We start from the raw sequence: 72,089 nt of genomic DNA on the forward strand, positions 1-72,089 counted from the left end.
AGAAGGGTTTTTGTGACAGTACAAGTTCACACAATCCACACTTGCCTTAAGCCCCATTGTCTTTCTTAACACTGCCATGTTGCCTTTGGTTTTAAATTTGGACCTACACCCCCTCTCCTCCTTTGTAAGCTATTGAAGACAGGGATTGTAAAAAATCTGATCCTGGGGCTGGGGAGCTGGCCTAGAAGGAAAGGTGCCTGCAACTGATGACGTAAACTGTGCACTCGCATACATATCATATGTACATACAATAACACTTGAAAAAGAATCGCTATTGTTTAGGCGAATCTCAGCATTGCTTGTGTTGTATAGCAGATTCCCCTCATGTCAAAACCTTACTCCTTGGAGGGAAGCTCTTCAAGATGCAAGATGTTAAAATGGCCGAAAAATAACAGGAAGCTCTAGGGGGAGGTGAAATACCTGATCCTGTAGCTCAGGGAGTAAGCAACACAAGAGGTTCAGGAAGTCCCTACAACTGACCAGATTCACTGGGCTCCTCCTTCCACAAGCATATACAATAATCATAAGGGCTGCTAAGAGACTATCAGATGGGTTGAGTCACTTGAAAGAGCCTCACAGACCAACAAAATTACCTAGAACACTCCAACCCACAGAGCTGCCCCCAGGCTGGGCAGTGTGCTCCAGGTTTCCAGCTTCCGTGACCTGTGACCCATGCTGGGGTGGGCTTTTGTTGATGCTTCTGTCTTTGAGTCATTTCTGCTTCCAAAAATTAACCCATTGCTCATGTTTTTGTAAGTAACCCCCACCCCCAAGCCCATTGGTTCACCAAATTGGACTTTGATAATATCCTTACAGCCTGTCATCAGTTCTGTATCTGAGGTGAGTGGATGTCTCCTTAGGAATAGTGTCATACAATAGCCAGTAAATACGTTTGTCTTTCCTATGCCCCCCTTGCTCCAGTGTTCTCCATACATTCTCAGTACTTCAATCACTTAAAGAATGAAGACGCGCAGAGTAATTTCATTTCAGAATTTTAGGCACAGACTCTTGTGTAACACTTTCATCCCTCAGACTCCACTTGGCATGTTTTATGTTGCAAAATAAATAAATAAGTAGAGATAAATAAATAATGGCAGGAAGGCTCATTATGGAACTGTCAGATGAATTATGGAAGCTTAACAGCAATGCTGCCCCAACCTAATTACTGACTTAATGCATTAGTATAACATCCCCAGTCCATGAGGGAATTAAGTCCACCCCCCTCCTTTTTTAAGTAAGAGCAATGATTAAGCTGCCCATTAAGAAATGCAACGGGAAAAAGAAAACTCAGCAGCCACGAATTGTGACAAACAGTCAGACAGAGACTGAGTGGCCCTATAAGCTTCCTCTACACTGACAGCCCTTCCGTGGACTGGGCTCTGTTGCACCAGGCAGGGCCTGCTGGCTCTACTGTTCAGGCTGCTGCTGCAGATCCTTGCCTCTCCAGGCTGACTGTTTGATGTGTCAAGATGGGCAGTACCAGGATCCAGAAGCCTGCAGACAGAGTTGGCGTCTCGGTATGAGAAAGGCACCTTCTGTCCCCGGAGTCCCAGGCTTGAGCCGGTGAACCTGGAGTGGAGCTGCTAAGTCAGGAAGGCTGAGGCCAGTGATTATAAGCTTTACACTAGGCAGTCGGTGTGGAGTTTGGGCTCTCTGGAAGTAGAGGAACAATCCAAGGCTAAAAAGCAGTTACACATCTTCCCCTAGAACATTCCTCCTGTGGTGGGTCAAGTCTAGGTGTCTTAGAGGGGACTCCTTGTGTACCATCTCCTGACGGCCCCACTTTGGAGTATAAATCCTGGACATCACCTGACTCCTTTGTGTTGTACACCAACTAAGAACTTGACTCACCAAACGCAATAGATGATATTCACGAAGCACTTAACCCAAGCTTGTCCTTGTTCCAGGACTTTTCGCTAGCCCATTTAACTCTCAAATCCTTCAGTTGCCAAATAGGGTAGTTAACATGTTCAAGCTTCCAGGGTGTGTCAGTGGTAGACCTGAGAGTCAGACTTAGGTGAACATCCAGGGGAGGAGAAAGTAGAATGCAGAATTGACTGAGGGAGGAAAGCCACCTCTAGTATGAGATTTAAAAAAAGGGGTGTCAGGGAGAGCAGTGATGGAGAGAACACACACACACACACACACACACACACACACACACACACACACACACACACGCCAGGATGAAACCTCTTACTTTCAAACAATAATAAAAGAAAACCCCAGAAGTCTAGCCTTGCAACCTTCTCCTCAAACGCTATTAACGCTCTTGTACTGAAAGAAGAACTGTGGGGAGGGCTGGGAAGAGTAAGGAGAGAGGATGCATGCTGAAGAAATGAGATAGTTCCAGCTTCTCTGATGTGACTCCCTTAAAAAGACTGAGTGTCTGTGACTTGCTTTGGCCAACAGAACCCGGCACAGGTTCACTGTGTATGCTATGGGCTTCTATCTACTTCAGCTTTGACCATTTTTGATGCCAGTATTTGTAGGGAAGTCCACACTGTTCTGAAGGAGATAGAGGTCACATGGAAGCTTCTAGATGATAGAACAAAGACCCTGGGAGGTTAGAGAGGCCTTGATGGACTCTGAGTCCAGCTATAGCCAAAGGGAGCCAAGTAGGTAACATCAACCGAGAACAGAGAAACCACCCAGCCATGCGGAGAACTCTGGGAAATAGGAAATCATTCTCTTAAGGCTGTAAGTTTGGAAATGGTTTGCTACACCACGGTTGATAACTGACACAGGTGACTGTTGAATTCCTCGGAGGAGCAGCAGAGAGCCTTTGTAAGGAAAGACCAGAAGAGGAGGCTGGGACTACCTGGGGAAGAGCTTCATTAGCACACCAATACATTAGGATTTGACCTGGTGAGTTCTGAAGAAGTGTAAGGAGGAAGTGGTTGAAATGATGGGTTTTTAGGGATGCTGCCATAATGGCAGCGGAGAGCAGAAACGTGAGCACACAGCTCTGAGGGAGAAAGGCTTGGGGGAGGCTGACTGCTGGGCTCAGCAGACACTGCTGGAAACTGCTGAGCAATGAGCCAGTGAATGCAGAACCGGGCATTCAGTCTTGGAGGCACAGATGTTTTCTGCCAACCCATTGCCTTTATCATTTCTTTGCCTCGTTTCTCCAGCGATGAATGCTCTTCCTTCAAAGATCCATAGAAGGAAACACAAGTCCAGTTATGAGCCTGAGGTTCAAAATGAGGAACTAGCATTTCAGTCTATTCTCTTTTACCTTCTAGTTGTGTACCTCTGGACCCTGAAACCAGCTGTGTCTTCAGTTTATCTACACACACACACACACACACACACACACACACACACACACAGAACACACACACAGACACACAGACATACACACACACAGACATACAGACATACACACAGACACACACTCACACACATACCCCCAGAACACGCACACACACACACACAGACACACACACAGAACACACACACAGACATACAGACATACACACACAGAGACACACACTCACACACACACACAGAACACACACATACACACACACACAGAGCATACACACAGACACAAAGACATACACACACACACACTCACACGCACACACACATACACCACACAGGCATACACACACACACAGAGAACACACACACAGACACACATACACACACAGAGAACACACACAGACATACACACAAACAGACACACACTCATGCACATACACACACATACACACACACACACAGTATCTGGTGAATAATGTGTGTAAATGACTACACACCCAAATGTAAGTCCTCAGATGATTGCTTCTCTTTGTGTGATGGAGCTCAGGCCGGTGGGCGTAGTTCTTCACCTCTCCATGCAAGCACTCGAGAGAGGCGTCTTCAGTGTGTGCCTTCCAGGCATAAATAGGTCATCACCATTCTAAAACTGGGAGGAAAGGACACGAAGGACTATGTCTAGAAATGCTAAAACGTCCACCCGGGCTACATCCCAGAGGACTTGGGCACTGGAGCACAGGCTGCCAAAAGGGCTGGGAAGCCCTACAGGTCTACTCAATGAAGATAGAGGGAAGGGAAGAACTGGCCGTGTCTAGTTTTAGTAAGCTGCTAAACCAACCTAAAAGCTGCTAAAAGGATGCACCATCAAATCGCATCTCATGCCAGCTGAGTCAGCCCCCCGGGATGCAGCCTGGACACCGTGAGTTCATAAATCTCTCCCAGTGACTAACACTGATCAGTTAGAGAAACAATAGTGCGAGACGCTGTAACTTGGGCTTTTCATCCCTGGAAGCTGAAACCATTTCTAATGTATAAGTTCTAATGTATAGGTTTGGGATCCTGCACCCCAACTTTCTGTGAACAAGAGACTTTCCTGGAAGATTTATTTATTTGTTTGTTTGTTTACATCCCACTCACTGCACCCCTCCCAGTCACCCCCTCACAATCCTTCCCTTCTATCCTCTATTCCCCTTCTCCTCTGAGCCAATGGGAGGGCCCCTTGGATATCCCCCCACTCTGGCACATCAAGTCTCTGCAGGGTTAGGCACATCCTCTTCCACTGAGACCAGATAAGGTGTCCCACAGACAGGTGACACCTTTTGAGATAGCCCCACTCCAGTTGTTTGGGATCCACATGAAGACCAAGCTGCACATCTGCTACATATGTGCTGGGAGACCTAGGTCTGGCCCTCTTTGGTTGGTGGTTCGCTCTCTGAGAGCCCTAAGGGTCCAGGGTAGTTGACTTTATTGGTCTTCCTGTGGAGTTCCTACCCTATCTTTGTGGCCCTCAATGCTCAACCCCTTATTCTTCTATAAGAGTCGCCAAGCTCCATCCACTGTTTGGCTGTGGGTGTCTGCATCTGTTTGAGTCAGCTGCTGGGTGCAGCCTCTTAGAGGACAGCCATGCTAGACTCTTGTCTGTAAGAACGACAGAGTGTTGTTAGTAGTGTCAGGGGGTGGTGCTTGCTCATGGGATGGGTCTCAGGTTGGGCTGGCTATTGGTTGGCCATTCCCTCAGTCTCTGCTCCATCCCCTGATCCTTCATTTCTTGTAGACAGGATAAATTTTGGGTCAAAAGTTTTGTGAATGGGTTGGTGTCCCTTTCTCTCCTGGAGGAAGTCAAATTCCAAGGCTGTGGGGTGGATCAATCATATCAGGTTTTCTTGGAATGAGACTCAGGCATCCATGCTTTGGGAAACGAGAGACGATGCACTTGGAGAAAGAGACAATGTTTGGATTTATCTCTTGCCTGCCTCTCTGCCTTGTGAGTTAAGGCTACACTTCTCATGCTTTGACGAGGATAGGAATCACCAGGGATTCTTAATATAGATGCTTAATATAGATTCTCATCTAGTAGGACCCAGGTCAGCATCTCCAAGTTATATGCCCATACCCACATAAGTCATATACCTAATTCAGGTCTATTTCTGTAAGTTACACACCTGTATAAGTATACATCCACTCAGGTGTATATCTGTAAGTTACACACCTATACAAGTATACACACACTCAGGTCTGTATCTGAAAGTTACACACCTGTATAAGTATACACTCATTCAAATCTGTATCTGTAAGTTACACACCTATACAAGTATACACACACTCAGGTCTGTATCTGTAAGTTACACATCCATAACCACACACACACACACACACACACACACACACACACACGGTCAAATATCACTTAAAAGGCAGATGATAAACAGCCCTCATGGCTGAATTATGCTGCTCCTAGAATCCACGTGTCACTGTCTGTCTCTGTGAGTTACCATTGCGCTTAGCATCTATTGACAATCACTGCTTTAATCAAAGAACACCTTGTGCACAGATGGCTAATTTTTTCTTTTAAAATTCTCTTTAGCCAGGTTCTCCTATATATACTCTGTCCTCGAACTTGTTCTATAGCCAGCAGAAAATGACGAGGAACTTAGGATCTTTCTACCTCCAGCTACGGAAGACTGTGGTACTATGTGTGCACCACAATCTTGGCTTCATGTTGTGCTAGGATCAAACCCAGAGGGTGTCTTGGGTGCTAGGTAAGCACTCTACCGATTGTTACAGCCCCAGCCCACAGATGGCTACCTTTCTAAGCTCATGTCTACACTTCTTATCCATGTGTCTTCTTTGCTTTCTCATCAGTGTTATTTGACATATCACCCTTAGTTATACTCATTAGTTTAAATGCTCCAATTGTTTGGCCAGCAAGAGCTCTTGGAGCTGGCGCCTGTAACCTTCTGACACAGTCCCATTACTGTCTGAGCATTTCCTCGATCTGGAACAACAAGTCAAGGCTCACCTTGAACTCTTCCTGCCCCAGACAAGCACACTGCCGTTTTCTAGAAAAAAAAAACTTAGTTCCTTTATACTGTGGTATGCTGTGGTTTTCTGATTATGAAACCAATACCAATTTACTGTAGAAAAAAATAGAAATATGGAGGAACACGTGAAGAGGAAAATGGAAACCACATCATTACTCTGCCATCGATATCTAACTATTCTAAGATTCAGTGTCCTTCCTCCTAGGCTTTTAAGTATGAAATCCATCGGCAAAGTTTTTTTAAAATTTAAATTATGGGTTGATATGGCATCCTGCTTTTATCAACTACATTATGAGCTTAGCTTATAACACATGTCGGCAAGTACTCTTTAAAAATCATGCCTTTATGGGTTTTACTATAGAAATTTTGTCTTAAATTGCTTACATCTTCCCCAGAGCATCACCCCCTCCTGTTGGCTCAAACCAAAGTCAGTTCTCTTTGGTTCTAGTTCCTTCTTCTACAGAGGAAGGATTATAACATTATTGTCTTTGTATATGATCATCATAAGAACAAAGTGCAGTGACCTATAGGTTACATGTCAGCCAGTCATGTATGAAGAATAAACAAAAACAATACTGTTCATGTATGATGACATATGTCTGCAACTGAAAGCCCTTGAGAAAGTTCCGACATTTATATCTTTACCACACCACTGTATCAGTTTTGAACCTACTCTGTGGGTCTCTGTCAGACACATTGCCTTAGGTGTGGACAGCGTCGATGCTGGGAAGGAATCGCCCATGTCCTTTCCAGTTATAGGCGTCTGTGCAACGCAACCATGCACTCCATAAACATGTACTGAGCAGTAAGTATGGTTCCTCAGAAAAGGTAAAAATGGGGGACTGGAAGGAGGGCTCAGCAGTTAGGAGTGCTTGCTACTCTCGTAGAGAATCTGGGATCTCGAATGTTGGGTGGCTTACAACCACCTGTAATTTCAGTTCCATGGGATCAGACTCCTGGCTTCCTTGGGAAATCTCTCTGTCTCTCTGTCTCTCTCTCTCTCTCTCTCTCTCTGTCTCTCTCTGTCTCTCTCTGTCTCTGTCTCTCTCTGTCTCTCTCTGTCTCTGTCTCTCTCTGTCTCTCTCTGTCTCTTTCTCTCTCTCTCCCTCTCTCCACACACACACACATACATACACACACACACACACACACACACACACACACACAGGAAAAGAAAAGGTGAAGACATTCCGCTTGGGTGTGATAACGTTCAGACCCGACAGCGTGCACATTGGGTTATAATGCTACTTATTAAGCAAGTGGAAAATCAGAGCAAAACCCTTAAAAACCACACATTTCCAGACAGCCTCAAAGGGAAACTGGGTGTTTGTTGGCTTTCTTTACGAACATATTCTCCAGCTCCTTCGCCATGCATAGGTGACACACACAGCTGTGTCTCATGCTTGAAGGACTTGACATCCTATAGGATGTATAAGGAGAGTATGGAAAACTCAGTCACTGGAGCCAGCAGAGAGTTTGAATTCAGACACCCTCTTGCACACTGAGCATCGTTTCAGAAGGGCTCCTCTCTACTTAGAGTTCCTAAAAATGTCCTGGACCAAAAGTTGAGACCGTGGGTGGGTGTGTATATATTATGAGTCAGGAGTTAAGAGAATCCCCTACAGAAAGTTTCTGGAGTAATGATTGACCTCGGATGGTAGACCAGCTACACAACATGTTCATGGGCATCATTGCATTGCTAAGGGAGAAAAATAGAACTATGCATGGAAGCAATAGGGCTGAACATAGGAACAGTGACAACTCTCCGTCCTCCTTCATCCATCCATTAGACACACAGCTTCATCCATCCATTAGACACACAGCTTGCTGTGCCCTTCTGTGCTGGGCTCAACCTCAGTGAACCTGTCTTGTGTGAAGGTGCTCCTCTTCTTGAGACAAAAATGACTCAGGGACACAATACTGATGGCTCCAAGAGTCACAGATCATTCACAGGTGTCCTCAATGTTCATGGTCCCAGAGGGACTGGGGAGAGATTTAAGGGTCCTCTGATAAAATACCATGGGCATGAGCGACAGTTCTGATCACAGAAGAACCCTGAGACTTGTTCTCCTCAGGCTCTATTGGCACCAATGAGTATCTCACCTGCTCTGACATCTAACCAGAGGTGAGGTAACAATTATGACTTGGCTCAGATTCTATACCCCACGTAGGAACACAAGTTCAATGAGCGAGAGCATTCTTCTGGCTGGGTCAGGTTGACCAGGATAAAATTAGCAATTGGTTTCTTCACATTTTGTACTGGACTCTTTTTTTCTTGATCTGAAGCTTCTGCTTTTAAGGCAAAGAAAAGGAAATAAAGTAATTATCGGGATTTAAAAATGTAAAAAATGTAATAGCTCTTAATCTCTCTCTCCTCTGCACATGAATACATGAATACACACACACTCACACACAGACACACACACACACACACACAGAGAGAGAGAGAGAGAGAGAGAGAGAGAGAGAGAGAGAGAGAGAGAGCTAGTATAAAGTATTAGATTATGACAGACCAACGTTTGAAGTCCCCTTGTATTTGTTAAAGATGCATTTGGAGCAAAGTCAGAAAAATTCCAACTCGATCTCCGTGAAAGAAGAAGGAAATGGGTGGACAGCAAAGATCCTGCTGAGACTGCTCTCTTTACTCCAGCTTTTGTGGTGGCTCCACTAAGAGTGGTGACTTGGCTGCAGGCATCAAGGTGGATCCAGGGTGCACAAAGCAGGACAGACCCATTCCTCTGGCAGCTGTGTACTTTTCAGTGCCCCAGACTTAACACTGGCAAGGAAGATGGGCTGGCATCTGGCACATCGGGGTCATTCCTATAACCAGAGGGAGGCCCAGAGCTGAGTAGGACAGGGATGGAAGACGGACAGAGCAGTGTTCTTCTGAGGAGCCCTGAGGAAATACTTGGGGAGTTACATTTAGTAACTTGACATAAATAGCCTAAGTGACAAGTAGCTTCACCCAGAGCTATTTTCCCCATAACATAAGTCATTGTTTTAGCTGGCTGTTGGCACTGGTGCAGCATCTTGATGATGTCATGGCTACGAAGATGATGACACATCATCTTCCCTTATGATCCCAGACAGCTTCAGTTCCAAATATGTCACGAGGGCTCAAAAGTAGGAAGATAGCTAGAGTGGGGGGTGTGTGGTACAGACCATAAAATCCAACACAAAGCACGCTGGGATCTCTGGGGCTTGTGAAAAGGTAGATTTGGTCTCTTTACCTTACAAGCTTGCAAACTTCTTATGGGGAGGTAACAAACCGAACCAAACAAAACCCACCACCACAGCAGGAACCCCCATACATGGTCACATCATACTGGTACCAACAACCAAGAGAAGTGTGAAATAGCTCATACAGGAGCTGGGAGGCGTCACCACAGGCCAACTTTGCAGCTGTGTCTCCACCCCCATATCTGGCTTACTTTGGCAACCTTGTTGCAGTCATAACCGCTTACTGGGCTCACTTCAGCTCCAGGCAAGCTTCCAGCTTCTGGCACACACACCTGAAGGGGACAGGTCTGTGTGTGCTGTCCTTTAAGCAGACACCATTCTTTCTTGGGGAGACAGATGAGGGTAGCCGACAGAGGCCGTTGGATGTGATATTGTTCTGGCAGCGCTCCAGGGTGGCTGAGAATAGACAGCATTTAATGGGTCTGGTGGCGGTCTGCTGGGGTGTGACTGGACGGGAAAGGACAAGGACTTCTTTGGCGATGACATTCTCAGAGCTCGGGTGGCCTCTCAACTCCAGAATGCTAGGCGTCTGTTGCTGACAGCCATCCGTTGGTCATGTGACATTTCGTGACCATGAGTTAAGTTTAGAAGAAGTTTCTAGAAAGGCAAGTTGCCATTTGGATGCTGCTGTGTCTCACGACATTTTAAATCTTGTAAGGGCAGGGATTAGCTAGATAGAGTCAGTGGTGGTGTGGGCACATCTTACCCCTTTAGCACTGTCCTAACCTAGGCACACAGTGGCTAACACGTGCCCACATCTGACCAATGTCTCCATCACTCCTACCATCTCCCTTAACCTCACTTCTCTTTATCTCCAGCTAACCTTCTACCCTGAAATTTTAATACACGGTTGACCCAGAAGTAGCCCTTCAGGTTGCATGCTCTGCCCTGTCTGTAACACTCCACACCATTAACCACAGATACCTCTCTTCCCTCCTTTTTTCTCTGCTCTCCTCCTGTCCTCTCTCCCACATCTGGCCTCTCCCACCCACCTTGCTGCAACTCTGCTCTCTACAGGGCTCGATTCAGCTCTGCCAAGCCTCCTGCTTGTGTCATGTATACCTAGTCCTCCCCACCTCCCAGCCCTCTCCTGGTTCCTGAGTGGTTTCTGAGGCTCCTTTTCATTATGTGCCTGTTGTCCTCTGATCCCCATCCCAGGCTCAGGGTTCCACCTTCCATTTCTTACTTTCTCCTTGGGGCCCTCATCCAAATTCATGGCTTAAACTTTCCAGGAATTCCGCCCCAGCTTTCCCCCAAAGTCCTCTCCACCAACATTTCCCACAGAAACCCTGAACTCAACACAGCCGATTTTGATAACGCCCTCTCATCTCAGAACAGAATTACCCTTTTTAAAGGACACCAGTCTCCCTGAGCAAGAAGCTGCAGTGTCACCCTGGAGCCTTCTTACATTGGAATTCTGTGCCAGCCACTCTTGCTGACATGGAGATAAAGAAACTGTAAACTACCATCTTGTATAACACACACACAGACACAGACACACACAGACACACACAGACACACACACAGACACACACACAGACACACACAGACACACACAGACACACACACAGACACACACACAGACATACACACAGATACACACAGAGACACACACACAGATACACACAAACACACACAGACACACACAGATACACACACAGACACACACACAAACACACACACAGACACACAGACACACACAGACACACACACAGACACATACACACACAGACACACACACAGACACACACACAGACACATACACATACACAGACACATACACAGACACACACAGACACACACAGATACACACACACAGACACACACAGACACACACACAAACAGACACACACAGACACACACACACAGACACACCGACACCCACTGACACACACAAACACACACAGACACAGACACACAGACACCCACTGACACACAGACACCCACTGACACACACACACAGACACCCACTGACACACACACACAGATACACACACACACACAGACACACACACAGACATACACACAGACACATACACAGTCACACACAGACACACATGCACAGACACAGACACACATGCACAGACACAGACACACACACAGATACACACACACAGACACACACAGACACACACACAGACACATACACAGTCACACACAGACACACATGCACAGACACACACACAGATACACACACACAGACACACACACACACAGACACATATACAGACACACACAGACACACAGACACCCACTGACACACAGACACAACACAGACACATACACACACAGACACATACACAGACACACACAGACACACAGACACAGACACACACAGATACACACACACAGACACACTCACATACACAAATACACACACAGAGACACACACACAGACACACACACAGACACATACACACAGACACACACACAGACACACACAGACACACACGCAGAGACACAGACACACACAGATACACACACACAGACACACTCACATACACAAATACACACACAGAGACACACACACTCTCACAGACACACACACTCTCACAGACAGACACACACACACTCTCACAGACACACACACACACACACACACACACTCACACACACACACACACCAGGCTATTAGATCCTCGCACTGTGAAACTGGGCAAACCTAGAGAGCATTATGCCGTGCTGGACAGCAGAGACAAGCAGGGCGGGGCTGTGGCCGTCTGTCGCATTACACACTGGCAATTCACTAAGGGAATAGTAAAGGTGGAACTTTCTCTACACACAGAAGAGTGTAAATGTGTGAAATTAGAGGAACGTGTATGTATCCATGCAGTAAAATAGCACATTATATACCTTAGATATAAACAATTATTTATACATATCGAATGCCGCTTTAGGTCTTTCAGACATTCTAAGACCAGAAATACTTTCTGCATAATTTGAATTTTTTCCCAAATACTCACCATGACTTCTGAATCCTGTTATGTGATTGTCCTGTTCCCTATCCCATCCTCCCCCGCCCCACCCCCACTCCTTCTCATTACGTATTCCAGGCCGGCTTCTGACTCATGGATACCTTGCCTGCCTGTCAAGTGCTGAGATGAAAGGCCTGTGGCCCCACACCCTGCCTTCACTCTGCTCTCCTAATGTTTGACTTCCGGTTGTTTCCAACTTGTTATTAAGTGTTACAAATAGCTTATAAGTACCATTGTGTGTGTGTCTCATAAATCTGGCTACTAAAATTAATCTGTCAAAGCGTGATTATTTTAACACGCTCAATACGCTTTGTCAAAATGCCTTCCTTCCAGGAAGCTTTTGCCAGTTGAGACAGAGAAGGCATCCTCATTGGCCTCAGAAGTTACTGTCTGTCAGACTGACATTTAAAATTATAGATTCATAATAGTTCTTTTTTTTTTCTTTTTTTTTTTTCAGAGCTGGGGACCAAACCCAGGGCCTTGTGCTTGCTAGGCAAGCGCTCTACCACTGAGCTAAATCTCCAGCCCCAAAGGGGATCGGATTCCATTACTGATGGTTGTGAGCCACCATGTGGTTGCTGGGAATTGAACTCAGGACCTCTGGAAGAGCAGTCAGTGCTCTTAACCTCTGAGCCATTTCTCCAGCCCCTCATAATAGTTCTTACTGCTGTTTTTATTGTCTTTCTGTGCGTGCGTGCGTGCGTGCGTGTGTGATGGTATATGCGTGTGTGAGTGTGCTTCCACACTCCACACAAGTGCCTGTGGAACCATGGCCTCGACATTAGGAGGTCAGTTGCTTCTATGACCTTATTTAGACAGGGTCTTTCAGTGAACTTGGGGCTTGTCATTTCAGCGAGGTTGGCTAGTCACTTGTCTCTGAGGCCCCTCCAGTGCAGGGTTACAGGCACACCACCATGCCCAGCTCTAACGTGAACGCTAGGGATCCGAACTCAGGCCCTAGCGCTTGCATAGGAAGCACCTTACCAACTGAGCTATCTCCCCAGCCCCCGTCACCTTCATTTTTACTTCTTGCACTGAAAACAAGGCTGAAGCCTTCAATATTTTGAAATGGCCGTTTATAAACTGGCTTCTTTTCTAACAAGTTGCTTGTCTATGTATTTTGAGATCTTACTTTGTAGTAGATGTAGTCTTCATTTTTCAGTGATTTGCATAAGTTATTGGGTGTCACTACTTTTATTTATATTTTATATTTTCTTGACTTCTCTATGTGTATGTATTCTTGTATTCTCTATGTGTATTTTCCTTATAAATATATGGATTTTACTTTTTATGTAATAGTCCAATATTTTTCCTATTGATTTTTAACCTTAGAAGGGCTTCTTTCTCCATAAAACAAGTACTAGCCATCTTCTGCATTCTCATGCTTTGACATTCTTTTATTTAATGCTTTAATCTTCTTGAATTTATTTTGGCATATCGTATGAAGAAAAGTTCTGAATATTTTTCTCTTAGGATTTAAGCAGTTATGTAAACATGACTCTTACTAACGTTATAGTGTTTTACACTTAATTGCATTTCAAGACAGGATTTCTAATAGGAAGTCAGGATACTGCTTAATGATTAAATTAAACCTCTTCCTAATGTAATTTGAAATGCAAAGGAAGGATCTGATATCCCAACGTAGGGGCAGAGTGCGGTCAAATGTGACCAAGACCCTGGAGCCAGGCTGAATTGGGGAGAGTATCTTCAGTTTATGAAAATAAAATGCAGAAGTCTTATGGGTGATCTTGGGCCCAGAAGCAAGGATTGATTAGTAATGCCTGGATAGGACATCACCACTCCCATTTCTGTGGGGGTCTATAATACAGAAAGACGGGAGTAATAAAGAATAAAGAACAGGTTGGTGAGATATGAATGAGGTAGCATTTTATGTCACTGATTCACACCAAAACAAACCTTAATCCTGACCCCATATTAAGCAATGACTTCCATCTCCACACAATGTTAAAGACTGTAGGGTGCCCCCCACCTTCTTTCTTTTTTTCAGTTTTTTTATTAAATGATTTTATTTATTTACATTCCAAATGTGGCTCCCCTCCCAGAGGTCTTCACCCCCTCTCCTTTGTCTCTGAGAGGGTGCTCCCCCCTCACCTAGCCACTTCCCTCTCCCACCCTCCTCACCTCACTCTCCCCAGCATCCTGATTCCCCAAGGTATCAATTCTCTCTAGGAGTAGAAGCATCCTCTCCCACTGAGGCCAGACAAGGCAGTCCTCTGCTCCGTATGTGCAGGGGCCATGTACACTCTTTGGTTAGTGGCTTAGTCTATGGGAGCAACAGGAGCTCCAGGTTAGTTGACACCTTTGGTCTTCCTATGTGGTTGCCATCCCCTTCAGCTCCTTCAACCCTTCCCCTAACTCTTCCATAGTCCAATGCTTGGCTGTGAGTATCTGCATCTGTCTCTGTCAGCTGCTGGTAGAGCCTCTCAGAGGACAGCTATGCTAGGCCCCTGTCTGCAAGCACAACATAGCAACAGTAATAGTGTCGGAGTTTGGTGCCTGCCCATGGGATGGATCCCAAGTTGGTCTGGTCACTGGATAGCCTTTCCTTCAGTCTCTTCTCCAATTTTGTCCCTGCATTTCTTATAGACAGGAACAAGTCTGGGTCAAAAATTTTAAAGGTGGGTGGGTGGCACCATCTCTCCACTGGGGGCCCTGCTTATCTCCTGGAGGTGATCTCTTTCAGCTTCTATCTCCCCCGCTGTTGAGCATTTCTGCTAAACACCCAGATGTCCCTCAACTAAAGAATAGATACAAAAAGATGTTCATTTACACGATGGAATATTATTCATGTATTAAAAGGGAGGACATCATGAATTTTGCAGGCAAATACATGTAACTAGACAATACCATCCTGAGCAAGATAGCCCATATCCAAAAGGACATGCATGGTGTGTACTCACTGATAAGTGGATATTAGCCGTAAAGTACAGAATGCCCAGGATACAACTCACAGACCACATGAAGTTTACAAGAAGGAATGACCAAGCGAAGATGCTTCAGTCCCGCTTAGAAGGGGGAAGAAAGTCATCATGGGAAGCAGAAGGAGGGAGGGAGGGACATGGATGAGAGAGGGGTGGGGGAGGGGAATCAGATATGAGAGGAGAGAGAAGAGAAACCCAGGGGGCCAGGGGGATGAGTGGGAATGTGCAGCTGTGGGGGGTGGGGGGAGCTCTAGAAAGGCCCAGAGGCCTGTGTTGTTAAAGGCTCCAAGGGATGACCGTTTTTTGGTTTGTTTTTTTTTTTGTTTGTTTGTTTTTTGAGACAGGATTTTTCTGTGTTAACAACCCTGGCTGTCCTGGAACTCCCTTTGTAGAGCAGGCTGGCCTCTAAATTACAGAGATCCTCCTGCCTCTGCCTCCTGCTTGCACCAACATGTCTGGCAACTGTAGGATCTCTTTATGAAAAATCAGCACACAGTCCTGTGCAAAACAAGCAAACAAACAAACAACAACAAACCAATTAGGCTGCCTCAATTAACACATTCATTCACACCTTACCAAGGCTCCCCAAGAGGATAGAAGTCACTGTTGAGGTTGTTCTCTCTGTTATGAGTGTGGACCAAGAGTGGCGGGCATGAAATAAGTTGTTTGCGTTGGCTCGACAGATCTGGGGCTGGGAAGTCAAGTCTAGGACCCTGCACCACTGGGCAAGGACCTTTGGCTTGGCTTAGACCAATGCAAGTATGTGGTTTGAATATGCCCGGCCTAGGGAGTGACACTATTAGGTGGTGTGGCCTTGTGGAGAAGAGTGTCACTGTCAGGGTAGACTTTGGGACCCTCCTCCTAGCTGCCTGAGGACAGTCTGCTCCAGGCTTCCTTCAGATGAAGATGTGGAACTCACAGTTCCTCCAGCTTCACGCCTGCCTGGATCCTGCCATGCTCCCGCCTTGATGATAACGGACTGAACCTCTGAACCAGTTAGCCAGCCCCAACTAAATGTTGTCCTTTAGAAGAGTTGTTTGGTCACGGTGTCTGTTCACAGAGATGAAAACCCTAAGACAGCAGATTACCATGGTTGTACAGAGTTCTGTAAAATCTTCCATGTGCCCTTTTTTAGGTGCCATAACAGAAAGACTTCCTCTTTTCTCTTTTTTAATGTTCTGTGTGTGTATGTGAGAGAGAGAGAGAGAGAGAGAGTAGAAAACCAAACATTTATGCAGGACACTGTAACACTCAATGTTTCATTTAAACCAAGGCCACTTTGTTCATCCCCAGTGCAAACTCAGTAATACGGACACTCTATTCCACCCAGGCAGAGTTGAGAACACAGGGTTCCCTCTCTAATGGCTAATTTCCTTGGAAAGTATTGACTTTTTGGGAACAGAAAGGCCGTGACAATCCCCATCTTATAGGAGTGTCTTGTTTGCCTTCCTCGCAAAGGCCACTCTCAGAACTAATTGCTAAGGTTGGGTTCACTCCTAACTAAGGCTGAAGGAGGTGGGCCAGTGGCTGAAGCTGTTCCCTACTGTCGTGCCCACCTCGTCCGGCAAGGAAGACGCAACACCATCGGATCCTTGTCAACAGCCTTTATTGCAGGACACCTTCATTGCTGATATGGGGACCTCGAGCGGCAAAAGCGCTCGCCTTATATACACAACAGTATGCTAATAATCCTTCAGGGATTGGCGGGGCATGGGTCATCCCACTATCACCCCACTACTTGTCCTCCAGGGATTGGCGGAGAATGAATCACCTCACTAGCATGGTACCGCCCCTCATTAGCATATTACTGGCCAACTGACACCGGGTGCAAAACCTGCGCATGTGCAGTACCGTTGTTCACCACTGGAGGGCGCCCTACACCCTACAACCTCTTTTTTTTTTTTTTTCCCCCCCCGGAGCTGGGGACTGAACCCAGGGCCTTGCGCTTGCTAGGCAAGCGCTCTACCGCTGAGCGAAATCCCCAACCCCTACAACCTCTTTATTTATAAATCCATGGGGGTTGTACACCCTGCTTTTCGAGCACAGCTTTGCTCAGAGGGTCTCCCAGAGTCTGTGGCTTCATGGTGCATGTCAGCCCTTTGACCTTACACTTGAGTGGTTAAAGGTGTGGGTGAGTGCTTTCCAGATTGGAAGCTGTTGGATTATTAAACGGCAGCTGTGTAGATAATAAAAGGAGAAAAGAGGCTTGGTCTGACCTTCGATGGGGCCATTTTTATTCATGAGGAGGGGCATCTTTGTCACATATGTGTGCAAATGGCCGAAAGTCTACAGAAGCTGGGGAGTGGTCCCTTAAGTGGGGTGTGGTGGGGGTGGAAATGATTTCTATAGTCCACAAGGGGAGCTGGGAAATGTAGACTTTTAGCTACACTTGCTAAGTTTGATAGGATATCTAAACATTAGCTATTTTCTGCAGAGAAGGGCTCATTGAAGAGAGGTCCTCCTCATGTAGCAGGAAAGTCTTAATGCGATCAACTGCAATGGACCAGGATTGTCTCCCTGTGTCCTTGAACAGACTTGGAAAATAATTATTAGAGGGCTGTATGCAGGTGACTTGGTTAGAGAGTAGAGCGGAGAGGTTTCCTGGGAACAGTGGGAGAGTTGGGGGAGCAGAGGCAGGAAAGACACAGAGAGAAAGTGGGTATACAGTTGATTCTGAGTGACAGTGATTGGTCCCCTTGCCAGGACTGTCGCACCAAAATGAACTAAGAAAAGCAGCAAGGAGCGACATAGCATTGAAGGAGGAGAACAAGAGAAAATAGAGGACTAATGTAAAGGGTTGTCTCTGGCCTGGGGTCGAAGGGATGAAGGTCTGAAAGAGCGTACCCCAAAACGGGGAGCTGCATCTCTCGCTCCGATCGCGGGGTGGGGTGCCCCCAGGAATCATGAGTAGCCAGTCTTGATGTAACAGCAGGAGGTAGCTTTTATTAACGAGATCCCTATTAGCGGGATCCCGGGTCGATACGTATCTCACACAGGAGACAGAGGAATCGACCCCGAGCCTCCAAACTCGGGGGTTTATATAGGGGAGGTTAGGGGCATTCGTGAAGTTACACATGATTGGTCAATTCAAATGGTGCACAGTTACTTTCGGCGTGAAATTACATCAGCAAGGAGTACGTGCTCTCTAGCAGCTCGGCAGGCAGGTAGGGTGGCTCATCTCACTCGGGGGTGACTCACTTCTGGGGAGTGAAGGAAGGGGAGGGGGTGGCTACGGATGGTCAGTGTCCTTGGGGCTGATAGCTGGTTTGGCAAGTCCTATCTCTGGCTCTCCCTCAGGCACGTCCGGCCCTGCACATCCGGACTCTGACAATGAGTAACCTTTTTAAAACTCTAGTTCTACAGGTCCACTCTAGCCAGTTTCTCCACAGCCTCTAAAGGGTCGTTTGTTTTTGGATGTATTAAGAACGAATGGAGATGTTGTAGGGGAGGGCTATTGGGAGAACTTGTGCAGAAGTATTGTTTGGGTATAGGGTGAAGGTCAGTAAGTAAGACATTTAAAAGACAGAGAAAAACCTAAATATGAGGAAGGGAGTGACCCACTGGAGGAGCCAGAGTGGGAGGAGCCAGAGTGGGAGGAGCCAGAGTGGGAGGAGCCAGAGTGGGAGGAGCCAGAGTGGGAGGAGCCAGAGTGGGAGCGGCCAGAGTGGGAGGAGCCAGAGTGGGAGGAGCCAGTGTGGGAGGGAACCAGAAGTCGCTGCACAGGAGGAGGTTTGTGGTTGAATTTTTGTCTAGCTCCTGTCTCTAGGTGGCCTCATTTCAAGCCAGTTAAGATTTCTTAGCAAGGAGCAGCATCGTCTGAGGGCACAGACCCCATCCTTGTCAGTAGTCAGAGTTAGTTCTTTGTAACCTTGGAGCACGACAGCAGTCACGGAGTGGAGCTGGTCCTGACAGGTGTTAGGCTGAGCTGAGCTGGTGAGACAGAGAAGTGACCTGATCCAAAGAAGGCTTCAGGCCAGCTGCTTTAGTTCTGAGTCCCAAAGCAATGGCCAGAGAGGAATGAGTTGGACGGCCCGTGGCCCATTAGTCCCCTTTCAGAGGCTACTCAAACTGTTTTTAAGGATTGGGAGTGTCAATCTCCCAGTAACTGCTTCAAGGCTGACAGAAGGGTGACAGGAGAGCAGCAGCCAGAGTGCCTCAGAAGTAGGGCTGTCCAGGGAGCCGTGAGAAAACGTAACAGTTGGCAAAGATCCAGAACACGAGGCAGGAGATAGCAACTGTACAACCTTGTGGGGAACATTAAGAGATAAAGCTTCGTGAGGAAAACTCATACATCAAGGTTAACATGAATCAATGGGACGTGAGGTTATACGTACAGTTAATGCAAGCTTAAAGGCAGTTGTCCAGCAGGCTGTGGCATGACCAGGGTCCTGCAGAAGGAAAAGGTGACTGCGATTACCTGTTGGTTTATGCTCGGACTCCTGCGTAAGGCAGGAGGACCTGGAAGCTGTGTAAAAGAAGCCAGTTAAATCAGCATCCAAGGACACTGAACACACTGGACACACGTGTGTAAGTGACAGGCCCTCCTTCCATAGATGATGGCCTCTGTATGTCTGTTTTAATTATTAGCCAATCAGCTTATTATTTAATGAACACAGGACATTCTCAGGTAAAACACAGTTTTTGATTAGAAACAACTTGCTAAGATAAAATTTTTAAAAATTGGTACTCTTACCTTAAATGACCATATGTAGTGTTTGACAAGATGACTTAATGCATATTTTTCTTAATACCAAATTGTTATAATACATTCTAAGATTCGGCAGTAAACGTAAGGCCACTGAAGAGAAAATTTAAGACTGAATTGTATTCCCCTGAAAGAAATGATTTTCGATTTCCAATGTTAAATTACCCCCCACCCCTGAGAGACGGTGACTGCCTTGCCTTATCAACGGGCACTTGTCTAGGACATTTCAGAACAGTGGTTCTCAACTTGTGGGTCATGGCCCCTTTGGGGGGTCTGAATGACTCTTTCACAGGGGCCAGCTAAGATCATCAAATGGCATTTACATTACAAGTCATAACGGTAGCAAAGGAGAGTTTCTAATTTCAGTTCTATGGAAAACTTGGAGCAGACCAAGGAGAAGCAAAGACAGGGGCCAAATCCAAATTCCTGGAATGTCCCCCAAATCTTGAATTCAAAAGGGCCTAGAGAGTAGAATGGCACATCTCTTCTCTGACAGATTCCGGCTCTAAAGACCGACAGGTGAGCAGAGAATTCCAGGAATTCTCAGCCAATCCCAGGGGGTAGAAAGCTTTTGGAACTTTGACCCAGTGATTATCAGTGTTGATGGAGCTCTGGTGAACCCCAGACCTCACTGTGGCACCTCCTAGTTAGGCCTAATGGTTTACCTTCTTCTGACGATTTGCAATGTTGCTTACACATTCTGGTTGAACGCAGGTGGGACCATATTTTTTCACAGCGAGGACACCTTTGTCACCCACGTGTGAGGATGGCCAAATGCCTCAGATTTACTTTTTATAGTATAGGCATGAGAGAATCAGCAGAAAATAAAATAGAAAAAAATTGAAGTTACAGGTGCACATATAGTTATAGACACACACACATATATAGACATACATAAACACATCCATATATCCATATAGAGACACACATATAGACATATTCATATTAATGCAGATACTCACATATAGCCATACACAATCACATATACACACGTACACATAGACTTACACATTCTTATGTACACACATGTACTCATCCACATGTACATAGATTATATGAATATATGCATATGTATACACACTGATACACAGAAATGCACATACACATACACACACACACTTATATGTTTGGCTAAGCTTACTCATGAGGGCTTGACTTGGAAATAAAACAGTGTTGTAATTCATGCAGTTTGTGAAACAGACTAAGAAAAATGACTAAAGAAGCAGTTGTCATAGAAACAGCAAATCTGTACGTTACCAAGCCACATGCATAAGCTGACTGTATATGAATGATACAGGCTTTGTTCTATAATGAAATATGGTTGCCATTCAAGGTGAAAAAAAAGTAAATGAGATGCAAGGCTGTTGTGTGAAATTTCAAGGATTCCCTTCGACTCTAGCGTTTCCTTGTCAGTTACACACATTTTCTTAACCACTCGGGCTTTCTTCCCAGACAGGTATTCAAATGCTTGCACACACAGGCTGCACCATCTGCATGTGGTCAAAGGACAGCTCAGTGCCTCAAACCGGGACGACATTCTGGGAATGCGGAGGATGGAGCTGGAAGCACAGGACTCCCTTGTGTTTGTGTGGTCAGGGTCAGTCCACCATCATTGTGTGCCACACGGAACTCCCAGCGGCCTTTTCTCTCAGTGCATCATAAATGTCTAAACCTGTGCTCTGGTCAATAAAATACAGAAATTTGGCTAAGTGGTCATTTGAAGAACTATTGGTCTTTTTTTTTCCTTCTCTTGTTGAGGTACAACTGAAGTAACAGTGACCAGTCTTCAAGAGACTCCTCATGCCTGTCTGTACATCATGGCTCCTGCCTCCAGCCCTAGGCAACATCGATTGTCTCTGTCTCTGTAAACTGAGTCCTAGACACAGCATGCAGATGGAATCGTGCGTACAATAAGGCAACTTTTGCATGGGGCCCCTCTCAGTATTTACATGTTTTCAACTTCATCTGCACTGCAGCATGTATTCCAGGCTGGTCTCTAACTCAATAGATCGTAGAGGACAAACTTGAACTCTTGATCCTCCTAACCACGCCTCCCGCCCAAGTACTGGGATTATAGATGACATGTGCCCCTGTGCCCACAACACATGGTGCTGGGGATCGAACTCGGGGCTTTGCACACGCTAGGCAGGCACTCTACCAACTGAGCGACACCCCCAGTGCAACAGTCCTTGACGCTTTCTTTCGTTTTAAGCATTGACTATTCTACTGTGTGGATTTTCCATCCCGTGTCCACCTGTTCTCCGGGCGACAGACAGCTGGGAAGCTCTTTCCTTTTACTGAAGATGATTACTTTCCATACATGTATTTTGATTATGGTTTCCCTCCTACTCCTTCTACTCGATCCCCATCTCCCCTGCCATCCAGATTCACATCCTTTCTGTCTCTGCTTAGAAGACAAACAGACGGGGCTGGGGATTTAGCTCGGCAGTAGAGCGCTTGCCTAGGAAGCGCAAGGCCCTGGGTTCGGTCCCCAGCTCCGAAAAAAAAGAACAAAAAAAAAGAACAAAAAAAAAAAAAAGACAAACAGGCGTCTAAGGGATAATAATAGAATAAGACAAATCAAATACAAACAAATCAGAATATGACAAGACAACCAAGCAAGAAAAAGAGCCAAAGAAAAAGCACAAGGGGGCTGGAGAGACGGCTCAGCAGTTAAGAGCACCGACTGCTCTTCCAGAGGTTCTGAGTTCAATTCCCAGCACCCACATGGCGGTTCACAACAATCTGTAATGGGAAAAAGCACAAGAAATACTTTAGCTGCAGAGACACAGACATTTTCACACACAGGAATCCCATAAAAACCCAAAACTGGAAGCCATAATACATACACAATGGACCTGTTTAAAAAAAAAAATCCTGACATAGCATGATGAGGCAAAGAGCTTCCAAGGATGCCATTGAGTTGGTTTTGTGTTGGCCACCTATTGGTGGTCATGGGGCCGGTCCTTAACAGTGGTTTGTTTCCCCATTTTGAGGGGAAGAAAACTAACGTTTAATTTGCAAGTAGCTATCAATGGGTTAGAAATGGGGGCAAGTGTCCACTTCTCTCAGCTCTAGGACTCCATTTGCAGCAGACCTACACAGACTCTGTGTGTGGCTGCCACAGTCTTTCTGAGTTCATATGGGTACCAGCCGTGCTGTGTCTAGAAAGCCCTGTTTTCTTGGTGTCCTCTATCTCCCTGCTCTTACACGGTCTCTGCCTCTGCTTCCACAGGTCCCTGAACTCTGAGGGGAGGGATGTGGGGGAGGCATCCCTTTTAGGGCTGAGTATTTCCAAGTCTCTCGGTTTTTGCATGTTGTCTGCCTGTGTGTGTCTGTATCTGTTCCCATCTGCTGCAGAAGGAGCCTTCTCTGATGATGATGGAGCAAAGCATTGACCTGTGAGCAGAGCAGAATGTAGGAGTAATTTTATTGCTCAGAACAGCAGCCTTTGGTTCTCCCCTACGTTCCTGTCCCATCTGGTCTCAGGTTCTTGGCCACCCAAGCAATGCCAGGTATGGGTTCCGTCTCATGGAGGGGTCTTAATTCAAATCGGATAGTGGTTGGTTACTCCCGCTAGCTCTGTGCCACTGTTACACCAGCATTGCAGGCAGTTGGGTCATCCTTGCAAGCTGATGGATTTGTAGTTAGGTCAACGTATGCCTTTCTTCTTTGGTAGAGTTCAGAGTACTGCTAACACTGGTCCATAGGAATAAAGGCTCTGCGGAGGCACCAGTTCAGCTTCTCTGTGCTCAGTAAGTTGTGCAGATGTTGTCTTCAGTGACAGGACCTTACCCTCAGTTTGTGGATGGCAACCAATGGCCTTGGCAACAGCCTGGGTTGTTGGGGGTTTCCATGGGATCCATTTGTCCAACAACTCGATGAGATGTAACCCATTTACAGTACTGGAAACTTTATCTGGTAATGAGATTGTCCAGTTAGGACTCTGTCACCTCCATTACTGGGGTGATTTCATTAAGATTGCCCTCATATATTTGTGTATTTTAGGAAGGTTCTGTTGCATTAGGTTTCGATACAACCCCTTCTTCCCTTCTCCGCCCATCTCAGTCCCCACTCCGCCCCTGCCCATTCACAACTATTCTTCTTCCTAGGGAACCTATCCCTCCCCCACCTGTCACTCATTCTATACCAAACTTCTGTGGGTTATACAGACTACAGCTTGCTTATCAGTGATGTAACAACTAACATCAAATATACGTGAATACACACCATATTTGTCTTTCTGAGTTTGGATTTTTCAAACTCCAAAACTATACTTCAAACTATACTTTTCAAACTATACTTCGGGTAGATGCCCAAGGATGGTATAGCTGGTTCTTGAGGTAGATAAATTCCTAGATTTCTGAGAAACCACCATGCTGGTTTCCAAGGCGCTTGCATAAATTTGCTCTCTCATCAGTACATCTTCGCTCGCACGAGCTGCCATTTGTTTTGTTGACCTTGGGCCATTCTGATTGTTGTAAAATGAAATCTCAAAGTAGTTTTGGTTTGGGTTTCCCTGTCAAAAAAAGAAGTTGAAAACTTCTTAGGTGCTCCTCAGCCATTAGAGCTTCCTCTTTTGAGGATTTTTCTGCTTAGATCTGTACCCCGTCTTAAAATTGTGTTATTTGTTTTCCTGATGCCCATTCTTCTTTGTTCTTTATGTACTTTGGGCATTAGCCTCCTACCAGACTTGTAGTTGATAAAAATCTTTCCTATTCAGTAGGCTGATGTTTGTCCAAATGGTGGTGTTCTTTGCAAGGCAGAAGCTTTTCAGCCTCATGAGGTCTCGTTTACTGCTGATCTGAGTGCCTGGGCTAACTGTGCCACAGTCTTTCCTGTGGCAATGAGTTCAGGGCTGTTCCCCAGGTTTTCTTCATCAGGATCAGTGTATCCAGTTTCATGCTGAGGTCTTTGCTCCTTTTGGAGTTGAGTTTTGTCCATGATGATACGTATAAGCCCATTTGCATTCTTCTACATGCCGCCATTTGATCAGCACCATTTGTTGAAGATGCTGTCTTCTTCTGGTGTCTATTTCCAACTTCTTTATTAAAAACAAACAAACAAGAACAAAGCGTCCATAAGTATATCGACCTGTTTCTGGGTTCTCAGTTCTTTTCCACTGATCAACATGACTATTTTTGTGCCAATGCCATGCTGTTTTTATTACTATAGCTCTGTAGTACAATTTGAGATCAGGGATGGTGATGCTTCCTAGCGTTCTTTTATCATCCAGGAGTGCTTTAACTATCCTGGATCTTATGTGTTTCCACATGAAGCTGAAAATTGTCCTTTCAAGGTCTATCAAAAATTGTGTTGGAATTTTGATACGGAGTGTATCGAATCTGTAGATTGCTTTTGGTCAGATGGCCATTCTAACTATATTAATGCTACGGATCCATCAATGTGGGAGACCTTTCTATCTTCTGTTATCATCTCTAATTTCTTTCTTTTTTTAAGGTTTATTTATGTATTTATTATTTATTTATTTATTTATTTATTATATAGAAGTACACTGTAGCTGTCTTCAGACACACCAGAAGAGGGCACCAGATCTCATTACAGATGGTTGTGAGCCACCATGTGGTTGCTGGGAATTGAACTCAGGACCTCTGGAAGAGCAGTCAGTGCTCCTAACCTCTGAGCCACCTCTCCAGCCCTCCAATTTCTTTCTTCAGTGTCTTAAAGGTTTTTTTTTTTAAATCATATAAGTCATTTGCTTGGTTAAAGTTAGATACTTTGTATTGTTTCGAGGCTATTGTGAAAGGTATAATTTCCCTGATTCCTTTCTTGTTCTGCTTGTCATTTGTTTATAGAAAGGCTACTGGTTTTGTGAAATAATTTTGTATCCTTCTGCTTTGCTGGAAGTGTTCATCAGCTGTAGGAGTGCCCTGGCAGGGTTTCTCAGGCTACTTATATATATTATCATACCTCTGGAAAAAAAAAAGGTACTTTGACTTCTTCCCTTCGTATTCATATCTCCTTGATATCCTTCAATTGTTTTGTTGTTCTAGCTAACTACTATATTGAGTAGTCATGGAGAGGGAAGCTAACCTTGTCTTGCTCCTGATTTTAGTGGAATTGCTTTGAGTTTCTCTCGCCTTAAGTCGATGTTGGCTACGGGCTTGCTGTGAACGGCCTTTATCATGTTGAGGTATGTTCCTTGTATTCCTAGCACTTGTGTTCCAGAACACTCCTGTGAATGTTCACATGCATGCTTTTATGACTGACACATATTTTGCTTTCTTTGGGGAAGGCTGAGAAGAGTGGCATTGGTGGATCATACGGTTTCCGCTTAGCTTTCAGGGACTGCTAAACTGAATCCGCATCATTTTACATTCCTGCTGCCAGTCCAGGGAGGCTCCCACCTAATCTCATCATTGCCAACGTGAAGTATCGCCTGTCCTTTTGACGAATGCCGTTCTGTTCGTTTGTCATCTCAGTGCGATTTTACTGTGAATGATGCCAATGGTCAATTATCTTGAACATCTTTTCACAGTCTATTTTGTTTTTGTATCTCCTTGGGTGCAGTCTCTAAATTATTTCCCAACATGAAGTGAGCCGAGTCAGGATCCGAGCAGTGTCTGAAGAATAATAGAAGTTCATTGTGACCATGTTTCATTGACATACATATGTGACATTCTCACGAGTAAAAGAATGTCATTTAAGGGGTTGGGGATTTAGCTCAGTGGTAGAGCGCTTGCCTAGCAAGCGCAAGGCCCTGGGTTCGGTCCCCAGCTCTGAAAAAAAAAAAGAATTAAAAAAAAAGAATTAAAAAAGTTGGATCTGTTATTCATGTGTAAGAATTTTTATGCATGTTCTGGTTATAGATTCTCTGTCACATGTATAATTCGTAAGTCATCTTTGAATTCATCTTCAAATTCTCTTATTACCTTCTGTGATGTCGGAGACTGAACCCAGGGTCTCATCTTAGGCAACTGTTTCGCCAATGAGCTAGAGCCCAGATTTACTTTGGACTTTTTATTTTAAGACAGGATTTCATTAAGTTTCACAAATTGACCTTGGACTCATTCTGTAACCCAGGCTGTCCTGGAATCCTCCTGCCTCAGCTGCCCAAGTAATTATAAGCCTGACTCACCAAGCCTACCTTAATAATGTCTTTTAAAACGTGACAGTTTTAAGGTTAATAAGATTCAATTATCTGTCTTATCTATTACATGTTTGATATCAATAGCTTTATATTATGTCCACACAAATGTTATACAATATTTCATATTAAACTATGCATGTGTACTATATCAGCGCACTATTTAATGTTACATTAGATATATTTTATGAGGAGAATTTGTGCTAAAGCTTTTCCCGTCACCCCATCTGACCTACTTTGTACTTCGAGTAAAATCAGAAGGAGCACCCTGTCATAATTTTAAGGTTTCAAAGCTACTGTAAAAGAAATCTACCTCCTACCACTTAGTACAGGGCACTAAATGCCGCGCCCGGGCCGCTGTGTCGTGCACTTCCTAAACACGGCTTTGCCGAATTGCGTTAGTTGAGCAAACAAAGCTACACAGATACTCTTCTGCCTGCCTTTTGATTTCCTTCCTGTGCTGTTTCCCGTTTGTGTTTTTGACATTTTCTTTTGTGTGTAGAGTGTTTTGCCTTATGTTTTTCCTGCCTCTGCTGGAGCCATCACTGTGTGGACCGGAGACCCTCACGCCCCCAAACAAATGGTCTCTCCAAAGACTTCTTCTGCTTTTTTTTTTTTTTTTTGGTTCTTTTTTTCAGAGCTGGGGACCAAACCCAGGGCCTTGTGCTTCCTAGGCAAGCGCTCTACCACTGAGCTAAATCCCCAACCCCCAAAGACTTCTTGATTGCTGCATTTTCATTTGCGGACGGAAGAAACACACCTACCTCTTGTTGAACAGCACATGCACCTGAGGAGCAGACACATCCTCAACGTTGTACCTCAGGCGTCCTTCTGAGCAGCTTTCTTTCTGGTGCTGAGCACACTGAGAACGCCGGGGTCTAGAAAGAGGGCTGTGATGTGGAGCTTGCAGAGTCCCTTTCATGTGGTAAGGCACATGCAGGGGGGCGGGCAGAGCGAGTGTTAGGACCAATGTTGGGGTTTAAATCTCAGCTCGCGTCCGGATAAAGCACATCAAGCCAACATGGTTCCATGTGGAAAGGTTTAATGAGAGAAGAAGAGTATGGGAGAGGAAAGGCTGGCCATGAGCACGTGGAGGGAAGGGGGGAGGTAGAGAGAGGGACAGGGAAGAGGGGAGGAGCAGGGAAGAGAAGAGAACAAAGAGAAAGAGGAGGGGGCAAGTAGCCCCTTTTATAGTGTCAGGCACAGCTAGCTGTTGCCAGGCAACTGTGGGGCGGAGCTTACCTGGTATTCCCAGGTAGCTGTGGGGGTGGAGCTTAGACAGAATACCAACATTCTCCCATTTTGGTTTAATTAAAAAGAAAAATTAGAGACAGTGGTAGAGCAGGAATAGGGGCGTCGTGATCTCTCACTACTTCCTGCTTGCTTTGGGGCGATGTGTCTCCAGGGAACCTAGAGAAGTTGGTATGGGAGGTTTGTCCAGTCTTAGAGTTAGCTGTTTCCTTGTTGTCCAGGGTCTGTGGAACCATTTGTGGATAGGTCAGAAGGAACAGGTCCAATAGAAGCATCTGTGTCTGTGAGAGGAGAATGGACATCTGGAGGTGGTTTCTCTGGAGCTGTCACAGGTGTAGTAAGCACCTGGACTTGACAAGATGCGCGCGCGCACACATACACACACACACACACACACACACACACACACACTCACACATTAGGGAAAGAATAAGATTAAGAGTGTGTTTGGGAGAAAGGAAAATTTTTTAATGTTTAATTTAATGAAAATTTTTTAATGTAAAAGAGGAATCCCACCCTTTGGACTAGGTAGTAAGTGGGAACTTTGGGCAGATGTACCTATCTGGGTGGAGTCTATTTGTCTGTGAGAGGTAGGTCTGAGTGGGTTTCTTGTAGCTTGTAAGTTCACAAAAGAGATAACAACATGAGTTAACAAAGTGAACATTCTTTACAATAAGCTTTTTGTGGAGCAGAAGGAAGAATTTGTCCTACAGAATGTGTCCCGGATGCCTTAAAACAGTTTGCCACAACAAAAAGACAGAGAAAGCAGGTTACAGATCCTATTTGGAAAGGCTGTTTGTTCAGCAACAGAGGGGTTGTGGACCTCCCAGACTCGGGACTCTACCTGAGAACATGGTAAAGGAAGCAACATGTCCGTGTTAGTAGGTTGGCTGTCTAGAAGGAACAGAAGGGCTGCTGGAGAGCCTGAGTTTGGGCAAATGGGTGGATCATAATAGAGGCTCCCAACTTAGTCCCTTCCCAATAAGGGGACAGGGCATGTTCACACTACCAAAAAGGAATGGGTGAGAGGTACACCCCCAAAAATGCAGCTGAGCAGTAGGGTTTGATGAGGAAGGTAAGGTTCCCTACTCTGACAATGGGAAAAGAGAAGTGGGTCCCCTAAACTTCTTTAGGACCAAGTAAATGGCCTCAATGTCCAAGAGAAAGGAGATGGGCTGCCCACATACCATGATAGTTACCCAGGGCTCCCTGCTGGTGATGGCCATAGTCGGGTCCTGTGAAATCGGGCCCCTTCATTCGTCCATAGCCAAGCCTAGGAGATCAGCTGGAGGGTTACCTGGATGTGATGTCCCCCTTTCCTAAACAACACGAGGGCAAATGACAGTCCAATGTCCCTCTTGACAGCATCTAGGACATGGCCTCTTGACTTGCGGAAGTTAGGGAAAGCCCTTATCCATTGACCTTGTTGACCACAATTGTAGCAGGAACCTGGTGGTCCCTTAGCCTCAGAAGGCCAGGAGTTACGGGCAGTGGCTGAGGCTGGTCAGACAGCCTTTGCCAGCATATGGTATTTTAGTCCGAGAGCCTTCTCATCACTTCCCATGGTACACCTTAAAGGCCAGCACCAAAACTTCTGCCTATGGAGTTAGGGGCCCCCCTCTCTTGATTTTTAAGTTTGTCTTTTAGGTTGGAGTAGCTCTGGGAAAAGGAATAGGTCATCAGGAGTTGCTTACTTTCTGAATTTTTCAGGGTCTAGATTAGTGTATTGTAATAAATAAGAAATAAATTAGTGTATTGTAATAATTGTAAGGTGTTCTAAATATTAGGATGAGTTTTCCTATTTTTCCTGGATGACCTCATAGTTTTTCTAAATTTACTGGTTTTAAGGCTGCCCTTTGGAGACTGGCCAGGAGACGGGTTTTGAATCTGTCTCTGGCTAGGATACCACCTGTGGAATTATAATTCCATCGGGGACCTTGGTCAGGTCCTGCCTCAGATCCAATAGGGTATGTCCCATCCATCTGATGTATCTTGTCTGCATGTATCTTCGCCTGCCCCCAAACTCACCAGTGTTCCTCAGGAAGTAAATTATTAGTTAGGATCGTATGTAACATCATGGAAAGTCAAGCTATAAGATTGGGTAATGTCCTGGAACTCTTTAACAAAGGCATTAGAGGTGTAGGAACCCAGTCTGTTTTCTATGTGAGGAAGTTCATTCAGCAAGAAAGGGATGCGTACCCTGACCAGCCCATCTACACCGGCTGCCTCTCTCAAAGGAAGGACTGGTGCTGGGTCAGGCGTCTCTGGCAATGAGGGGTTTGGGGAAACCCCTATGGTCTTGGAACAGGTGACAGGAGGGGTGAAAGTGGGTGGCAGTGCAGGGAGATTGGAACGTCCTGCAGCTGGCATGGGAGGGGAGGGGTCTGGAGAGTTCGATCGAGGAGGCTCTGGGGTAACCTGGTGAGAAGGAGAAACTGAGGCGGCGGCTTGGGTTTTTGGAAACGTGAAAGCAGGCCTGAGGCGAAGAGGAGGTGTTCAATAGCTGGGTCAAGAGTTGTACTGGTGCCTGTTTCACAGCTAAGAGGAGTTGGGTGGGGCTACGAGAGGAACACAGAGAGGGGTTAGAGTGAAGATGTAGGAATGCTTGGGCATAAAGAATCTCTTTCCATTTACCGGACTGCTGGCAGTAATTGTGAAGATCCTGTAAAGTTGAGGAATTTAGAGTGCCGTTATGCGGCCATTTTGAACCATTATCTAATAAATACTGAGTCCAGACATCATTGCATCGGTGTATCAATTTCGATGTCCTCAGGTGAGGTGTTAACTTTCCAAACAGTGAATTTGGGGATATGGTCGAAGACCACGAGTAGATCATTGGGAGAAGTCACCAATTAATTCTCACTGGTGTCCCAGGAGAAATTAATTGTAATGGTAGTATTAATGGTAATGCCAGGCCAGGTGTCTGAGTCGTCACTTAGACTCCTGGAGGCTATAAACGACGGGTCCTGGACCTGCCAGAAAGCGTTCCTAGCCAGGCCTGGGATTTCATGTTGGCTGTAAAAGCCCAGAGTGAGAGAGGAGCGAGGAACCACTTTCGAGGGAATCTTCGTCCAATGATCGAGGTCCTATTGCGTATGTTAGCTAAGGAAATTCCCGTAATCTCAGAAAGGCTGGCCAGGCTTTTATCTGGGAAATTGGGGTCTTTCTTGCCAACTGGAGTAGACCTACCAATCTGCCGGTGTTTGTGTGGAAATTGTAGCTGCGGCCTGGTAGCAGGGAAAGCGGAACCATGTGGTTGATGAGGGCCTGTCTAAGTGGCAAGAGCTGGCGCAACGTGGTGAACCATGGAGGGCAGCAGCTCACAGGAGGAGTTTGCTTACAAGCCTGCTGAAGCAGTTACTGAAGCCAGAAGGTGGCAGTGAAGGCCTAGAAGATGCAGGTGGTGTGCGCCATGGCGGTGGATATAACAGTGGCACAAGCGGCATAGCGCACGGCTCCATTTCTCCTCGTCATAGCCCCAGTAGTCTGTGGCCGAGCGACCGTGGGCTGGGGGCTAGCGGGCACTGCAGCAGGAGCAGGGTCAGTGATGGCAGGGCGCCAGGCCATATAAGCACTGGGAGATCAATCTCCCCATACCGGCCAATGTTAGGACCAATGTTGGGGTTTAAATCTTGGCTTGCGCCCGGATAAAGCGTACTAAGCCAACATGGTTCCACGTGCAAAGGCTTAATGAGAGAAAAAGAGTAGAGAGGAGGAAAGAACGGCCATGAGCAAATGGAGGGAAGCAGGAAGGTAGAGAGAAGGGACAGGGAAGAGGGGAAGAGCAGGGAAAAGAACAGACCAAAGAGAGTGAGGGGGAGGGCAAGCAGCCCCTTTTATAGTGTCAGGCACACTGGCTATTGCCAAGCAACCGTGGGGTGGAGCTTACCTGGTATTCCCAGGTAGCTGTGGGGTTGGCGCTTAGACAGAAGTCCAACAGTGAGGGCTTCATTCTGAATACCAAGTCCAAGAGGCTCCTGGGAGGATTTATCCCTCTCTCTCTTTTTTTTTTTTTTTTTTTTTTTTTTGGTTCTTTTTTTCGGAGCTGGGGACCGGGATTTATCCCTCTTGAATCAGCCACTGGTGGACAACAAACGATAACTACACAGACAGATGCTGCATGGGGGGTGAGTGAGAGAAGAAGAAGAGGGGAGATTAGTGAAGTAGAAGGTAGCAGGGCATGGTATGAAGAGAGGCTCTTGACTTAATGTGGAGTGGGGAGGCATCCCACTCTGAGATGAAGGGAAAGAAAGACCAGCTGGTAGAGATAATGTTTTTTCTTTGCTTGGGCGGAGGGAAGTGCAGGAATGTGTCATGACGGACGGACGGAATCTACTTTTGCAGGAGACAGGACGTGGTATCCGCTGGAGAGTTTAAGGCGGGGAGCTAGGATGAGGCTGGTTAGGCCAGAGACAGGCTAGAGATGGGGGCTACAGGAAATAAAGGGCTCCTTTTTAAAGGACTGATAAGTAAGTGTTAATGGGATGATTCACAGGATGTGAAGGCTGCATGGCGGTTCTCCAGCCACACTCCAGGACAAATTATAAACAGACCTTTCCGTCGGGGAAGGCCGACAGGAGGATACTTGTGGGAGCAGGACATAGACACAGGCACTTTTGAAGCTGTCCACGTAAATCTTACATGGAAGATGGCTTTGGAAAATATTAGGCGTATGCATTAGGCCGGCTCTCAAAGGATACGGCATCAGGAAAAACACAAGACAAAACAGTCTAAACACAAAAGAAAACGTCAAAAAAAAAAAAAAAAAAAAAAAAAAAAAAACCCTAGGCAGATGTTCTCCAGTTCCATCCCAGCCTACTGAGTCAGAGACTCAGTAATGGAAGTCGGTTTCAGCTCACTTGGTTAAAGCCTGGCAGTCACCAAATGGGAAGGAAGAAAGGCCTGCTGGTCCTCGTGGTCTCTGGGTAGTGAGGAGCCTGGCAGCACGCAGAACCACCGACGGCATCCACAAATGATTACTAACTCTCTTCGGAGCCTCAGAAAGGACAAGGAAATAAAAGCTGGTTCTGTGCTGGATGGCTGCCTATGAGTGTGCTCAAATGCTCCAGGAGTGTGGCAGGATTTTGGAATTGTGGGGGAACTTATAATGCTGACCGCATGTCTAGAGAGCATCAGTGTTCACAAGAGATTTTTAAAAAAAACAGGGCTGGGTGGTAGTGGTGCACTCCTTTAGTCCTAGAACTAAAGGGGCAGGCAGATCTCTGTGAGTTCAAGGCCAGCCTGGATTATTTGGAACTGCAGAGCAAATTCCAGGACAGCCAGGTCTACTTAGAGAAACCCTGTCTTGAAAAGAAAAAAACAAAACAAAACAAAAAAAGGAGCATTGAGCAGTAAGCGAAGCTAATGGAGGAAATCCTCTTTTTGTGTGTGGTAGAAAACAGAACCACACAGCTGTGTGTGTTCTGCTCCGAAGCCCTGTCTCCTATCAAGGGCTAAGTACGGGAAAGAGAGGCTTCCAGCAGGGCAGAAGCAAGAGATCATGCATGTTTGAGAAGGCAGGCTTCATCCAAGGGTAGTGGAGAGACATTGTCAAGGAGAAAACATTGGCTATAGCCCAGCTTACCTAGTGTGTATGAAACATCTGGTTTTGTCACCAGTATTTTAGTCAGTGTTCTGTTGCTGTGAAGAGACAGCATGACCACAACAGCTCTTAGAAAACAAAGCATTTATTTGGGGCTGGCTTACAGTTTCAGAGGTTTAGTCCATTTTCATCACGGCAGGAAGCATGGTGACTCGCAAGCACACGCGGATGCAGAACTAGCTGAGAGCTCTGTATCCAGACCTGAAGACAGGAAGCGAGAGACACTGGGCCTGGCTTGGGTCCTTAAAATCTCGAAGCCCACCCCCAGTGACACACTTCCTCCAACAAGGCCACACCTCCTAATCATTTCAAATAGTGCCACTCCCTGGTGACCAAACGTTCAAATCTATGAGCCCCTGGGACCCATTCTTATTCAATCACTGTGGCATGGAACTGAGCATGGTGCCATGTGCCTGTAATTCCACCATTGATGGGGGCACGAGGAAAGCAGGAGGATCACAAGTATGAGGTCATTCTTGGGTACAGAGAAAATTAGCAGCCAGCCTGGGATACATGAGACCCTGTTGGAGGAGGAGGAGAAAAAGAAAAGGAGGGGGGAGGAGGAGGAGGAAGAAGAAGAGAAGGAGGAGGAGGAGGAGGAGGAGGAGGAGGAGGAGGGAGGACAAAGAGGTAGAACAAGACAATGTTGAAGCATTTCCGTTATGTGGAATGGAGCTGCAAAGGGTAAGGGCTTGCAGAGATGGGCTGAGGGTGGAAAGAGTCAGAAGTTACAGGATAGACGCTTGGATGTAAGAAACTGGGAGAGATCAAGTACGATTTGTCTTCCTGACAAGGCATGATTATCAGTATGGGAGGCCTTGGTCCAACTGCTTAGCTTCCTTGACATGAGTTATTTGGTTCTACTGTGGCTGATTACCTCAGACAGTGCACGGGATCTGCACCCCTGTGGCAGAAGCTATAGTTTCCAGTGAGACTGCTTCGAGATGGGCAGGGAAGCTGCAGGGACTGCCCGGCTGCCTTCAGCACGAACCAGCGGCGGCAGAGCCTGTCCAGAGGATAGTTCTTTTACACGAACCACAAAACCTACTTAGTTGTGGAACTGCTACCCAGCAGAGAGTCTGTGCCTGCCTCGGAATGCTGCCAGGTCCTAGTTGTTATCATAAATTTCAGCAGGACCAATGATTCTTAAAAACTGTCAGCTATTGCTTATCTCGGCTTTGACTGAGGAGGGAGGGGGAGGGGGAGGGAGGGGAGGGGAGGGGGGAGGCAGGGGAAGCAGGAGAGGCAGGGGGAGGCAAGGGAAGGCAGGGGTAGGCAGGGGTAGGCAGGGATAGGCAGGGGAGGCAGGGGGAGGAGGGGAGGCAGGAGTAGGCAGGGGAGGCAGGAGGAAGCAGGAGTAGGCAGGGGTAGGCAGAGGGAGGCAGGGGAGGCAGGCAGGAAGGAAGGAATAATTTAATGAGATAATAACACAAAGCACAGGTCCTTTGTGCCAGACAAGAATAATTTGATTGACCACTTGTGTAACTCATGACTATACTGAAGATTCTAGAATACATTACAGACAGGTATTAATGGGCATTCTGCTGGCAAAATAAAACTTAATTTATAGACCAGGAAAATTGCTTGGAGCAGTCCGGGATTGAATTGTGAAGCGGCTGACGTGTATTCTTGGATGTGCCCCACTTACAGGCCTATCTCCCACTCTACTCGGAGAGACCTTTACCTTGATTCTCTCCCTCTGTAGGCTGTGCCAGCCCTCTCAGGCCCATCTCAACCTCCCTTTCTCAGCACTTTGTCTCCTCCTCTTGCCTCAGGTTAAGATGGACAGGCATTGCAGATCCTTCTTCCCTAAGAATTTTAGCTCTTAGCCTCTCTGCTGTTCTCCAGACACTGTCATCATGCTTCTTGGAGATGCCAAGGTTTGAAATGGTAAGTGTCTCATTCTTTGGTATTCGGGCATAACATTCACAATCTATAGGAATTGCTCAGTAGAGCAGACAGCCGTGGAAAACAAGAGATGAAAGCTGCAAGCCAGGAGGCAGCTAGGTGGCTGCAGCCCCCACCCACCAAGTGACTTTGTTTTTCTCTGTCACAGCCAGTCACTTCCATAAGTATATCCAAGACTTGTCATTGCTATCAACAGTAGCAGTCATTATCCATCGATCTTGCAACTTCTCTTTCCAAATCCCGTGTTCTTTAGTTTTAGCGGCTCTTTGACATGGACAAGATATCAGTTCCGCCCCTCTCACTTATCCTCCACATCCCCATCGACCCCTTTTTGCCTTCACTCAGATCTCTGAACTTATTAATATTCCCACATCTGCCTTCTTCCACATACCCACCTGGCAGGCCTCTTCTTGGCTAATCTCAACTCTCCACATGCTATAGACTTACATTTGCAGCCATCTTAAGAGCAACTCTATCCTGATCCCACATCCCATTCCCCCATTCCAGGAAGGGATGGACCAATGCCCTGCTCTCTTCCATAGGAAGACGACTTGAGAGTAGTATTGGTCTTTACCATCCCTAATTCTTCTCAGTCCTTTCTCTGTTAAAGTCATTCTCCTCAAGTTCTTCCCTCCACTACTCTAACTCTGCTCATCAGACCCATCTGAGACACCACATAACCCAGGGAGGAGACACCACATAACCCAGGGAGTGCTACTCAGGAGCCATGGAGCCTGACCTCCTCTTCTGATCCTGTCAGGTCTTACTTCTTCTCAGAGCCCTTTATTTTTCTCCATCACATTGACTTTGAATCAAGGAGCTCTTCAGGGCTCAGCCTTTGGGCCTATCCAGTGTTGATACTGGCCTCTTTCCTGAACTACCCTCCTGTTGGGATCAGCCTCTCTGCCTTGACAACTCTCGAGTTTACATATCTAATGAAGAATTCTCATACCAACTGCCGCTCAGAATTCTTGATGGGGAAGAAGTGTTTTATCTTTAGTGTGTCTGGAATGGAGCAGCTGAGGGATCTTCAAGCTTGCCCTTACATCTCCCAGCTCATCCAACAGAAACTCTCTTTTTCCAGTAACTCAAGTCAAAAGTCAGAGTCATCTTGCCGTCATGTTGCCTTCAGAACTCCGTGTTCAGGCATCCGTAGGTTTGGGAGCTGAACCTGAGTTTGTGTCTGGTAGCCAATCACATCTTTCAATTATCTTTACCGTAGCCCAAGCTACCAACTTCTCTGACCTGGATTACCAAAATAATGCCCTAACTAGTACCTTGTTTTTGACCCTATCCCTCTCTAGTCAAATTTCCTTACTGCAGCCGAGGAGATGCATTTCAAACATTGAGCAACAACTATGTTGTACCTCCAAAGACTTCCCCACTTCATTTATTTTTTTATTTTTTTATTTTTTTTGGTTCTTTTTTTTTTCGGAGCTGGGGACCGAACCCAGGGCCTTGCGCTTCCTAGGCAAGCGCTCTACCACTGAGCTAAATCCCCAACCCTCCCACTTCATTTATAATTTCATTCCGGAAACTAATACCCTTAAGATTTGGATGCGGGCTTGATGGGATCTACAGCAAGCTGTGCTTCTCTGGTTGTGCTCTTCTCTACCCTCATCTTTCCACAAGTGTGCCACGCCCCTCTCAGTCTCATTGCCACGCCCCTCCCAGTCTCGTTGCCACGCCCCTCCCAGCCTTGTTGCCCCGCCCCTCCCAGTCTTTGTGCCTTCCTCCAACCCTCATCCTCTCTGTGTTTTCACTTGCTAGTCCTTTGGCCTGGAGACTGTTCCTCCAGGTCTCTGCTTTGCCAGTTCCCTAATCCAAAAGTACCTAATGTAAATAGCTTTAATGTCATATTCCAAGATATCCCTGCACTAAACATTTCAACTTAGCTCAATTCCTTTTTGTACTTTTTAAAAGAACATCTTTTCCTTTTTAATTATTTCCAATACCCAATCATATCTGACATATTGTTTTGAATTAGTCATGTATCTATTGCATGTGCTTCCTAATTTAATACAATCAGAAAAAGGATAGACAGAATTTAATGCCAATATAGCCCTTGGGGGACAGAACAGTGTCGGCGCGGGGCCATATGATCACTTGATAAACATTTTAAAAAGTGAATGGATGGATTAAGGTGAAGTGGGCATGCAAGAGCAATCTTGAGTTGTAAAATCTAGATTCTCAGTATTAGAAACTAGGGCTTGGGGATTGTAGCTTAGTGATTGGATGGCTGCCTAGTGTGCAAGCCTTTGGGTCACTCTTCAGGGCCAAGAAGAAAAATGAGGAGGAGGAGAAAGGAAGAAGAGGAGGAGGAAGAGGAGGAGGAGGAAGAGGAAGAGGAGGAGGAGAAAGGAAGAAGAGGAAGAGGAGGAGGAAGAAGAGGAAGAGGAGGAAGAGGAAGAGGAGGAAGAAGAAGAGGAGGAGGACGAAGAGGAGGAGGAGGAGGAGGAGGAGGAGGAGGAGGAGGAGGAGGAGGAGGAGGAGGAGGAGGAGGAGGAAAGATATTTAGAAAACCATAGAAAGCGGTCCACAACCAAGCTGTATGTTGCTTTAACACCAAGTCTGAGGGAGGGAAGGAGAACATCATCTCCTTTTAAGTGGTGACAATTACTTAGCAGTTTCCTTTCATGAGCTCTAAGAAAGTGAACCTCAAAAATAAATTCAAATATCACACACACTGGAGAAGTCCAAAAATAATTAAGTGACCTCATGGGCAATGCCAACATACATTATCTTCAAGAGAAATCTCAGTCCAATGCCAGAAAGTACGTAGACCCTTAGTGATTGCACATGAAGATATAAATGTATGTAGACTGAATATAACATGCAGCATAAATTTAGAGTCTCCTCTCTGTTCAAAGTATTATTTTTAAATAAAAAAAACCCGTAATTCTGGTACAAATCCATAGTGAGTGTGTGTCGATTATTTTATTTCAGCTCATTAAAATTAGGATGATAGTTCAAGCAGTAAGATAGGTAGTGCATATAGAATCATCAAAATGAAACTGCAGAAGTAAGATTGTTAATTACATGCAATATGTATTAATTCAGTGCAGGGCAAGAAGCCATTAGCTTTGGGGTTAACTTTTGTGCTTTCAGAAATAATTTACATCTCTCCTTGGAAAGAACTCCTCTCTCAGTCAGGGCTAGTTGACTGAGGCTGCTATAATTAAATATCAGGGAACGAGTGGCCAGAGCAGTGGAAATATATTCTTTCACAGTTTAGAAGACTGGCAAGTCCCACATCGGGTCTTTGGCTTGATCGGTTTCTGATAAGGACTCTCTTCCTAATTTTCAGATGACTGCTTTCTCTCTGGGTCCTCATGTGGCACACAGAGATAGAAAGCAAGCCCTCTAGGGTCTCCCAAGGACATAGATTTGCAGAGGCCTTCGCCTTCATGTCCTCATGTAGACCTAGTTACTGCTTACCTAACTGACCCACTTCCAAGTATCGTCAGATTGAAACTAAAGTATTCAATATCAGTGACTTAGTGGGGGAGGAAACACTTCAATATAATCCGTAGCCATAGGTAGATACATTTGTATCTCTTGCAGTTTAAAAAAAACACTTACGGAGCCGTAAATGATATAATTTATAGCCAGTACCTAGGTGTAGTGGCGGATGCCTTCAATGCCACTTGGGAGGTAGAAGTAAGCAGATCTCTGTGAGTTCGAGGCCAGTCAGGCCTACATGGTAAGACTGTTTCCAATCAACAACAGCAACAATAATGCTTTGTGCTTAGTCAGTCGGACAGTTTCCTATACTTCTAAATTCAGACAACCTTTAGCTAAGCTTACTATCTTTTTTTTTTTTTTTTTTTTTTTGGTTCTTTTTTTCGGAGCTGGGGACCAAACCCAGGGCCTTGCGCTTCCTAGGTAAGCGCTCTACCACTGAGCTAAATCCCCAGCCCCAAGCTTACTATCTTAACACAACAGGGAAGGCACACGTTATTTATTTGTTTATCTTTAGTTTATTTTGTGGGTGTGCACGTGTATCTGTCTCAGAGTACATATGAGCACCACATGCATGCAGGTGCCTGAGGAGGCCAGAAGAGGGCCTCGGATCCTCTGGAACTTAAGTTACTGGCAGTTGTGAGCCTCCCAGTCTGTGTGTATGTGTGCTAAGAACTGAGCCTGGGTCTTCTGAAAGAGCAGAAAGGGCTCCCAACTGCTGAGCCATATCCTTAGCCCAAGAGGGTGGAAGAACTATTTACTGTCGCCCGTTTGCTGCTCTGTAAACCCACTCATGAATCACATTTATGAAGCTGCAAACATATGATTTGTGGGCATTGGTGCTATATAATATGAATGCAAAACAAACATACAGATACATAAGTCAAGTTCCTGGGACCCAGAAGAAAAGTATACTGTCAAGGACAATCTACCCATGCTCTCTTTCCCGAGCAACTGCTACCCCACCTCCAAACCTGTCTTCTCTTCTAGGCATCCCACACTAATCTCCGTCATCAGCGGTCTTCACTGAACACCGCTGTAATCATTCTTGGTCCCTGCTTCCTGTTACTTCCATGATGAGAAGAGTTCCCGAAAGCCTGGAGCAAGGTTGACAAACGATCACATTTCCCCACTAACCCTTGCTCTTTAGCAAAAGCCTGAATGCCTCCCCACACAAAGGTGGAATGTTGGCCACTCAGGGAACTGAGGCAGGAAACTACCCTTGGATTTGGGAGTTTGAGGCCATCCCAGGGATCGATGTAGTCAAGAAATCTTGTGTTCACAGTAGACAAGAAACTTTCACTTAGAGAAATGAAAATTGCTATTTTTTTTAATAGCAGTATTAAAAGGAGTGGCAGCACGCAGGGTACCACTCAGAGCACTCAGACAGCGTCAGTCCTGTGGCTCGCCTGCCTGCTTGCATGATGGATGGATTCATCCTTGTATCAGAACCATTGCCATCTGCCCTCTTCTTTTGCAGTGACCTAGGTGGGCACGGGCACAGCACTGGATGTTTTTATGGATTACTGTAGATGTGGAGAGCCACCCAATGCTGCCCTCCAAAAGCACCATCATGCAGCATCAACACCTACAGGGTAAGTAACCATGGTTTTGTGGACAAAGGAAATGTTGACCTCATGCAGACACTGTAATGAACAAGTCACACACTAGAACTCTTGGAGAAGGAGAAGGCGTTTGGAGGATTGGAGAGGGAAAAGAAAGCAGGAATTGCTTTAGGGTCCTCTTCTCTCTGTGAACCGGGAGGCAAATTGTGTATTTATTCATGAAGTTTGGAAGCACCTTTTCTCTGCGATGCCCCGACCCAGAGCTGTAGGGACTGACATCTGCTCCCTGATGGTTTGGACCCTGGGCTTGCTTGCCTTCTGCAAGCCACAGGCTTCCCTGCTGAGGTCAGAGCCACGTGGAAGAGAGGCCACCCCTGGTGACTGAAAACAGAGCTTGTCAACCAGCAGGGAGACAAGAGCCAAGCGCTGGGTGAAGGAGGCAGATAAAAGGCTGACACAGGCTAATGTTATTCCCCTCCAGAGGGTGGCAAGTCAGGTGCAAAGGGCTTTGTGCTCTGTGCAGTGTGGCTAGAGTTACCACTGGGCGGCTACCGAGGACAAGAGCATCCCCAGTGCACACAGAGGCCTAGAGGGCATCCTTTTCAGTCACAGAAGAAAAGGATTCTGCTGGGGGGTGTTGCCCATATGAATTCTGGGAGCCCGCAAAGCTGTGGAGAGTCATACCTGCTCATTAATAAACGACAAGTGTTGTAGGCATGCATTTTCTTTCCCTTCCTTTTAGGGTTCCATTTGATCCTGCTCCACCCTGCTTGGCCTTAGCACGTGGTGTTACACGCAGAGTCCATGCCCAACACGCCCCAGCATTCCTTACTCTATAGTTGAACGAGGACAGAAGTCTGTGCTCGAAATAGCTGGGGCCATGGAGGGTCAGAGGAATCTTTACGGAAGAACAGACTATAAATTATTAGAACTTTATAAAACTAAGCATTAGCTACTGGCTCAGCTTCGTAAAAGCTCCCCTATGAGTGACTAAGAGAAAGCCAAGTCAAAAACGTTCTGAAGCTGCCTGGATGTTTATTTACGTGCTAGGGTCCAGAGGGAGGCCAGAGCGAAGCCACGTTGGAGATTACCGTCAGGGGAAAGAAGCACCAAGCTCTCGTTAAGAGACACAAAGCATCAAGACAGGTGTGGGGTACAGGAGAGGCTAGGCTTTGATTATCTCTCCATCTCAATCGACCTTCCTATTCCATTCCTCTCCTCTTGATAAAGAAAAACCTTATTTATTTCCAGACCTCTCAGCTCTCTTGACCTGTGATACTTCAGTGGCCCTGAAATATTAAGTATTTGTCTTAGTATTGAAATACTAAGTATTGATCTACTTAGCATTCTGAAAATAAATAGGTTAGTTTATACAGTTCCCTAAGCTGCAATTGACCTGAATGCCTCCGCCTTGAGGAGTAGCTTTCTTGGTACCAGAAGCCGCCATGAGGGTTTACAAAGGAGAGAGGGAATCAGCAACACTACCCAGCTATGAAGCCTATGGACCACAACAATGACCCGTGGTACAGGAACCCCTTCGGGGTGCATCAGTGGCATGCATGCCTAGGCAGTAACCAGCAACTCTCTAATTGTACTTGAGGCCCATGCAACAAGAGGGAGACCATGCCTGGTACTAGAAATCGAGCCAGCGACCTAGTACTAGTGAAGTCATGGATCCTGGAGGAGAGCCTACAACCCACCACTTTACTGAACTGGCATAATTCCTAACTGCACTCTGAGTATTTGTCCTTATACTCACAGATAAGTGTGGTCCTCACTCCTTACCAAGCAAATGAAAACCATAACCAGTCAAGATAAAAAGCTGTAGAGAAAAAAAAAGTTGTAGAATCCATTGATTAGATAGATCGACAAAATAACTCACACCCTTAAGGCTCAGGGAACATGCGGAGGAGAAGACAGGGAGAAGGCGAGAAACAGAGGTCAGAGTTTGCTGCGAGGTTGTATCTCCTAATAACATCAGGAGCGACAGCTGTAAAAATCTCAGGACCATGACTGCCTGCCCATGAACTGAACAAAGATAAAAAACCAGACATGCCAAAATGGAAGGAAGAAAGACCGCAGTCCTCAAACATCCACAAAGAACCACAGGCAACTAAGGAATGCTGAGAGTGGGAGAAATAATCTTGCCCAGGGGAGAGCACACCAGTTGATTATCTGATACCAAATGGTCAGTGCCGGAAGCACATACATACAAGTAACATGATACAGACCAAGCAGGCTGTATTTTTTTTTTTTTTGGTCTTTTTTTCGGAGCTGGGGACCGAACCCAGGGCCTTGTGCTTCCTAGGCAAGCGCTCTACCACTGAGCTAAATCCCCAGCCCCTAGCAGGCTGTATTTATACATTTAGGAGTGTGTGCATGTAGCACCAATTAATGAGCAAAGAGGCCACGGATTTGACAAGAGAGGGAGGATGGGCATATGAGGGTTCGGAGTGGGATGAAATGATGTAATTATATTATTAATCTCAAAAATAAAAAGGTTTCACAAATGACTGTCATGTTACCGTTCGATCCTTTCTTGGGGATTATTTGCAAAGAAGCAATGTTCAACCTTAGAAATGTCTGGGTAAGAATTGTGCTGGAAAGATTTGGTAGGTGTCCAGGTCAACAGAACACTATGGGCTTGAGAGGGTAGGAGGTCCACCATCAAGGTGCTCTTGATGGAGGCCACTTCTGGGTCTCAGACAACTCTTCTTGTGCATGCTTCTGTATCAGAGCAGAGAAGGGTCACAGCCACCTCACTCCTGTCTCACAGGACATGAATCCCTGTAGGAGGGCTCGCCATCCTCACCTCGTGATCTCCCAGAGGCCCTAGTCTAAAACCCACTATGTTTGGGCTTCAGCATTTGAGTTCTGGGAGGATATGGTCCGTCAGCACTTAGAAGCACGGAATCTGTGTGCTGTGTGCTTTGGCCTCAGTGCTGGTCTTTGTTCTGTAAAGTACCAGTCGCTTAATGACCTTGAATGCTTTTTCTGCCTCTATTTTCTTTTCCATGAAATATAAGATCGAGTTGTATGGTTTTGTTTTAGCAGTCAAACGAAATGACATATAGACAAACGTTTTAAGAAGGATAACAAGCCACACAAACGAATGTTCTTACGGTTCTTCACACACCACTCGCTCACAAGTGTCTTCTCCCCCAACAGCTCTAACAGGCACACTGATAACCAGTGGTTTTGCAACCTGACTGAAGTCTAACAATGCTGACCTCCTTCTCCTAACCTTTTCCCATTCTCTGCTCACTGTAACAGACCCATCTGTTAGGCAAGCGCCAAGAAGAACCCTTGCAGCATTTTCCCAACGTAGCCTTTGGCTTTCAGTTAAAGAAAAAAAAAATTGATGCTAACCCATCATGAAAAGTTAGTACTTACAAACTCGGTGAAATATTTTCAGTATTACATTTAGGTGGCCTCGTCTTAACATTGACAAACAAACCGATGGTAAAACCAGATGTGAAGAAAAACACCAAGTTTTATACTATTTCCCATACCAAAACATGAATGGGAAACTCTTTTTTTTTTTTATATTTTATATCTATGTTTTGCTTGTCTGCACCATCAGGGTGAACTCTTTAGCGCTCCTCCAGTTAGCCCATCCAATGCCACCATCGGCAGACGGTAGGGCAGCTTCTCTGCTTTCCTGCCCTGAGAGCTGGCTCACCAGAACCAGGACCAGTGCTGCCCAGTCAAGACTCAGGGCCCACTCTCCCAAGCGCTGCAGCCTGTGAGGGGCTGGGCCTACTCTCCTGCTCTCCCGACCTCAGGGCTGGCTGAGCCCAGGGGAGGAGCAGGGCCTTTCTCCCAAGTGCTACAGCTGGAGAGAGTCAGGGCCAGCAATCCTTCCTGACTACGCAGGTGGCAAGGGGCGGGAACAAGGGAGGGCGTCATCCTTGTGCCCTTTCTACCTCATAGCAGATGAGCGGCAGGGATAGCTCTCCCTAGCTCTTACCCTTACCCTGGCTCGCTGCATCCCCTCCACCAGGACAGCCTTATTTATTTATTAAGTTATTTATAAAACTTTTGTCTTTCAGGACAGGGTTTCTCTGTGTAACAGCCTTGGCTGTCCTGGAACTCACTTTGAACCAGGCTGGCCTCAAACTCACAAAGATCTGCCTGCCTCTGCCTCTTGGTTACTGTGGCATTCACACTGCTCCTTCCATAATCTATTAAGTGGAGTCAGTATGTGTGCTGGTTCACATCTGACTTCACACGTGCGTCCTTTTCCTCTGTCCTAGGGGAGGTGCTCCAGCAGACCTGGAACGTTAGTCAGTGACTGGCCACTCCGGCAGGGTCACTCTTTGCTTAACTAGTTGTGGTGCAACCATTAGAAGCATTAGAATGTTGTTGTTGGCAAAGGTGAGTCCCTCTTCTCTGTTGAAATCAGTATTCTACCCGGGCAGCTACAGCAATAGCTGTGCGTTTCCATGGGAGCTGGAGACCTGAAAACCTTTACTTCAGTTTAGACGTTTAGGCACTACATTTTGTTCTCTGCTTTACCTCAAAAATGATTTTTACCCCTTCTAATTTTTCTATTGCTCTGAAGAGACGCTACGACCAAGGCAACTTACAAAACAAGAAAGCATTTACACTGGGAGCTTGCTTATAATTTCAGAGGGTGAGTCCACACCCATCTTGGTGAGGACCATGGTGGCAGACAGGCAGGCATGGCACTGGAGCTGTAGGTAAGAGCTTACATCTGATCAATAAGCGGGAGACATGGGGGGGGGGGGAAGAAGAGGAAGAGAGGGAGGGAGCTAACTGGGAATAGCATTGGTTTTTGAAACCTCAAAGACCACCTCTAGCGACACACTTTCTCCAACAAGTCCACGTCCCTCAATTCTTACCAAATGATAAATTTGATTTAAAAAAAAAGTTCCACCAACTGGGGACAAAATATTCAAATATGTTAGGCTATGGGGGGTCATTCTCATCCAAACTGCTATGATTCCTTATTGTGAAGAAACCTTGTTTCTATCTGTGCTTTAGTATCTCTGTGGTACCTCCCAGGACCTCTGTGGACCCTTCTCTACAGAATCCGAACTCAACAGAAAATCAGCAGCAGGAGCTTCAGCCATTCAGTTGGGGACAGGCTTAAATCTGCTCTCTGGGTGCAGCCTAAGTTTTCCAGGTCAGAGGTTTCTGAGGATGTTCTCTTCTCCGCAATGCCCCCTCCCGCTGGGTCCCATTCTCCTGAAACTCTCTACGCTTTAAGACTAGCTCCTTCATTTTGCTGTCTGTGATGTCCCTCGTCTCACCACCCTAGACATTGAGAGTTGAGAGCGGTAAAGAGAAATGAACGCTACCTTAATCTGTCTGCCCTACAAACAGCCAGAAGAGTGCCTCAAGCTCTCAGAGGACTGTAGATGACACCTCTTACATTACAGGCCACAAGACACCTTTGCTTCATACTTCAATATTCTTTAGTTATATTATGCAGACAGATATCTCCTTCTCTTCTACCCACAGCATCCTAAGCCTTAAAGCAAGGTATACCAGTAACTACATGTATGAAGTCCCATGACACCATCTCTTACTTGAACCACAGCAAACGGGTTCAGTATAAACATCTGCATCCCTTTGCCCCGAGAGAAGATGTAACAGATACACACACTGAGGGTCAGGAAAACACTTGCTTCACTCCGGAAGCACGCATGAATAGCTCTGTATGAAGATTTACACAGGGTCAGCACCAAAGGAGAAACTCCACCACCACATGAAAACACTTCATGCAAAGGATCTTAAATGTCACCCAGAAACCACTGGAGAGATAGATACCCAGGAGTCTGTCCTGTAAGATTTCTCTCTAGGGCATTCAGATATTTGGCTCTAAGGTGGGAAAGCCTATGGTCAGAAGTTCTCCCAGAAGGGCAAGCCTGGTACCTTTCTGCTGCAGTTCATGTGGTCCTCTGAGGGAGGCAGTATTGGCCTGAGCACTTTGCAGGCAAGAAGGTGGCGGTCGAGAAGCAGGCCAGCCTTCCATAGGTGATGGAGTAGACTGCTTTATAGAGCCCACAATGATGTTTCAACACAACTCTTAAGAGGTAACGACAAAACATGGGGAAGGAATGAAGTAGCGGGAGAGGAGAGGCCGATGAGAAACCCCCTCTGTAGGAATCGGTAAGTTCTAATGAAAGCCAGACATGATCTATGGCGTGTAGATGTAGGCATGGAGACTGTGGAAGACTGGACTTCAGGGCTGTGTAATGACAGCTGAGGTTCTGTTCTGTTTTACAGGGAGTCTTGCTACATAGCCCAGGCTAGCCCCAGACTTTCAGTTCTCCTGCCTCGGCTTCTGATTGCCCCAAGTGAGACCTTAATGGCAGCCTGAAGAAAATGAAAAGGCTATCAAGAAAGAATAAATTGTTTGCAGGAGAGCATGAAGGAAAAATTAGTATAACCTTTAACATGAGTTAACTGTTCACACAGAGTGATGTTGGCAATGCCACCAATTAAAACAGGATGGGGTTCTGAACATCCCTTTTAAGGATGTGCTCAGCCCACGGCGCACTGTTTTCCTATTGTCTTAAAAGCCTCCTTCTTGTCTAACCTAGATGACAACTGTGATGTCATGCTTATTTCCAAACCTTAATGAAAGCAAGGTTTGGGGAAAAATACTTTTAGAGCCTGAACACAGGGAGCTGATTCAGACCCGGGATGACTGGCCCGATAATATCTAGTCTAGACACGGGGGTCCGTGAAAGAAAGGTGCAATTAGAATCTTTTCATTTAAAGTGCCTGTCTTGCAGTACGTTTTCTGAAAACCCAATTTTAATGTGTTATTTTTGTCAAAGGAGCGAGCACAAGGCTTTCTCCGGAGACTAGAACATCTCATTGTGTCCACGTTGTGCCCACCAATGATTGAATCTGTGATTGGCAGGCAGAATTTCATCTGCAGCGGCTGTGGGGCCCTGTGCAGCACAAAAGCTGAGGGGCTGGGCACTTATGTTGCAAGCTGGGAGCGGCTTCTCTGAGGTGCTGCCAGAATGGCAGACACGACATTCTTTAACACCGAGGTGATTTGGTTTATGCTGCTCTGTGCTTGACCTGTTTTCACAAAGGACAACCACTTACTACAATTAAAGGGGGAAAAAAAAGAGTTTCTCCCCCCTCTGGAAAACTCTACCGCTAAGTAATCTTGTCGTCACAAAGGTCACAGGCTGCGATGCGGCTGCTAAAGACCCACCGGTATCATCATGGAGAGGAAGAGACCAACCATCCAATTAAGTTGCAATAAGCTGGACTATTTCAGGTTCTTTTAATCAACACATTCCTTTCTCCAAGTCATAGGGAAGGGGAGGTCTTCAGGGCTGAGAGAGAGAGAGAGGAAGAATAATGTTAATGTAATGAATAATTGCTGAATGGATTGAATGAACCCTGGCCTCTTTATTGTTTTATTCCCTAGGCCTTGTCTCATATCCCCGAACACCTGACCATAAAATCCTTCGGAAATATTCAAGTATGTAGAGTGCGGTCATTTTTGTCTCCTCTTCCTTGTCACGGGATGGTCTTTTTGAAGATTAACCTGGGCATGTCAGTGTCGTGTGTTATAAGACAGGGGTATAATGTGGCAGTTGTTCCCCTGAGTTGTTCACCTAGCCTAGGTGTTCCCCTGAGGAATCACCACCATATCGCAGGCCTAATGCACAGGGAAGATTTTTGGGGTAAGGGAAGGGGACCTGGAAAAGGGTAGAGGCAGAGAAAAGAGAGAAAGTGGCCAGCCAGGGATGAGAGAGAGAGAGAGAGAGAGAGAGAGAGAGAGAGAGAGAGAGAGAGAGCGCACTGGGGTAGCTGAGCAGTTCTTACATGCCTGGTTGGCTCACACCTGGCAGTCAGCTTCACAAGCTGTTGCTAGGCACAGCCTAGAGGAATTGCCAACATCCAGTGCCCGGGATTACTGTCTTCCATGACTCTTCTTTCTGCGTTGACTGAAGCATCATAAAAAACACTTCTCGTCAACCTCGACCCACCTCTTCCATCTACAGTGTGATCCAATCGACATACTCCAGCCTTTCACTTCCATGCTGCCAAATCTTTCCTCCCACACAGTCAGCCATGTCCTGTCCTACCTCATGCCTCTAACCCACTAGTTTCGCTAACCCACACAGCCTCCCTTTTCTTCCACCACCTTAGTTTTCTCTGTGGTTCAGATTCTCTTGGTAACCCAGACAAAGTAAATTGACCTCCTTGTATGCCCTCCCTTCCCTTCCACCCTCCGAGCTCCTCCACAGTGCTTATATGGCTGTCCTCAGCTATTCAGTTGGTTTGACTGAAGACATTCAACCCATTGAGGTAAACACAGGGACTAATTTTAACTTGCTAATGGCTGCTACCGACTGTGTTTCTCATCTGTTCTTTTGTCTCTCTGGGCAGCAGGCTCCTACAACAACATTTTGTTCTAAGTCATAAGTCTTCAGTCAGTTGCATTTGGGAAAACACGTTGGTCTTGTAAACTATTGCATAGTTGGCTCGTCTCTCTCCTCTTCAGGGAAGGCTACTGAGTGGCAGATCTACCCTGTGACACTGCCCCCTTCTTGCTCGTGGTGTGCAAAGTAGGAGAGGAAGAGAAGGGGGTTCCCTGACTCCTGATTTCTTCACTGCCTTTAGTGGTGGAAAGGCTGCTGCAAAGGCCCTTCTCCAAAGCTGGGCTCAGGAAGATTCTCCTATAATGAGCAAACAACATGTGGAGGTCTGAAATCTCTATCAAAGACAGCACTGGCCAAGAAAAAGTCTCCTGTTCAGTCTGGGGAGATGGCTCAAAGAACGTGAGCACGCAGGGTTTCTGGAGTTTAGATCTGTACGTAGCACTACCCACGCAAAGCAAGCGGGCAAAGAAACACCCAGCACTGGAAAGCAGAGCTGGGAAGATACCAGAGCCAGGGTTCTTCACCTGCGGATTTCAACCCCTGTGAGGATTGAATGATCCTTTCACAGGGGTTGCCTAAACCACTGGAAATATCAGATATCTATATTACAATTCATAACATTAGTTTGATTACAGTTATGAAGTAGCAATGAGAATAACGTTACTGTTGGGAGTCACCACAAATGAGGAGCATTAAAGGGTTGCAGCACTAGGAACGTTAAGAAACACTGTCTTAGAGGCTTGATGGCTGGCCAATGGGGGAGTTCCACCTCAAAAATCAAGTTGGGGAATCATAGAGGAAGACTCCTCACATCAGCCTTCAGCCTCCTTGTGCAAAAACACATCACGCACACGTGCATACATACTCACACATATACTACAAACCCTTCCCAACGTTCACTAACTCCTTCCAAGGACAATCAACTACACCTTCTAGCTGACCCCAAACTAGAGGCACCACTTCATGCTCCAACGCTACTCACTCCCTACTGGCCCTTCCCATCATGTCTTCAAAAGACAAACTGGACCTCTAGTGGATTTTATTGCTAGAGAATCTCACTTATCAGAACTATAGAAAGTATAAGAGAATCTTGCAAATGAAAATGCATGCTCATGTACTTAACGTTTAAAATAGCATACCAGGTATCTTATCTACTGTGGAGATTAATACTGCGGGTTCTTTCTTTATTGTTTTCTTTTCCCTTTTGGCTCTCTCAGTAATTTACCTATGGGACCAATTAGGGATCTTAAAAATTGTACTACTTTAACCACAAATAAAAATTCACCTATCTTTATATTGGCTTTTTAGAGACAGTCTGGCCCCATGTTTCTCAAAATGTGATCTGAAAACATGGGCGATATTCTTGGAAGACTGTTCAGTGGTCAAGTATATTTGAGAGACGCTGTGTTCTCTAGGTTTCTCTCTCAGCGCGTCATCATAGCCATCAGAATATCAACTAGCCTTGACAGACCCTGCACTAAGTAAATCTGATAGGTACTCCACAACAGAATCTCACAAAATTATTAAAGCTCTTCGTTTCCTACCCCAACCTTGCACCTAATATATCTTAGTTACTTTAGCATTACTGCAATGAGACACCGTGACCAAGGCAACCTATGGAAGAGTTTATTAGGGGCTTAGCATCCGTGACCACGGTGGGTGCATGATAGCAGACAGGCAGGCACAGTGCTGGGACAGTAAGCTAAGAGCTTACATCTTGTCGCACAACCGGCAGGCAGAGAGGGAGACTCCGGGCCTCTAAAATTTCAAAGGCTACTCTCAGTGATATACCTCCTTCTACAAGGCCATACCTGTCAATCCTTCCCTGTGGGTCTCCCAGTAGGCCGATTTGGTCCACAAGGGCAGTGGAAGCAGAGACGGTCAGCAAGTGGTTCCGAAGCCCTGTGAGTGCATTAGGTGAATGACCACAGCAGAACACTGTCAGTAGGCAGATCAACTTTGCTTACTGTGATACAAGGCTTATAAGGTTATGGGGGCCTGAGGGCGGGGCATCCAAGATGGGCAAAGGTCATCGGCTGAGGGCTTAGAGCACCTGACACACCTCATTAGCAGGATGAAGCACTTCAGGAATCTCAGGTGTTGGCTGAACAGGTTTTGTCAGGAGAAAGGAAATTGGTCTTATAAAGTGATTGAGGCTACGCAACACTCCTCAGGTAGAGGCCAGCGTCTGCACTTAGAATTCCCACAAGAACACAGAAGGAGAAACTCTGTTAAAGAAGGGAGTCTCTGGTTATGTGTAGAGCCCTAGGAGGCTATCTGGTCAATGGTGGACTTTGACCTTAGCTAGCAGTTTTCACATGCTTCCCTAACAGTTCCTTCCACCCACCCGGGGTCAAGCATTCAAACATTTGAGCGTAAGGGGGGGATAATTTTACTCAAACCACCACACCATGTGACGTCGAGTGATTCAGTTTGGGACAGGGTGACTTTAGGATGAATACTAGAAAGAATGCAGGGAATGCCGCTGTAAGGAACTAGTGTGTTTGTATCTCTAGTCTCGTGGCTGTAAGTTCTATCTGGGCACCGTGGCTCAGGCACCAGTATCTTAAAAAAGGGAAAAGTTGGAACTCATTGCTCCATTGGCTCTGATTAGAAAGGATGCTGTGGCCCCTGCAGTTTCTCTGTGTGCATTTTAGCAAACCTAGGAAAAGTCTACCAAGTTAACTCTTAAAAACGCGGAAAGCATCTGTCAAAAGGCAGGAGGATATTTTACAGAAAAGAAGGAAAAAGATGTTAAATCATGTATCTCTGAAATCTAATGGTGGACAGCCCAGAGAGATTATCAATAATTTTAGGATATTTTTTTCATAATTAGAATATTACGAAATATATTTTGCATTGTTCTCTCAAACAAGCGCACTATGGGTTTACTAAGCACAAGATAAATGTTCAGGCTCTGGTAATTGCAGAAATCCAGATTGACCAATCGACAAAAGGGAGAAAAGCAGTTACTATTTTCTCGTTAATTTTACAAAATTATTGGGCAGAAATAAAAACTCCACGTGACCAAACATGAAATGAAAGCATTTGGAATCTCCGCTCATTTTTTTTTTTAATTATATAAGCAAAGGCATTGTCTAAAGGACCCACAGGACCTATCCTTTTGTTTGGCTTTGAGTCCAAGCCGACTAAATCTTTCAGATTTCCTCTGGGTGGGTCTGATTGCTGGTGGGCTCCAGCCACCTGAGAAAAGCATCTGTCTTCCTGTCACCATGCCAACTGCTGGGGATTTCCCCCTTTCTCTCCCAGCCTTCCCAACAGTGTGGGAGCTACCCACTTCTCCACCTCGGAAGGAGCGCTACTTCTAACTATGTCTGCTTCTTCCCCTCTCCCTTTGTGTGAGGCAAGAACACTGGCAACGCAATTGTCTTTTGGAATATGATTTTTGTTCGGTTTTGTTTCCTAGATTTTCTTACTGACGTCTTTGTGTGGTAGAGCAGGCTGGGATCCCACTGCATTTACATGGCAACCAGGAAATCAGTCATCCGCGTTGCCGTGGTAACCAGAGATGTGGGGGAAGGGAAAAGTCCATTTATCACAGTGGGCTGTGTCCCTTGTTGTAAGCTTACAGAATTTTTAGACAAAGGTCATTCTGGAAAAACGGCAAACCAAAAGAAAACGAAAGGAAGGAAGGGAAAGAAAAGAAAGAAAAGAGAAGAAGGTCTCAAACTCTGGCCTTGAGACAGGCCTGTGCAGGCGCCGTCATCATGAAGCCGGAAGTTACTGAGCTTGTGGCACATGCCACACAGAGTAGAGGGTTTCTCTTTCTCTGCTGCACAGGACCCAGGGCTCTGACAGGTCAAGTCAGATAAAGGAAGTCTTCTAACCCCCAGGCTGCCTGAAGTGAGCAGTCTGCAGGGAAATTCAGGTATCCTTGTTGTAGAAGAAGACTCTGCCTCTGTGCAGTATGGCTGCAGTGGAGACAGAGCTCAGGGTGTTGTCTGGAGAAAAGCAGAAGTGTCCGTTGAGTCCTGTTTCCTGTCGCACTTGTTTAGTAGTTGAAATTAATCGGCTTTCAGATTCAAAGTGGATTTGGCTAAGTATTGTGACGTGTTTTTCATACGCCTGGTCATTAGAGTCTTCAATGAGGAAACCTTGACAGAATCCACTTACTGGCAGGTACCTGTTTGGTAACAAAGAGGGGTCTGGACCCCCCTCAGGCACAGATTTCCCTTCTAGGTTCACTGGTGTGACTTTTCGAGGAAGACTGTCACGCAAAATTGAGGAAGCACTATTTGCTTTTAAAAGTCTTTTATTGGCAACACCGGAACAAGCCAAGATAGGAATAGAGTGTTGGTGTGGCTGTAAAAGCTTTTTTTTCTCGTAAAATAAAGTCTTCCTTTTAAAATACGAAACAGGTTGTTCTTTTCCTGTACAAGCAGAGATGAGGAAATTGCTGACTTTCTCCTCCTCTCTGCAGACTGCCCCGTTTTACCCCTCTGTTCTCATCCCTGTACACGGCTCTAACATCCACCGCTCACTTTAAACCTTTCTTCCTCCTCTCCTTCTTTCTCTCGTGTCCAACCTAGCAGCAAATTCTCACAACCTTTATTTGAAAATATACACTGGCTTTCTCCTCCATGTCATCCTGAACCATGCTCTAACAATCTTTCTAAACAAACAAACATGTAGCCCAGTGCTGGTGGTGGCACAAGCCTTTAATCCCAGCACTGGGGAAGCAGAGGCAGGCAGATCTTTGAGTTTGAGGGTAGCCCATTCTACAGAGCATTCCAAGACAGCCAGGGCTACACAGAGGAACCCCATCTCAAAAACAAAACAAAACCCACGGGGGTGGCGTGGGGGAAACTTCAGGTTTTAGTTCCAGTTTCCCTTTGTGAAATCTTCTCTCTGGTCTTATCAGGCAGTTCAGACCCTGCAATGCCGGTCAGCCTATTCCTCACTCTACCCCACTGCTGTGCACCAACCACAAAACCCATTCAAATGTGGCTCCTGACAACCTCCCCATGCCACACCACACCCTAGAGCTCTCCTACTCCGTATTCCTTCCCCACTGTTCACTCCGCTCCTTGGAAAGCTTTGCCCATTCCCAGGGCCTTTACACACTTGTTGAACACCGTGCCCTAGAAACGAGAAGGCTTTCTCTCACTTTCCTCCCTGTTGTCTATGCAGAGAGCCTCCCCTACCAATCGCTTATGCTAGTCTGGAAACAAAAGGCAGGCAAGTTTTGCAGGAGGGAAGGGACTGGTTGCAGCGGTGTGTGGAGGGTTAAGGGAACCACAGTAAGATCCAGTGCCACAACCTGACTTGAAGGAGTTAGTGTTGCAGGAGCACAGACAGCTGCAGTCCTGAAAACATCAGGCATGTTCAGAGGACTTGTGGCTTTTGTGGGAGGAAATCAGAACCAAAGCAGTGTGGTAAGGAACATGCTGACCTCACTTCCAGCCCATCAGATGGGAAGCAGAGGCAGAAAGAGCCCAAGCGATACATTGTTATTGCAGAATGAATTCTCCCCAACACATGGCCGCTGGAAACAATAAACGTTAACTATTTCTTGTAGTCTCTGTGAGTCATGAGTTTGGGAGCTAGTCTTTGTATTTTCCGGCCCCTTGTCATGTGATATTATAGTCAGGATGTCTGTTATTTGAAAGCTTGCCCTAATTGGAGAGTCTGTAAGCCACTCCCAAGGTGGCTCGCAAGGCTTCAGGTGGCTGCCGGCTCTTGACAGGAGATCTGGGAGCCTTTCTCTCTCCACAGAGCTGCTCTTGAGTGCCCTTACCACATGCCACCTGGACTCACTGAATGGCTGACCGGAGAGGCCAAGCTCTAGTGCATTTGCAGCTTGCCCTTGACAGTCACACAGCTATGTTCAGTGCGAGGAGGGACAGCTGAGTCTGAGCAGGAGGCAACAAGAATAGTCAGGACTGAAGACCCATTCTGAAGATCCTGTCCTCTGAAGAGGACAGAGCAAAGAAAACCAGGAGTGAATCAGAAAGAGTGGGGGGGAGAGAGAGATCAAAGGAAAATAATCAGCACGGATAGCATCCTTTGAAAACCATCTTACTTAAAATAGACCATGCGTTCCCACCCTTCTGAACCCTTATTTTCCTTCACAGGGTTTAATGTGACACGATGTACATATATTTATCTGCTGACGGTTTTCTTTGTTGATTCCCTTTGATTGTATACACTTCGTGAAACAGGCACCGTATTCCGTTTCCTAGTAGGATCCTTAATAAGTATTTGCACGTTTGAACGTGTAATTATATGCAATTTTAGAGAAAGAGTAAGTGCTACTAAATGACTAATTCCGGCAACATTTCCATCCCTTTTAAACCGAATTTATTTCCTCCCTCCCCACTGAAAGAGTAAAATAATGCTGTTCAGTGAACACACTTTTGTCTCCGAGCACCTTACCTGTTGCCTATTTTACCTCCTCAGTTTCTTTGACTCTCGCTTGAAAGTTGTATTGTTTTGGATTGGATGGGAAGAGGTCCTGAATTTTAAAAGCAACTGTTCACCTTTCTCCCTCTTTACTTTTTTTTCTTTTTCTTTTCTTTATTTTTTTTGGGGGGGGGGGAGCTGGGCACTGAACCCAGGGCCTTGCACTTGCTAGGCAAGCGCTCTACCACTGAGCTAAATCCCCAACCCTCTCCCTCTTATAATAAGAACACATAAAACTGTGTTTTGTTTGCATGGCTGGCCTTTCTGAGTTATCTTTTTGGAGATCTTACTTTAAAGTGGGTCCTTAGGAGACAAATTCTTCTTGTCCTTCTTGAAATAAGCCAGCAGCACCTCTGGGAATGTCTCGTCCTCTGTGGTACAGGTAAGATGTGGAGGACTGCAGTCAGTGATGCCAGGAGGAGAGCAGCTCACAGCGGCGGAGCATGTCTATACAAACAATCCATGCGTGTGGAGTTATTCCCGTCAATGGATGCAAGCACAGTGGTAATCTCAGGATCAACTGCACTGAGGCATGCATGCAGGGGTGCTTTTCCTCCCTCAGTCTTCAAAGGCACCCTGTCGAGGAGCCATTTTCTAGGCAAGAGTAGGAGAAGCCAGTCCCTCACGTTATGAAGCAATTTCCTTTGGATGAGGGAGAGAGTCTAGTTATCAAAAGACGTGACTTGCTGCCATGGCCACAGCGTCATTGCTGCACCCCAAAGGACTCAGAGGTCCTCCCCAGCAAGTCTTTGTCCTCACCAGCACATCTAGGAGCACTTTTGTTATTATTAATAACAGTTGAAATGGCGGTGTGTGGATGTGGGGGAGGTCTGCCACGGTGCGTGTGTGAGCATCAGAAGACAACTTTTGGGAGCCGGATCTCTTCTTCTACCTCTATGTGAGTCCCAGAGATTGAACTCGGGTGGTCGGGATCTCATGGCAAGTGCTTGGCCCACCGAGCCATCTTGTCAGCCTAGAAGCTATGACCCTTATCAGTGCTAAATTTTGTCATTTGCTCAATACGATAGGTGGTCTCTGTTATTTCTGGGGCTCTTCATTCATTCACTTAACAAAGATTTAATGTGTGCTGTGCTTCCTATATACTAGTCGCCATGGAGACACTGGCTAGCCAGGATGAACCCATTATGACTGGTATCTCAAGGCCTCCTCAAAGTCTGATATGTTAGCATCTCGATTCTCAGCTGATGAGAGGTTTTGGAAGTAGGTGGATCATGAAGATCCACCAAATGGGAACAATCCCCACGGCAAGCTCCTGACTCCACGCACTGGCCACTTCAGCCACTGTGTTTTCCCCATCACAATGGACTATATCCCCTGACCATGAAGCAAAACAAATCTCTCATCTCCTAAGCTGCTTCTGTCACCTATGTGGTCCCAGCACATAAAGGTAACCAAAATGGTTCCCCAGTTATCCCCGAGGAATCGTGCTGACAAATCTATGCTCTGAGGAAAGAGATGGTCCTCACTCTTAATCTGCTTTGCCTCACTTAGACTGAGACTCAGGCTGACATATTCAGGGGTGAATACTATTAGCTACCGTTTCTCAAGAAAGGTTAGTCTTGCATGCTACTCCCTACTCTCTTTAAGCCAATATGATTCCATAGTCTCAGTGCCTTTAACAGCTGGGCTCGATGGCTGTGGGAGAGAACGAGCCCGCAGTACACAAATCAGGGTGTAATGACACCTTCTGAAGAACTCTTTAGTGAGCCTTCTACTCCCTCTAGCCGGCCTGAAAAATGCCTGGCGCTCTGTTTCTTCTGTGAGAAAATAACGGCTCAAGAACTAACATTCCTTCTTCAATGCTGCTGCCCAGCAATTCAGTGAGCCATCAAAGTCCATCTATGCGTGCAAGCGGGCAAGAGTTACTAGTATGTGAATTTGTTCTTCCCATTGTGCCCTTCTGTTTTCACTTCCTGTACGTGCCTGCAGGTCGTAGCTTTGTTGGCACGGGTCATGGTTACTCTCTGCAAGAGGGAGAGGGGGAAAACAGAGAACAGGGAGAGCTAAGACATGGAAAGAGAATTAAGGGGAACTTAGTCAGAGAAGGCAAGTCAATCAGAGCAGCATAGAGCTTGCTGGGCATGATAGGAGTGTGGCGCCGCTGGTGGTGGTGGTGATGGTGGTGGTGGTGGTGGTGGTGGTGGTGGTGGTGGTGGTGGTGGTGGTGGGTGGAGGTTTCGGTGGTGATGGTGGTGTGGTTGTGTGGTGGTGGAGGTAATGGCGTGGAGGAAATGAAGCGTGATAACGAGATTAGGCATATGAAAGGCGTAGGGACAGCTTCAAGGCTGTAAAGCCTTTGGGCTGTGCAGAAGATGTAAGGAGTGTTCCTGGCTGTACTCTGGCCTCTTGTAAGGCTCCTCCAGAGAGTCAAGCACAGAACGGCTTTCCTTCCTCTTCTCCATCTCGTTTTAATTCTTTAAATTAGTTTTTGTGGCCAGACTATGCTTCTTTATAAACATGTCGGTGCCAAAATGGAAGAAGGCATTGCCCCCAGACTTCTTTATGGTTGCCTACATAACAAATATTCAGAATTTGGTTACATATAGCATGGCTTCCTGCAGTTTGTAGAAGGGAGAGAGGGAGAGGGGAGGGTGGAATTCTTTACAGTCTGGCTAAGTTCTCATCTCAGACACTCGCGCACACACACACACACACACACACACACACACACACACCCTGCTTCCGAAGTATCCGAAGAAATACAGAGGCTTGAGAATTTTGCCCCCGTTGTTGCCTTTCAGTAAGCAAACTTCTATGAATAAACTAAGCTGCTACATTAGTGAGGAAAACACAAAGCGGCCTGAACAGAGCGGGAGTCAGACATACAGTGGGTCGACATTAAAACAACTGTGTTGAAGTGGAGTGGGGGCAAGGCAGAATGAACCTGCAGAAGAGAGACCCTGCTCTGTCTGCCTACACGGCCAGGGGAGATTTTGGGCTTTTGCCTTTTCTCATGCTGGGACAAAAACCCCTTAAAAAAGCCACTTAAGAAAGGAAGGCATCAGAGGGCATCATCGATAGTGGTTAGCAGAGGAAGTAGGCAGCCAGCTTTCCTCCTCTTCCCTGTTCACTCAGCCTGGGCTTTCATTCCATGGAATGATGACCACCCCCCACCCCCAACCCCATTTAAGCACCTCTGGAAACATCTTCACAGACATGTCCAGCGATACGTCCTTTTCATTTCAAGTTGACAACAAAGGTCAACCACCGTAGAAGACAGACCGTGTTGAGCGATGCACAGGGGGCTTTCCAGAACATATCCTAGAGAGGAGCATGAGGGTGTGGCTAGAGGTAGGAAAATACATTGGTACAGAGGTGGGGGCTGCACGGTGGGCTCCACCCACTGGTAGACATGAGACTGACGGAGGCAATACGGCTGGAGTGGGAGAGGATGATGTCACACAGAGTGCTGTGCAATGAGTTTAGGCCTGCTTATCATAAGCCGCGGGGAGTGAAGGAAGGTAGGAATGAAAGCAGGGCAGTGACGTGGTCAGCTCTTCATTTTGGAACTGAGATTCTGGTGAGGATGACTTAGAGGAATGGCCGGAGGTAGAAGCCCACAGTAGGGAGCCTTGCAGTCACACAGGAAAACCCAAAGCAGTGGGGACAGAAGGTGGTGGCAGGGGAGGAGAGAGAGACATCTTGGGTAAAGAGGTAATTTGGAGGTAGCAATCAAAGACTGATTGACTTTGGAATAGCCAAGAAAAGGGGGTCTGCAGCTCTCCTAATAACTGTGTGTCCAGTTGGTCAATGTGCCTCCTTAAAGAAAATGGAGACTACAGAGAGAGGAGTAGGCTTCAGATGAAAGTAATATTTAGAACGCCTATGAGCTGCTAGCCAGAATGCTCAAAAATACAGGGAGGACATCTGGCTAAAATGATGCCCTTTGAGTCCCCCATGGGCCCCCACTATGAAACAAATGTAAGGAATACAACAGGGCATTAATTTCTGCAGACAAGAGCAGTAGTGAGTGTTTCCGATTTCTATCTCACCAATCACGTGTATGTGAAATAGCTCGCATCTGACAGTTGAATGCACAAGCATTTCTTCCCATAAGTAAATGCTCATTTTTTTTTCTTCTATGAAATGGCAACGTCGTGGACCCGCTGTGAGGGCTTCCTAGGTTTGTGTTCCAGCTCAAGCTGGATTAATCTCTTCCCCTGGTGGAACCAAACGCTCACACTTGACTCCTTCCTCCCAAAAGAAGAAGTTGCTGGAACGGAAATCAATGAGGTCAATAACAGGAAGTGGACATCTTAAAATCTGCTTCTTTAGCTTGAGGAGTTTGGTTGCTCTCTCCTGGGGTTGGGCAAAGGAACCTCCAGGGAGGTTTATGACCAGAGCTGACAGGGTAGATTAGGAGGCGGGGACAAACTCCTAGTGATTTGTTTAAAAGGGATTTTCTTATAAAAACTTAAATAGAAGTACCAACCTTTTTCTCATGGAGAAGTTGGAGGAGGGAGGGAGGGACAGAGAGAAGGAAGGAGGGGCTAAAAGAAAAGAGCTATTTGAATCTACTGCTAATGCTAGATTCAGCTGGTTTTAAAATGACCAAAGCCTTGTTTTTATAATTTTCCCAAACTTTAGAGACCTCCCCGCCCCCGCCCCGACTTAGGCTTAGCATCACACACACACACACACACACACACACACACACACACACACACACACACACGGGAGCACACACACACACACACACGGGAGCACACGCACACATACACTCTATAATATCGTATCACACACACACGCGCACACACACAATAATATTATCTATATGTATGCATATCACTTACATTGGATGTTTCTGATGTTGGCAGGGTTCAGGCTAGCGTCAGAGTCCCTTACAATAAAAAGGCTTCCGAGAAACTTCATGGAACTTGAAATCAAAATAAAAGGGATCTTGGGGTTGTCTCGGAACATTTCGCCGAGATTAAATTCTGTGCCTGCCAGGGTATGTGAGGAAGGCATGTGAGATTTTCCTATCAGATTCCCTCCTGGTGAATAGAGGTAAGACAGGGCCTTTTTCTTTAAAATATATTTTTATTTATTTATTTTATATGAGTACACTGTCACTATCTTCAGGCACACCAGGAGAAGGCATCAGATCCCATTACAGATGGTTGTGAGCCACCATGTGGTTGCTGGGAATTGAACTCAGGACCTCTGGAAGAGCAGCCGGTGCTCTTAACCACTGAGCCATCTCTCCAGTCCAGGACAGGGCCTTAAAATACAGTTGCAGATTATTTCTAACACTTGAGAAGTTTAGCTTTCTAGGCCTGGCTTCTGAGGGAGGATGAATTTATTTATTATTTACATTTGGATAGCCCAGGGGAGCCTTGAGCACGAAGTGATTCTGCTGTCTCAGGCTACCACACATCACCTCTCTTCAGGAACAAGGGCTCCCACCTCACCTCCCTGCTGGTGTTTAAACTGTACCTTCCTCCAAAGTGCTTCCTTAATCCAGAGAAAGAACAACTCAAGCCTGGGGTAAACTGTTACCACAGCATCGGGGCTCAGCTGTGAACATAACTGTGGAGGCAGGCAGGGGAACAAACACTGGCCTCCCACTGGCTATTGACTGCCCAAGCCACTTGAGTTTCAATCTCTTGTAAACACTATATGCTAGCCGTAACTGAGGATTTTCTCTGCTCCCGGAACTGCTTGAAGTGCCGAGTGTCTATCTGGTCTTACTCAGTTCTCTGATTTTTCGCTTTAACATATGGTATGCTTTTTGCAAGTACGGAAACTGAGGCACGTAGAAATTTAAGTCATTTGTCTAAGTTCACAGGCAGGAATGACAGCTCAGAGGAGGGAGTCTGTGTCTGGGCTGGGAATTCGGACCATTCCAACCCACTTCATTCACACTCTTCTCAGCCTGTTCTCACTGCTATGTCTTCTACCTCAGCATTGCAGGACTTGGCCTAGCTCCCATGTCCCAGAAGAAGTCCCGTGGGGCCATTATTTTCTAAGCATATGGGTTAAATAAAATCTCAGTGGTAGGGAGACCTTGGGGGAATGAAGCTTCGGGAACGTTGGCCACAAAGGAAAAACTCAGCATCGAGAAGCTGCCAGCTGCCTGGGAATGCAGATAGGCGATAAATCAGGAGCTGCTGGCTGGCCAGCCGGCTCAATAAAAACAGCAGCTCCAGTTCAGAATGAGGAAGCAGTTTAGGTGTCCAGGAGACCCACTGAGGCACTGTGTGGACACTGTTGGGAGATGAGAAAGGCTTGGAGGAGACAATGCAGTAGGGAGCTGGGGATGGAGGGGCACTGGAACAAAGGGGTCGAGGGGATTAGAGCCAAATTACCACCAGCAGCAGCAGCAGCAGCAGGAGCAGCAGCAGCAGCAGCAGACAAAGCCACTTAGAGGAAGCCTTGAAGTGGCGGGAGAAGCAAACAAGAAAGCTGGTTTGCTACCCGACACTAAGAGAGGAGGAAGTGGGAGATGCGCCGCTTCCTGTAGAAATGATGATTGAAGACAAAGCTGGGTGGGGACTTAGCTTGGGCTTCAGGGGCTGCTATTCAGACAGACACTCCACGACTCCTGGTGGGCAACTCCTACTAAGGCTGGGCTGGGGTGGGCTGGGCTGAGCTGCGCTAGGCTGGGCTGGGCTGCGCAGGCTGAGCTGGGCTGGGCTGGGCTGGGCTGGGCTGGGTTGGGCTGGGCTGGGCTAGGCTGGGCGGGCCGAGCTCACCACCCATCTGCTCCACCAGGGGAAGCTGCTCTCTAACCAAGCCTCCGGAGCCAAGCAAGGTAAAGGACACGTTTTCCATGTAGCTCCTTTTGAATTGAAATGAAATGACCATGCCTGTGGGTTTTAGGGTGGGATTTCTTAGGGAAGCGAGGGATAGTGCTTCAGGCTTGGGGGAAATGATTAATGGCGGGATTTAATTTTCTTTTCCTCCCAGAATGATGGTCAGATTTGTGACACATTTTGTTCGGGGTGTGGGGAACCACCCTCAGTGGTAGGAAAACAAGCTGAATGTAAGAAGTGGTTTGCTTCGCCAGCTCCGCAGTCCGGCAGGGCTGAGTTGCAGTCAGCTGGGCTGTGAAGCTGCAGTCTGGGCACCCGAGCGTGGCAGATCCTTGTTTTGGGTTGTAAGAAGTGAAAGATGTTAAGCCCATTCATGTACGTATATATTTCGGTGGGCCGTCTCTTTGCAATATTATGGCTGTGGTTTGGCTGTGAGGAGGTTGGGATCTTTTGTAAGTAGATTTTTTTTTTTAACCAACAAAGGCTCGCATTTCGCGAACGAGGGACAGTACTATACGGTTCCTCTAAGGAACCCTTGTCTTCCTCTCTTTGCTGCTACGGTTCCTCTAAGGAACCCTTGTCTTCCTCTCTTTGCTGCTACCGTTTCTTAGAAGGTCTTACCCTAAAGTTGCATCCTTATTTAAAGGACCATGGCCTGCCCGTAACTTGCTGAAAATCGGATACCCGTGTGTGAATGGATTTAATGCCTGTATGGACTTTACCCGTCTCTAGATCAAAGCGATTGTTAATTCCAGACAGAGATAATATCAAAGTGAGCCGGTTTGTTTCCTTCTATGTGTATGCTGTACACTGAAGGAATACAATCAGAACGCAGTTCTTATTCTGTAAATTTTCTTAAGCACTGGATGCTGATGAGTGTGAGACGGTGACTGGTTCGCGTTTATGAATGGCATATGTAAAAGTGCAGTAAAGGGGTCTGACGGGCTTGAGCTGAGATCATGGGCTTTCTTTGGTAGGATGAATAGTTTAATAAACAGTGGCATGATTTTTAAAAAATCTTCAACAGAAGTGTGGTTATGCATAAGAGAGCATTGACTAAAATGATTTTACATATATATATACATATGCATATATATGCTAGAAGGAGATAATTTTTCAAAGCAAAGAAAGAACCTCATGTGGTAGAATGAAAACAATAAAATGCCATGTTTGAATGCTCATGAATTATTTAAAATACAAGTTTTCTTAAACAACCAGATATACCAATAGAGAAAGTACGCACTTTTGTGACAAAATTATTGTCAGTTGGAGACGCCACACAATTGAGATTCTGTTTTGTTTCGTCACCTTTATGAGATCAGCTTAGCTTCTCAGAATTTGAGTAGCGGTTTCTTTTCTGAGGCAGGGCGCTTTTACGGGCAGGGAAGAAATAAATCTTTATTTTCCGGAGCATGTGTAGGAGTTGCTGAAAAGCATTGGGCTCTTGGGAAGGGGTTCTTGGATTTAATCAAAGCAAGTCGTTTCAGGATTCCAATGTCCCCATCGCATCCTAGAGTGAAACACCTAGCACCATTCTTTTAGCTGGAGACTAGATTCAGAGTCTGGTGATTGAGCTGTGTGTCCCTAAACGAAATAGGAAGCTGGGCCTCTGGACTACACGGAGGGAGGGCAGGACTTTCCTTTCATACTCATCTGTCTACAGCCTGTTCCGCAGATGATGCCGCCGACACCCTGCTTTGTTTGGGGACGTCTAGAAAATGTGTGCTACCCCTCCCATGTGCCTCATGGGAGAGTGAGGAGATGAAGCCTTGGCCAGCAGGCATAGTAGAGTCAAGGGAGCCCCTGCTATCTGTCTGGAGGCAGCCAAGTGGTGCCTGCTTTGTGCACGGCAGGAAAACACTTCCTTAATTGTTAAATTTCCAGCTCGAGCGAGCGAGCAGCGGCAGATCTTCGAGGATGAGGGCAGAGTTCTTTCTTAAGCAAGAAACAGATGGGTGGGTGTGCTTGCTTCTACAGTGCAGAAGGAGGCTATTCCCACCGCTCTGGCCATACAGAACACTAACAGGCATTCTTTTGCTCAGGGTATTTGATGGCTGGAGAGGGTGTCAACACACACTGAAATTTTAATGGTGTGTGCGTGTGTGTGTGTGTGTGTGTGTGTGTGTGTGTGTGTGCGTGCGCGCGCGTGTGTGTTTTCCTGACATATGGTCAATGACTGAATGGAAACATGACTCTTATTATTTTATGGCCAGCCCTGGGCCTCATGTGATGGGTGTGTAGTGATACCTTTAGCTGAGTAACTTTTTAAGTCCGATTCTCCAACTCTTAAGTCTGAAAGCAGAAAACCTATTCACAAAAGATCAGTGTGGGGAAAAGAAAGGAAGGAGGAAGAGGGCCAAAGGCACACTTTGGAAGCAAAACGCCCTGCCTTTGGATCCCACCCCACCCACTGCCGCTTCTTACTATGTGACTCAGGGCATGAGCGTGTGCACCTTCGTTTCTCCCTCGTGAAGAAAGCACAACAGCACACAGTCAGGGTTTTATGTGACCCGCCCGGCCTTTGCTCATGCGTGTGGTGGGTAAGTGAGTGCTGGGTATAGAAAGGGGCTGACGCTCACTTTGTCCCTCTGTAGTGACATCAGGAAAAGTTAGCTTAGTCTTGGTCTCTGCCACTGCCGCTCAGAATGGAGACTTCTTTATTGTAAAAGAATGTCCATATAAAAATGCGCCACTTGGGTAACTTTTAAGCAGGTAGTTCCCTAGCATTAAGCATAATTACATTAATGTTCCCTAGTATTCCGTTTAGTCAATTAATGTGCTATTTTTCCATTGTTCACCCCCCTGAATTCTTTCTCATCTTATAAAAGAGAAGGCTGATAAATATTAAACGATAACTCCCCTTTTCTCTGTAGCTCATTCTCTATCAAGAACCATCACGCTTTGCCCTAAATCTTATGAGTTTGACTAAGAACCTGATGGCGACGGAATCACACAATGTTTCACGATGAGCTTAGTCCATCTTCTAGATTGTCTCCAAGGTTCACCTGTGTTGTAACACGTTTGAGAATTCCTTACCTTTTTAGATTGAATAACATTCCACAACATAAATCTACCACATGTTGTTTGTCCATTCATCCTTTGATGAATACTTGGAACAGTTTTTGGCGATTACAAACAATGCTGCTATCCATATAGGTGTAGAGAGTCCCTGGCCTCTGTGTTCAGTGTTTGAGGAGCCACCATATTGTTTCCTATAGCAGCTACACAGCCTGACCTTCCACCAGTCCAGCACAATAGTTCTTTCTAGTTTACCTGCCTCTTCCCCGGTGCCTGTGGTTGATCCTTTTTGTTTATTTGTTTTGATGATTGCCACCCTAAGGTGGGGTGGAATTTCTCTGTGACTGGATTTGTGGTTTCCTGGCTGTGGTCACTGAGTCTCATAACACTTCCTACCCCATCTTGCAAGAGCAGACCTTATGTGATTGACGTTTTCCCAATGATTCCCGACTTTCATTTGCTTTTGGCCACTGGTGCATCTTCGTTGAAGAAATGGCCATTCAAACGCTTTCCGACTTTTAAAATTATGTGTGTGTGAATGTGAGTACAGGCAAAGGTATCAGATCTTCAGGAACTGGAGTTACTGGAAATTGTGAGATGCTTGACATGGGTGTGGAAAGACTATCTTGAAAGGTGGTTCCTGAGGAACAACCCTGAGACCACATTGTGGCACAGAAACACACACACACACACGCACACACACACACACACACAGACACAGACACACATATACAGACACACACGTACAGACACACACAGAGAGACGCACAGACACACACAGAGACACATAGACACACACACAGAGACACACAGACTCACACACAGAGACACACACACAGAGACACATAGACACACATACACAGACACAAACACACAGACACACACAGACACATAGACACACATAAACAGACACAAACACACAGACACACACAGAGAGACACATAGACACACACAGAAACACACAGACACACACAGACAAACACAGAGAGACACACAGACACATACAGAGAGACACACAGACATACACACAGAGACACACAGACATACACACAGAGAGACACACAGATACACACACACAGAGACACACAGACACACACAGACACACACACATACACACACACATGCACACACACACTGTCCTATACAAACACTCACACACTCATGCACAAGCAGCACAATCAACAGCAGAGGGTGCTCAGTTATCTTTGAGTGATTGCCTGTTTCTTTCAAGTAGTTTGACTGCAGAGGCTTGAAAAGGCAGGCGGAGCCTTTTAGCTTGCAGTACTTGCAGTAGGACTTGTGCTTGCTTAGTGGGAAGACGGAAAGACCAGTCGGTGTCTTAACTGCACCATTGGCCTAGTTGCGTTCTCCTGATCCTCTCTCATGTGCCTAGTCTCTGAGGCAGGAGAGAGCATGGAAATTAGGTTGCTGGCTTCTCCTTGGGATTTACCACCCTGTCAGCAGGTGGTTGTTTCTTGAAAGCTCTCCTCCCCCATCCCCATCTTTCTCTTTTCTTCTTCTTCTCTTTCTCCTCCTTCTCTTTGGCCTCCTCCTCCTCCTCTTCCTCTTCATTCACTTTCACTCTCCCATGCACTCACAACAAAGTCTGCACAGCCTCAACCCCTCCTCGCTTTGTTCCTTGCAGTTGGGCCACGCCTCTCTGTTTCTAACGTGTTACAGGACTCGAGAGTTCTTATTACTTCAGGTTTTCTGTTTGTCTTCATGGGTCTTAGGTCACACAGATCACTATTAAATTGAGGCCGTTTAGAAGCAACAGAAATTAATTTCTCCCAGTTTTTGAGCCTGAAGATGGGAGACCATGGCGCCAGCAGATTATAGGTGTTTGGTGCTGCCCTCTTCTACAAGGATATCTGTCCCAGGCAAAGACCCCTCCTCTCTAACCCACTGCAACCACACGAGGGGTTAGGTTCCTACATATGAATGGGGGAAAGGCACAAGCACCAACCAGAGCCACGTTCAGTCTGTGTTTGCCCTTCCTTTGCCTTTCCTTCGAAGCGAGGGTAAACCCTCCACCCAGACTTTATTCCGTTCTCTCTTATTTAAGCGATGACAATGATTTTCCTTCCTGCGTAATGGGTTTCTTCACTTTTAACGGCTGTTTTTTACTGTGTGTATTTATGTGTGTGCACAAATGCCACAGTGTACATGAAGTCTGAGGGCCATTTGTGGGAGTCAGTTCTCTTCCTATCATGTGTATCCTAAGGACTGAATTCAGGGTGTCAGGCGTGGTGGCAAACACCTCATCAGCCCAGGGTTTCATTCCTTACTTTACCTTATTTATTTATTTTTACCTTACTTTACCTTGCCTATTTACTACCTTGTTTTTGTTTTTCCTCACACGCATAACTTAAACAGAATCTACTGCCGACAAAGCTTACCTTGACTTTGTTTCTTTCTTTGTTTGAAATAGGCTCTCACAGTGTGGCCTCGGCTAGCCTTGAACTCGGGCCTCAGTGTCCCAAGTACTGGGAATAGGGGTGCATGCCACCATGCCCGGCTCCACTTGACTTTTGTAACCTCTACTGGCTCCCTGGTTTTCTCCATGCCTGTTGATGGTGCCCAGCTCCACTAACTCCGATGTGGAATGTCAGGTTCTTCTGCCCCTTCTCTTTCCCTCTTCCCAACTCAACACTCTTCCCTTTGGTTTGAATCACTGTTGTGTGTGGGGGTCAGTTCTCATATCTGATCTCTTCCTGCTTTCTAAGCAGAGCAAACACAGGAGAGCACCTAACCTCTCAGGTGCCAACTGCATTTTCACACCTCGAATCCACCCCTACGATGCCATGGCTACTAACGATTGGCGCTCTCCTTTCATTGTTTCCTTACTAAGCAACCCGAGTGGCAGTAAAGCTGAATAGCTATTGCGTTAGGGATTGGAAGTAACCCCCATACTGTCTACTGGTTTCTATGGTGATAACAGTCTCTTGGTCAGGGCCTCTTGGTCTCTAGCTCGCCTGGTTTGTCCTTCCCCTAGATTAATGCCCTTACTTCCCCTTCTGCATTTCTCTTCACAGCCCAGCATTTGTAAAGAGCTAGATCCTGTTTGTTCCATAAAGCTCAGATCAGGGGTTAACATCCTTCTGCTACTTCCCCAATAAGCAACGGTATCTTTAATTCCCTGATTATCCATTCCTACATCATAGCACTGGCCTCATTCTGGCTTACCTGTTAACTTTGTACATGCATTCTCCTTCGAACAATGCAGCAGCAAGCACCTTGAGGAGAGCGACTACGTTGGGTTTTTGTCTGTCTCCATCAGAGCACACACTGATTTGCTTACCATCAGGATGTCCAATGAACTTGCTCGAGCGACCCCATATTTTTGACGCAGAGTGAGCCAGACATAAAACTTGTTCTCTGGGCAGTCGCTGACCACTGTGACAACTAGAGAGATACAGAAAAAGAAATTACAATTCAGTTAGCCAGTCTGGCCACAAGTCTGGAATGACTGTCTGTCCCCTGCCACCTGCCCTTTGAGATGCCACGGAACAAAACAGGCCAGTTCTTTCTTTTCTTGGAACTTAAATTCTAGTTTTGAGAGAGACCCAGCAAACATGTAAACCGGAGGCTTGTGGATCTGGCTGCTCATTAGAAGCTGCAAGGGGTACTTTGAAGGAAAGTAAAAGCTCGGTGCCAGCTTTTTTTCCCCATTAAAGCCACTCAGGACTGGAAACCACAGGCAAAGACAAATCATAATACAAGAACATATCAGCCGCCACTGTGTGTTGCCTTAGATAAAAGGGGTGGTGGTTGTATCTGTTGCATAGGTGATGGTGGAGACGATGAGGATCTAGTGTTTCCACACAGAAAGTAGAAGTACCTTTCTGAAGTAAGGCTGGGGTGAAACCCCAGAGGCACTGTGCCCTTCCTCCCACACAGGCAGGATGGCTTACAGACTCTCTTCTACTGGAAGCAGGCTTTCGGTCAACCCAGACAGGCTCCAAGGCAGAATGCTTGGCTACTCCACTGAGTATTTGGCCTGGGTTAGATTTTATTTAGATCAAATTGATTTGCACAGTCAGGAAGACTTCTCCATTTAATTATAGATTTTTTTTCCTACACTGCAATCAACTCAACAGGGCTTGTTGTCTGAAGTAAACACTGTCTTTATTGTTTAAAGTAACCTTAGACACACGATATTCACCTCTTAGATGAGTAAAGAGCAGAAAGCGATGATTTCTGGCCTTAATTATTTTTGGGGGGGAAGAAGCAAAAACCGCTTACAGAAGAGTCATTCCGCCAGAGTAAAAGCACTTCCTCCTGTGAGGAGGGATGAACAGCCCCACCTTCAACAAGCCAGCTGAGAACCAGCGTTTGCAAGCATTTGGTGTGTGCCCTAAACTTTCTATGTTACAGTTTCCGACTCGTCTTTAAATTAGCCACATGAAATGAACTTTTTTTTTCCTGTCAGAATATTTTGAGCTGCTGGTGAGGGGGAAAAAAAAGCCATTGCCTAAACAGAAACAATAGAGGTTTCTCTCAAGATCCAAGTCTGTTACTGAGCAGCTGGGCAGCGCCTTAAGGGGCTGAACTCTTAGACTTTCCACTCTGACACCCTCAGCTGATTTGCTCTTGGGCTAGCTCCCGTCAGTATGCGGTGCTGCTAAAGTCCACACAGGGGGTAGCTCAGTGTCCACGGGCACAGCTGAGGGCCTGAGTTCTTCTCATGAAGTTCGTTTGCTTATTCGTGACAGTGTCTCACTCAGCATACTAGAGCTCATCGAGTAGCCCAGACCGGCCACAACCTCATAACCCTCTTGCCCCAGGCTACTAACCACAGGGATTACAGGTACAAGCCAAGACACCCGTCACTCAGGTATCCCTTTCAGAAGCTGAAAAAGCAGCCTGTGCACTGGGTAGGAATGGGCAGGAACTTCTCAAGTACAAGGTAGCCTGGGCTCCACAGGGCAGTCCAGTGCATAGACGTTACATGGACAGACAGCTCCTGTCTTAAGAAATAAAGGCTAGAGATGTGTCTCAACCACAGAACAGTGGCCTGTATGCACAAGACCTCAGATGTGCTCCACAGCACTGTGAAAGAACGGAGAGAGAAAGAAGGAAAGAAAAAGAGGCCTCTCTAGCTGACTTCCCCCTCCTGACTCACACGAGCCGAAGGAGCCACTGTGATTGGCTAATTCCGGAGTTTCCTTCTAGAGGCCTTGGAGCAGCCCAACCTCTATGAAAAATACGATCAATAGAACCCCAGAGAAAAGTCCACTACTGTTAACAAAAAACAAAGAGTTAGTGGCCCCAGGACAGCTGTCAGTATATTCTGCTATTGTTAGTTCCATTTTGCAAGTGAGGGTACCAGGACTCAGGAGGATTAAATAGCTTCCCCAAATCACATAGCTTGATCTTTGTGGTTTCCCTGAAGCAATGAGAGTTTCCCCGTCTCTGAGAGCAACATGCATTCACTCGCACACATATCTACACACACAGACACACAGACACACAGAGACACACACACACACACACAGAGACACACACAGACACACAAACACAGACACATACACACACAGACGCACACACACACAAATTGGTCCTCTGTGACTGGTCATGCAAATCGATTTGATCTAAATAAATCCAGCCTGGCCTGAGTATTGAGCTCAAAGGCCAAGGACTCCGTGACTAGTGTTTGTCTAACTTAAATGAGAAGCCTGTTTTCTCCTGAAGCATGTATTTTGTTGATTACTGTGCCTGTAAGTGAGGCTTGAATGGTCTCTGGCATTTCTGATTACAAGTTCCTTAGACAACAGGCTTCCACTCTTCCCCTCTGGAGGGAAGTGTGTGCTGGGCTTCATGGTGGGCATGGTAGCCTGTTCTCCTCCGCCTGCCTTCCCCTCAGGTGGTGTATTTCCGGGCAATGCAGGCCTGCAGCAGTAGGGAAGAGGTGAGATTTCAGTGTTGTGACACGTTTCTGTGTGTTCTCATCGTAACAGACAGGCGATGGTGGGAGTATGCTTTCTCTGCAGTCGATGATGGAGTGCCTGCCTCCTACTCTTACATTTACATTCTCAAACAGGAAAGTAAAGTTAATTTCTAGGCTTTGCCAACAGAGCCCTGTTTAAGAAGGGTGTTCATCTGATCTGTGTCGAACCATATTTAAAAAATTAGGAACAGAAACCTTCACTGCCATTTTTTTCTTTATTAGATATATTTATATATTTCTTTACTTACATTTCAAATGTTATTCCCTTTCCTGGTTTCCTGTCCGTAAGCCCCTATTCCCTCCCCTCCCCCATACGGGTATTCACTGCCATTTTTAAGGGTTTCCCTGGAGTGAACTGATTGATCTCTTGCCTTCCCCTCCCCTTTTTAAAAGACTTTATGAATGTATTTAGTGTAGGAAAATAAAGAGGGTGAATAGGAATTGAGTGGTTACCCAAGATTACTGTGGAGTGAGA

The 72,089-nt window shown here is 46.2% G+C and overlaps 1 protein-coding gene and 2 long non-coding RNA genes across 8 annotated transcripts in view; 2 read left to right on the top strand and 1 right to left on the bottom strand.

Annotated features, from left to right (window-relative positions):
• Window positions 1-17,372: 17,372 nt before the first annotated feature.
• LOC134481915 (uncharacterized) lies at window positions 17,373-28,491 on the bottom strand. Its single transcript, XR_015638614.1, has 3 exons — window positions 28,040-28,491; window positions 19,797-19,850; window positions 17,373-19,706 (listed from the first exon to the last, which is right to left on the bottom strand). It is a non-coding gene; the product is annotated as an uncharacterized LOC134481915 (long non-coding RNA).
• On the top strand, window positions 27,980-43,576 carry LOC148000672 (uncharacterized). 2 transcript variants are annotated; one of them, XR_015638616.1, is made up of 4 exons: window positions 28,057-28,200; window positions 35,904-36,018; window positions 40,979-41,093; window positions 41,806-43,575. It is a non-coding gene; the product is annotated as an uncharacterized LOC148000672 (long non-coding RNA). The 2 variants fall into 2 exon arrangements; XR_015638615.1 differs by lacking the exon at window positions 35,904-36,018 and having other exon boundaries at window positions 27,980-28,200; window positions 41,806-43,576.
• An 18,813-nt stretch (window positions 43,577-62,389) lies between these two features.
• The window catches only part of Gng2 (G protein subunit gamma 2), a 100,828-nt gene continuing 91,128 nt past the window's right edge, over window positions 62,390-72,089 (top strand). For 2 of the 5 annotated variants that reach the window (XM_087586637.1, XM_087586639.1), the window contains exons 1-2: window positions 62,390-62,438; window positions 62,606-62,645. The gene's annotated coding sequence lies outside the window, so the exon portion shown is untranslated. Of the gene's footprint in view, window positions 62,439-62,546; window positions 62,646-62,939; window positions 63,022-72,089 lie in introns of those variants that run through there. The other 3 variants (XM_087586638.1, NM_031754.1, NM_001257349.1) reach the window with 3 other exon arrangements.

The sequence above is a fragment of the Rattus norvegicus genome, chromosome 15, assembly GCF_021556685.1.
Source record: "Rattus norvegicus strain SHRSP/BbbUtx chromosome 15, alternate assembly SHRSP_T2T, whole genome shotgun sequence".
NCBI classification, from domain to species: domain Eukaryota; kingdom Metazoa; phylum Chordata; class Mammalia; order Rodentia; family Muridae; genus Rattus; species Rattus norvegicus.